The sequence below is a fragment of the Macrobrachium rosenbergii genome, chromosome 7 (assembly GCF_040412425.1).
Source record: "Macrobrachium rosenbergii isolate ZJJX-2024 chromosome 7, ASM4041242v1, whole genome shotgun sequence".
In the NCBI taxonomy this organism is placed as follows: Eukaryota; Metazoa; Arthropoda; class Malacostraca; order Decapoda; family Palaemonidae; genus Macrobrachium; species Macrobrachium rosenbergii.
Genome location: NC_089747.1, coordinates 27,745,245 through 27,817,333, shown reverse-complemented (window position 1 = coordinate 27,817,333; position 72,089 = coordinate 27,745,245). Strand labels below are relative to the sequence as shown.

General features: G+C 39.5%; 1 protein-coding gene across 1 annotated transcript; it reads right to left on the bottom strand.

The window, feature by feature from the left end:
* Positions 1 to 30,925: 30,925 nt before the first annotated feature.
* Positions 30,926 to 65,252, bottom strand: LOC136840255 (protein phosphatase 1L). The gene is given in 6 exon segments (XM_067106883.1): positions 30,926 to 32,457; positions 33,728 to 33,904; positions 34,877 to 35,007; positions 36,459 to 37,014; positions 64,636 to 64,929; positions 64,932 to 65,252. Coding segments are annotated over 6 exon segments (1,530 nt in total). The 5' UTR covers positions 65,112 to 65,252; the 3' UTR covers positions 30,926 to 32,265.
* Positions 65,253 to 72,089: the final 6,837 nt, after the last annotated feature.

Genomic DNA, 72,089 nt, shown 5'->3' with positions numbered 1-72,089 from the left:
CAAAGCTCACTCCGGCAAAGGTGCATTTACCATGTTCTCTCTGGGGAAGCCCTCCCCACTCCATGCACCTCTAAAGTAGCCTCCCTCACCAACCAAGCTTGCGTGGAGGGCAAACCAGTTCCTCATCTCCGGAGATAGATCCCACATCTCTAGTCTTACCGGAGATTCCCAGTGATGGGCGGCAACTCCCGGATACCTTTACGGTTACCCGGCTGGACCCCTAACTGCGCCTCTAACCTCTTTAGTGAGCAACTCCCCCAGAATCCCAGAGTCGCTCCTGAAGGCCGAAGCAGACGCTAAGGACAGACTTAGTAGGTCCTTAAACTCGTTCACTTTGGCAGAGGCGACGTCAGTGGTATATTGCGAGGATCCTCTTTTCCAGGTGCTGACGAAATCTCTCCTGGGAAGTTTCCAACAGGACCTCTATGATTTCGTAAAGGCCCGATTGAACTGCCGGAAGCACATCTTTTCGGCAGCTTCCATCCGTCATGAGCCTAACAGGCTCATAAAAGCTCCATCTGGGGAGCTAACCTGTTCCCTCAGGAAGAGGTTGACGCAGTCTAGCAGAGGCAACTAGGGCCAACCAGAGTCTCCGCTCCCGTTGGGGTTTGTCCTCCAAGAGGAAGCAGTCGGAGCCCGCCGGAACTCACCCTAAACAGGGGAAGAAGTTCAAGAAATTCAAGCGGCTCCCGACTCAGACTGTACTGCAGGCTGTCCAGGTCCCCAGCCCTGGACATCCCTCAACCTCCCAACCTCAACCTCAACCTCAACCTCAGTATGTGCTGGTTCAACCAGCCCATCAACCTCTCGCTGCCCCTTCTTACGTATCCTCCCCAGCTTATAATGCCTCTTATGAAAGCCAGGAGCATTTCAGTCAATCCAAAATGCAAAAGGAACGAGAGCAAGAGGGTACTTCAGAGGTAGAGGTTCATCCCTTCTCCTCCAAAGGAAGAGGAGGCAGAGGATCTAGAGAGGCAGGCCCTCTCCGCACAGTGAGACATCTCAAGTAGGCGGGAGGTTGTACCATTTTCGGGACCAGTGAGCTTCAGTCCCTGGGCCCAGAGCATAGTCTCCAAGGGATTGGGGTGGAGTTGGAGCAGAAGTCCCCCGATCAGGTTCCATCAATCACCCTCCAAGGCTCTGAAGGACTTTTGAAAGATCTGTTAATAAAGAGGCAACAAAGAAAGCGAGACATCTGAAATTTCAGGGCAGACTATTCAGCGTTCCAAAGAAAGGTTCCAGTCAACGAAGAGTAATTCTAGACATGTCCGTCTAAATTCCTACATTCAATGCGACAAGTTTGAATGCTTTTTACAATCTCGCAGGTTCGGACCCTACTTCCCGTGGAGCCGTAACCACCTCTATAGATCTTTCAGACGCCTATTATCACGTCGATTGCAAGAAGGTTCTCTCCTTATCTGGGGTTCAGACTAGGAAATCAAGCATACTCATTCAGGGTCATGCCATTCGGTCTCAATATAGCTCCCAGAATCTTCACCAAACTGGCGGATGATGTAGTTCAACAACTCCGGTCTCAAGGGATCATGCTCTCGCATACCTAGACGATTGGATCGTTTGGGCGTCCAACGTCGGCGAATGCCGAGAGCGACAGCCATAATGTCGGCTTTCTAGAATCACTGGGCTTTCAGATAAACAGGAGAAATCCCGCCAAGTGCGGAAAGTCGCTTTTTCAGTGGTTAGGAATCCAGTGGGACCTGGGTACACAGACTATCCTTCCGCCGCCAAACGGAAGAAATAGCGAAAGCAACCAGACAATTTCTCAAGAACAAGAAAGCTTCCGTCGTACCCAGAAAGAGTCTTAGGTTCTCTTCAGTTTGCTTCAGTGACGGATCTTCTTTTGAAATCCAAACTGAAAGATGTAAACAGGGGTATAGCGGAGCCGAGCCAATGTCAGGTTCAGAGACAAAAGTATCTCTGATTCCACCGATTCTGAAGAAGAGACTCTGGCCTTGGACGTCCGTCAAGAGTTTATCGAAGTCAGTGCCCTTCAGTTCCTCCGCCATCCCTAGTGATTCACTTGACGCTTCCCTAAGCGGGTGGGGAGGATACTCCCAACACAAGAAGGTGCAGGGACTTGGTCTACCATGTTCCGCCAGTTTCATATCAATGTTCTGGAAGCCATGGCAGTCTTTCTAACCCTGAAGAAACTGCGCCCGAACAATCGGATTCATATAAGATTGGTTCTCGACAGCGCAGTAGTAGTGCACTGTTTGAACAGAGGAGGTTCCAAGTCAAGTCGGATCAACCAAGTTATGATAGCAATATTCTCTCTAGCAAACAAACACCAGTGGCATCTGTCTGCTACCCACCTTGCAGGGGTCTGGAATGTCATTGCAGATTCCCTATCCAGGACAACTCCGCTGGAGTCGGAATGGTCCCTGGACAAAACTTCCTTCAGGTGGATTTGTAACCAAGTTCCGGGCCTCGAAGTAGATCTCTTTGCAACAGAATGCAACCACAAACTACCTTGCTATGTGGCTCCCAACCTGGGCCCTCTAGCTCACTCCACAGATGCAATGTCCATAGATTGGAACAAGTGGAAAAGAATCTACCTCTTCCCTCCAGTAAACCTGTTATTGAAAGTCCTTCACAAACTCAGGACATTCAAGGGCCAAGTAGCCTTAGTAGCTCCAAATTGGCCGAAGAGCAACTGGTTTCCACTTCTTCTAGAGCTGAAGCTTCGGTGTTTGAAAATTCCCAACTGTGAAACTGACGCAAATATACAAACTCAGACTGTGTCAGCTTCCTCAAGAATTCAGAATGCCTAGCTTTGTGGATTTCATGAAGTTTGCTGCTCAAAGGGATTCTAATATTGATCCTATTAACACTTTGTTCCTAGAATCAGATAAAAGGGATTCCACTCTTAGACAATACGACTCAGCAGTTAAGAAATTGGCACTCTTTTTAAAAGAATCTGAAGCTACAGTAATGACCACTAACTTAGCCATTTCATTTTTAGGTCATTGTTTGAAAAAGGTCTGGCCCTAGTACTATTACTACAGCAAAATCAGCCTTGAAAAAGATATTTTGCACGGGGTTTAAGATTAACTTAACAGACTCTTATTTTCGTCTATCCCTAAAGCCTGTTTCGTTTGAGACCAGTAACCCACCCACAGTCGGTTTCCTGGTTCTTAATGATGTCCTTAAGTTAGCTTCAGAAATAGATAATCATAATTGTTCTTTCACTAACTTATTAAGGAAGACTTTTATTTTGATTAGCTTAGCTTCAGGTGCTCAATTTCTGAACTGGCTGCCTTGTCTAGAGAACCCAATCATCTTGATTTCCTTCCATCAGGTGAAGTGTTACTAGCTCCTCACCCTAAGTTCCTAGCTAAAAATGAAGATCCTCAAGATAGGGTGGTCCCCTGGAAGATCATCCTCCCACAGGACCTGTCTTTATGCCCCAGTCTTTACCCTGAAGCCTTCTTAGACAGGACCTCACACATAACTTCCGGGCCTTTATTTGTAAGGGAAGGGGGAGGAACCATTTCTTTGAAAGCCATTAGACAACAGATCCTATATTTCATTAAACATGCAAACCCAGATTCAGTCCCAAAAGTGCATGACATCAGGGCAGTGGCCACCTCCACTAACTATTTTCATTATATGAATTTTGAGGATCTGTCATATACAGGGTGGAAATCCTGTAGTTTTTAAACGCCACTACCTGAGATCACTAGAAGCTCTCAAATTCTCTACAGTGGCGGCAAAACATAGTTCCCCCAGTTTGATTCTTTCTGTACTCAGTCACTCTCCTCCCTCCTACCTGCCTCATTTATTCCCCTTTGGTCATCTCCAGGTCAGGCATGCTTCACAGCCTTTCTCCTGACCATGACATGAATTTATTCTGCTCATTGTTTACTTTATATACATGTATTGTTTTGTATTGTTTTGTGGAACACAGTTTCCTTACACTAGTTTTAAGTATATGTTTAGTACTTAAGTTTGTAATTTTAAGTACTCTTTTCCAATTATGATTACGTATTCATGTATAATTATGTTATATTAAAACTAAGTATATTATGATGTCATCATTATGTCTTAATGCCATTCTTACTACTAGGATATTAAAACTCTTGCAGACATTTAGTTTTATTACTTTCCTCTACAAGTCTCCTTTTGTTTCAGAATGGTATTTTGATTTCTCTGTTATTATTTCACCCGGCTGACACAGTCGAGAAACCAGAAAAAAGGATTTTGACAAAGGAAAAATCTATTTCTGAGAGAGACCTGTGTCACTAAATGAACCATGTTTCCTTTTTCCCCTGGTAAAATACCATTCCAGTGTGGGGTGCTAATGTGGAATGTGGGTGACGCCGGCTTGTTTACAGTCCGCGAGTGGTGCAGGGGTATGTGACGGCACCTCTCTGTAGGACTTTTGACATTGGGAAGGTTTACAGAGGCGGAGGCCTGTGATTGTGACAATCTCACCCTTTCTCATACCATGGAGCTCGCACAGGGGTAGTAACTCCGCCTTAGCTTTTTAGCTTTTCTCTGGTATATTTAGCAATAGCTTTACCTAGAAATAAGTGCTGAAAGGTTATTTCACCGGGTGACACAGGTCTCTCCCCAGAAATAGATTTTTCCTTTGTCAAAATCCTTTTTTTCAACTGATAAGGATTTTTTAGTCATAATTCATCAGAAAGCGCGCAAGAGCGCAAAATGTAGCAGTAACCAATTAGGAGCATATGCCTGGGGCAAATGAGTCAACATTCAAATCGTTTGCCGAATTTTCAGACACTGGATGTCTAGATAAGAGACGAGACGCTGCTGCCAGACTGTCGACACTGCCAAAGGTATGATAGAATGAGGACATACAAACCGTTCATGGCGGGAATCCCAGAAGCTGTCCGACCGCATATTTCATCATTTTAAATGGGGTGTTTGGAGTTTTTTTGCGGTGACTGTAATAGTGTATAATACGAGTATTTCAGACCATATGTCATAGAATTAACAGTCCGTTCCAAAGCACATGAAAACAGATAAGCAAGAGACAAAAAAATGGGAAGGATATGGAAAATACAATTTCTATAGTAAGAATATAAACTGGTCAGAAATAAATGAAGAATTCAACAAAGAGTGGGAAAACATATTCATAAATGATAATATACAGGAAAATATGGATATATTTTATATAAAATATTAAGAGGAAATAGTGGAAAAATATATACCGAAGAAGAAAAGTAAACATCAGTCACGCATACCAAGAGACTGAAGGATCTTGTTCCAGAAAACCAGAAAGTGGAAAAAAGGTCTTGTAAAAGAAAAGAATGTATGGAAAGTGATAGATCTAAAAAGTTAGATAGAAAATGCAGAACAAAAGATTATACAATCAAAAGAAAATGAAAAATGGGACTTAGAAGATAAGACCCTAAAAAATATCAAGCAAAACCCAAAAATATTTTACTCATATGCAAAAAAGATGAATAGAAGAAGAGTAGAAATAGGCCCTCTAAGAATTGAAGGGCGATTAACAAATGAAAAAAAGGAAATATGCAACATATTAGCAGACAGATATAAGAGAGAATTTACACCTAGAATTGATAATGAAGATAATGATACAGAAATAAGAGATGAAACGAGTGAATATTTATCAGACATAGATATTAATGAAGCCGATATTGTGCCGGTTACTAATGAAATTAAAAATGGATCAGCAGCCGGACCAGACAGCATCCCTGCCATTTTGTTAAAGAAAGTAGTTCATTCTATCGCAAAGCCGCTCGCAATATTATTGAGACAAAGTGTAGATACAGGCAAGATTTATGATGAACATAAATTAGCATATACTACCCCTATTTTCAAAAGTGGATCAAGACTAGGGGAAAGTAATTATAGACCTGTGAGTCTAACATCACATATTATGAAAGTGTATGAAAGGGTAATGAAGAAAAATATAATGAAACATTTAATGAAAAATAGTTTGTTTAATATAGGACAACATGGTTTTGTGCCCGGAAAAAGTACACAAACCCAACTGTTAGTCCACCATGAAAACATATATAAAAATATGATAAACGAAAAAGATACAGATGTGGTTTACCTAGACACTGCAAAAGCTTTTGACAAGATAGACCATAAGACATAAGCGAAAAAAACTAGAAAACATAATATTGTGGACAAAGTAGGAAGATGGATAAAAGAATTTTTGCATAACAGAAAACAGATAGTGATTGCAAACAATGAGAAATCGGATGAAAAGGTAATATCCGTGTGTCATAAGGTACGGGTGTTAGCTACATCGCTGTTTGTTATTATGATTGCAGACATAGACAGTAATGTTAAGGACTCGGCAGTGAGAAGTTTTACCCGATGACACATGAATAAATAGAGAAATTACTTGTGATAAAGATAGGAACTCAAAAAGAGACCTAAACAAAATATATGAATGGGCAGAGGTAAACAGGATGGTATTTAACTCTTGATAAATTTGAATCAATAAACTATGGTGATAAAGAAGGAATGCTATATGCATATAAAAGGTCCTAATAACGAGACAATCACAAATAAGGAAGCAGTTAAAGACAGTGTGATGCTGAATAGGAATATGCTATGCAAATGATCAAATAGCAATACTATTGGCAAAATGCAAAGCAAAGATGGGGAATGTTGTTCCGGCACTTCAAAACAAGAAAAGCCGACACATGATTATGCTTTTATAAAACGTACGTACAAAAAGTCCACTTGAATATTGCAATACGATATGGTACCCACACTACCAAAAGGATATTGCACAAATACAGTGTACAAAAGGCCCTTTACAGCTAGAATAGAAGTTAAGGATCCTAGACTACTGGGAAAGACTACAATTCTAAAATTATAGAGTCTTGAAAGGAGAAGAGAATGCTACGTGATAATACAGGCATGAAACAGATAGAAGGAATTACTTGAAAACATCATGGAGCTAAAATATCAGAAAGAGCCAGCAGAGTGCAGATTAATAGTGCCAAAAACTATACCAGAAAAACTAAGAAAAAGCACACAGGACATTAATCCACCGCGCACCAGCATCAATAATGCAGCGATTATTCAATGCATTACCAGCTCATCTGAGGAACATATCAGGAGTGAGCGTAGATGTGTAAGAATAAGCTCGACAAATATCTAAGCTGCATCCCAGACCATCCAAGATTGGAAGATGCAAAATATACTGGAAGATGCATTAGGAATTCTCTGGCAGACATCAAGGTGCCTCACACTGAGGGACTGGGGGCAACCCGAACGAATCTGTAAGGTCTGTAAGGGAAGGTCAGTAATCTCCTCTTTTTAGTGAGAAAAATTTTATGGTACATTTATAGGCAGTATGTTTACTTGTATGATAAATAAACTTTTCACCTAATAATAAGTACTAATTTTCAAAATTATTAATAATAATTTAGTCATGCAGCATTAATCCAACTGTAATTGCTAAATTTGATTATTTTGAACAAAACGGTTTTCTTCCCCTCGTCTTTTGTAAGAAGAAAGAAGGCAAAGCTGTCAGACAAGTCATTTAACATGACAAGATGGGGGATTTGCTAATCAGTGGTCGCTTCTTTCTTGTAATTCTGTGTCTGTGTGTGTGTGTGTCCGTAATAATTCATAATCAAAATTCACTCTCTTAAGTAAGGACAACTTCTCTCTCTCTCTCTCTCTCTCTAAAAGTTAGCCAACCACGTATTACAGCATATGTTTCTCTGTATGTCTTTAACTGTACATAGATAATTCTGAATTGATCTAATTTTACCTGTTGTTTCCAAACTGTAAATGCATAGATTTAAAACATTGAGACATAGAACATTTCAGACATAGAGCATTTTAGAACAAAGAGAAAGTGACAGCATAAAGAAGTTTTTAAAAACGATGTTGAGAAGACTTCTAAAATAGATCGGTGGAATGCATCAGAAGTCACACACTCCTATATTCTTAAGTCAACCATTTATTTCTTTTTAAGGGTAATGTTTTAAGCTAACTGCAAATGAAAATACAGTAACTTTAATTTCATTTCAAAGTTAGTTTAATACTGAATTTCCATCTTTTGATATCTAACATAAGAATAACTCTCTCTCTCTCTCTCTGTAATAATTCTCTGTAATAATTAATAAATAATATACGCTAGTGTTGCAAATACGTTCTAAAACATAGAGACATAATAACTAAGAGTTGTATTAGTAAAAATATAAAACACTGTCTGTTCATGAAAAAGCGTTTCAGAACAAGCAGAAAGAGACGCAGAATGAAGTTGTTGTTAAAAAGATGTTGAGACGACTTCTAAAAATAGATCGGTTGGAAGGGGAGAGAGAGAGAGAGAGTGAGAGAAATTTTCTTCCAACTCTCAATTTTTATGTCAACCATTTATTTCTCTTTTTTAAGGGTAATGTATTAAGCTAACTTTTAAATGAAATTACAGTAACTTCAATTTCATTTAAAAGTTAACTTAATAATTAGGGAGGATGATTAGGTTCATATTTAGTGTTTAAACTTTAGAAATAGGCATTTATTAGCATTTTTAGAGACCATGCCAAACTCATGTGAAAATTCACCCTGCACGAGGGGTTCTGGAACCTAACCTTGCGTAGGTTCGGAGTATGACTGTATATACTGTATATGTATATATATATATATATATATTGTTACGTGTGAAGGGTCTTGGTTGATCATGTATTATTCAATTTACGTAATTTTACGGCCCCTGCAAACCAAGATTACACGTAACCTGTCACTTGAAGCCAAAAGTTAACCTCAAAGACAGACGTTAGTGCCAAAGGTCGCCAGTTAAGGGTTATTAACCTTAACAAAGAATATTTGAGATGAATTTGATTTTAAAGCATAGCGGTTCTCCCAAACATTCGGACCGATGAGGCATACAAAGCATCGAGATTTAACCTGATTTTGCTTACCCTAAATCCTAGGTATTTTACTGGAATAATGGGGTTGAAGCTAACAATAAAATAATTTGACTTAATCTAGACTTGTAAACACATACCCTAAGTGGTGGCTGAAGGAAGAAAACAAAGAAAATGTGAAATACAGAAAAGTACTAGTCAATCCCCCGAAGCTTCAACAAGAATCGGACTTACCGTGAACGTCGATTCGCTGCGCAAACGAGGGACCATCAGAGTCGTATTCTGGCAGTCTTCCCAATTCACTAATTAAGATAGACGTAGGAGAGAAAGTAATAAAGAATAAAGAATATCGTTGAACGCACGAAGCGTCACCCTGGTTCAGTGACCGCTGGAATCTCTCTCACTGACCCGACCTCGCCGTTCTTCCAGAGGAGGACTTATACCGCCGGGCAATCCGACCTTGACAAAGGCATCGTCGAATGCATAGAATAAAGCTTATAGGGCCACCATATAACTAGGGGTCATTGAGCGTAAACCCTCTCTGAGGCTTAGGTCCCTATTCTCCCTAACATATTTTGTTTACAAACTTTCCAGCCTATGGGGTTAAATGCCTAAATGCTACCTATCGTGGGACAAAAGCAATTTCCCTGTCTCAATCAGGCTGATATTTCTATCCCTAAATGTTCGAGAGGGAACAGCGTAAATATTTATAAAAGCTCCCCCTTTAAGAGGGCCTTCACTCCCTTTTCGGGCGTGAAGGTCTATACTAAACAAGCTGTTCGCCTCTAAGTAGGTTACTCTCCCTTCCCCTGAGCAGATTAGTCCTGGTTAGCCTACCTAGCTACAGAACTACCTAACCTAGATAGGATATGAGCTATAATCACTACTTAACCTAATTCTAATAGTACTAGAAGTGCTCCCGGTTTTTATAGGCTACCTCCAGCCTACAATCAAGATGTGTTTTAGACCTAGCCTAGTGGTACATTCTATGATATTCCCTAGCCTAACCTATCCTAACCCGACCGTAGCACCAACATAAGAGTTAATATTCTAACTAAATTACAACATGGTTTATGTTTAATACAATTAAAATTTACTAGTTAATTCATGAGGGTTGCCTCATATGATAAATGGGTGCCTCACTGAGGTCTTAGGGCCATGCGTGTCACGAGCATCGTGGGCTCGTTTCACAACAGTTGAGATTACTGAAATTAGTTAGGCTACTTACATGATTACTGCGGCTCGGTGGTAAGTGGAAAGAACAAGGTTACTAAATTGATGTACTGTACTTTAAGGTGGCCTAGGCTAGGTACAAATAAAAGGAAGAGATCACACTGGCTACCTTCTCTGGGCAAGGGGCCAGGATCACTTTAGATGTTAGGGCACTGTGCCGAGAGGGCACTAGTGCCAGGATGAGCGTATAGCTCGGCAACTACTGGGCTCTCTTCCGCCCTTCTTCTTCTTCTTCGGTTTCCTCAAGGCCTATCAGTAGCTGGCCTAGCAGGTGATGAGAGCACCAAGCCCGGGACAGGCCAGAAGGGCTAGGGGCGATAGTCAGGGGCAACTGCAAAAGCTGCGGGAGGACTCCCTACTCCGGCTGCTGCGACAACCGGAGCGAGAGCGATCTCGACTTCTGCGTCCGAGGATGCCAGTTCCTGGTCTTCCAAGGAAGGGGTACCATTTCGATCCTCCAGGGGTTCATCCTGGAATCATTTTGTGAAGAAGAACTTCGGGTGCTGGAGGAACCAGTCGCGATGATCAACTGCATGGGGAACCTAAATCTCCCGGAGGAGGATTCGCCTCTTGATTTAGACCCGGCATAGGGGCCTTTTCCACTGGTAGCTCAACGTCCGTGGCGGACGGAGTCTGGCACTGCTCAGTGCTCGCAAGTGGCACTGGCAGCAGTTGAGGTCAGGCATGCCTGACAAGGGGTCCGGAGGTGCACTACCTCGCGGACGACTTGTGGTGGGCTGCGGCAGAGATTCCTGCCCCAGCAGGAGATCGTAGCCTCTCCTAGAGTTTTGTTCGGGGGCGTCGGCTGGGCGTTGTTGCTTGGGCAGCCCTCCCAATTTGTGGAGTGGTCTGCCCGCTTGCGTCCTGCAGCGGTACTGCTCCTCCTGAATCTCTTCGCGGAGGGAGAGGACCTCTTGGTGGGCCAGCCCTTTGGCGATTGGAGAGGGCTAGGCCTGGAATAGTTTGGGTTGTGCCCCTTCCGCTGGACCACTTTGGTGGGCGGAAGGTGGAGGTTTGTCATTTTGGGAGTTACAATGGGGCCTCCGTGGAGGCGTGGCTGCGGAGTGGCGGTGGTGACGGGCTTCCGCAGAGAAGATCCCGACCAACAAGAAGGCCACTCGGGCCGAATTCCACCTACCACGCCGAGGCGGTGGGGTATCGTGCCCCAAGGTGTCATAACCTGGAGTTGGACCGTGGGAACGGTGATGGTGTGGCCCTCTATCCACTTCATTTCCCACGGGTTTTCTTCGTCAACCATGGCACCGCTGTAGACTGGGCCCTAGTGATCAGGCTAATGTCTGCCGCAGTGTCTACTGTGACCGGAAGGGTCACGGGCAGGCTAGTGCTCTGAAGAGGGGCCACCAAGATGAACTGGGTTTCAGTCTCTCGGGGTAAAGGATCCGTGCGGACCAGCAGCAGAAAATGAAGTGCTGATTAGGTTGACAAATTTGGTGGCAGGGACATGATGTGGACAGGCCGAGAGATCCAGCATTGTAGTGGCTAGCAGCCCCACAGGATTTGCACGGGCCTTTTGGATGGGCTCGGTGGCCTGCAGTAACTGTTGGAGGAGAGGGCTGAGCGGATGAATCGGGAGCGGAGTTCTGGCTGGTAGGGTTAGGCTGCTTATTAGTGCCGAGTTTGTATCGCACTCAGCTTCAGCATGGCCCCCTTCTTTGCAATAGTTGCACATGGTCTTGCTAGGCAGTCCATTCTTCGGGCGAGTGGAGTTCGAGAGGTAGGCCGGAGGGATGATTCGCTTCTGAGAGGTGCTATGCGACTGATTGAAGGTTTCCTGAATCAGCCATGCAACATCAAACTTCCATAAGTGTGGAGGGCTGTTTATCGTTAAGATATACTGCAAGGGGCCCTGGCACACATTGGAAAAGGTCTTCTAGCATGGTCCGATTGAAGAGATCCTCAAACGTCGTGCAGGCCAAGGAGTCGAACCAGCATGGCGTGCCGGACTGGGTTTTGTGACATGCCCATTCTGTCCAAGACCAGCCGACTTCCTTGGCAAGACCTCGGAACCGTTGTCTCCATTTTTCTGGGGTTATTTCTACAGGCCTTTGTAATGACTCTACGAACTTCCGCCATGTTGCCTCTCTGGCTCTTCTCCAGTGAGCGAAGCGCTGCCTTGGCTTTTCCTCCATATGCTTGGCTAGTAAGGCTCTCTCGTCTCCGTGGTGCTGTAGTTATCGAAAAGAGCCTCGATCTCCTCCAGCCATGCTTGGCTCGTCCTCAGTCCACTTGGGGACTAGGGAATTGATGCTCGGGAAATTGGAGCGTTTGATGCAGCAGGTGTAGGACTGGAGGCTTGATGGCTAGCCATAGCTTCGGCATTCTCCATTTTCGCTCTCTCAAGCTCGAGCTCCTTCTCCTTTAGGGCTAACTCAGTTTCCTTGCAGGCTAACTCATGCTGTCTCCTTCTTTCTTCTCTTTCCTCTTCATATTGCCTCTGCTCGGTTGCTTCATACTTCCTCTGCTCGGCTTCATACTTCCTTCGTTCTTCGAGTACTTCCTCTGCTCGAGTCTTTCTTCCTTCTCCCGCTTGGCCAAGTCGTCCACTTGCTCCTTAACCCAGGTAGTAAGTTCCGAGCCGGTGAGACCTGCCGCCGTCCCCAGCCCCAGGAAAGTTTTATAATGCTCTGCTGCCATGGTTCTGGTGGGGAAGGGCGTCTAACCGGGTCGTTTTATTTTGGGCAGCGAGGAAGTGTCTCTTCAATGACGTGGCACCCTTTCAAAAGGTGGCACTGTAGTTTCAAATTAGTGTACAGGTCACACTGGTGGCACTCAGTATCCCTAGGCACTGGTGCAGGTTAGGTTCCAGAAGAACTTTTCTTCTGTGTTCCCTGTTGGTTTTGTTTTATTTATTTTTCTGGATTCTTGCTTGGTGGCACTTATGGTGCCAATGTGTTCCTAGGGACCCTCCACTGGAGTCCAACTAGGCTATATGGGGAGGAAGGCACTCTACACCCCTGCAGAGTGCAACAATCGAAAGAGAGAAAGGGAAGGTAAAAGAGAGAGAGAGAGAAGTAAGCTATTCCAGTGATGAGTGCTGCAAATTATTGGCACTGTGGAATAAAGTGAATTTGGTTTTTTTTTTTTTTTTTAAAGATCCTCGTGAGTGGCTGGTCCCCAGTACCGGCCCCTGGCCCCTTCTTTTTTTCAGAGGGTGAAAACTACTGTTTGCTTCGGTCTGGATAGCAGGCCTCACTCGTGACCGACAGTTTATCACTGTATTGTAATTACTCTTAACTTGTCCTCATCTATTGTGGGACAGAGGTGTTTTCTTTTTAATTGGTTTAAGTATTCGAATTAATTAGCCTAGTGTCGGCCGTTCTTTCTTTGAAGAGGGTCACGTACACTTAGGTTAGGAATGCTTACTTGAATGACGAGAGAGAGAGAGAGAGAGAGAGAGAGAGAGAGAGAGAGAGAGAGAGAGAGAGAGAGAGAGAGATTTTCAATCAGCGAATTTCTTGCTGCTTGAGAACATGTAAACAAAGATTTTATACATGCACAATGGCATGGATCTTAATAAAATGATATAGATCACGTCGTCTTGGCTTCCTTTAGGGATTACTTTATTATCTTAATTTTCCGGGAGCGACGTCACAAAAGTTTATCGTAAAAATTTTAAATTTTCTTTATATGATTTTATAGTAGGTATTCGTATAGGAACTTGTTATTACTCCTAACTAAGGCCTATCTTTCCCTGCCTAAATTATCTTTTGTTTTTTTTTTTTTTTTTTTTTCACAGAAGTCTGATACTACGGAAGAGAGAGTAGCAAAAAAAAAGGGCTGGGAGCAAGTGGTCACAACAGAGAATGACAATAACAAGGTCTTAAGATGGCGGAAAATCCCGTTAGGCCTAAGTTTCAAAGACAACCTCGCTTGAAGAAAGAAACCCCAAAATGGCCGTTCTCTCACAAACAGTTCGACCAATTTCAAAACAATGAGGAATCAAAATGGCGGGTATTTTCTTTTGCAAACAAATTCAAAACAACGAAACAAATGCAGGTATCCAGATTTTACTTTAAATATACCAATCATGCATAGCGTTTTTACGTTACGGATGGAAAACTAAATTACCAAACAACTTTGTGTCTTTTGTTATCGTTCTCGCCGTGAAACATCCTCGGCAAACAATGGAATAGATTTGCGTGATTTGGAACGGATTAAATTTACTTTACTGAAAATGTATTTTATGATACAATTACTACTTCCGTTCGTTCGCCACTTCACTGACACGGTTTTGAATGATTCCCGCTATATGCAAACAATAACGATCGGAATTGCCGACGCGATTTCTAAATTACTTTGTGTACATGAAACAGGCTCCGCTTTTTTCCGGCCTTAAGATTCGTTACTTGAACGACTTCTCTCACGGTCCGAACACGGTAAAATGCCATTCATCTTCCAACGTTATAAATTATGTCTCACTCTGTTTCACACCCTTCCTACCTACGCTAATTCTCGCTACACTTGTTATTATAACTATTCTCTTTACTGCTTATTATTATGCCTCGTTCCTTGTTTGGAAGAATGAAATGGAGTTCGATATCTGACTTTTATTTTTTTTGGAATTAATGTAATTTTAATTTCCTTTTCTCCAGATTCTTTCTCTAAAATGTACTTTAGATTCTACGCAAGATCGCCAATGTTACGTGTGAAGGGTCTTGGTTGATCATGTATTATTCAATTTACGTAATTTTACAGCCCTGCAAACCAAGATTACACGTAACCTGTCACTTGAAGCCAAAGTTAACCTCAAAGACAGACGTTAATTAGCCAAGGTCGCCAGTTAAGGGTTATTAACCTTAACAAGAATATTTGAGATGAATTTGATTTTAACGCATAGCGGTTCTCCCAAACATTCGGACGCAGGCATACAAAAAAGCATCGAGATTTAACCTGATTTTGCTTACCCTAAATCCTAGGTATTTTACTGGAATAATGGGGTTGAAGCTAACAATAAAATAATTTGACTTAATCTAGACTTTGTAAACACATATACCCTAAGTGGTGGCTGAAGGAAGAAAACAAAAGAAAAATGTGAAATACAGAAAAGAACTAGTCAATCGGCGAAGCTTCAACAAGAATCGGACTTACCGTGAACGTCGATTCGCTGCGCAAACGAGGGGACCTCAGGAGTCGTATTCTGGCAGTCTTCCCAATTCACTAATTAAGATGAGCGTAGGGAGAAAGTAATAAAGAATAAAGAATATCGTTCGAACGCATGTATGGCGTCACCCTGGTTCAGTGACCGCTGGAATCTCTCTCACTGACCCGACCTGCCGCCCGTTCTTCCAGAGGACTTATACCGCCCGGCAATCCGACCTTGACAAAGGCATCGTCGAATGCATAGAATAAAGCTTAGAGCCACCATAACTAGGGGTCATTGAGCGTAAACTCTCTGAGGCTTAGGTCCCTAATGCCCCTAACATATTTTGTTTCAAACTTTTTCCAGCCTATAGGGGTTAAATGCCTAAATGCTACCTATCATTGGGACAAAGCAATTTCCCTGTCTCAGTCAGGCTGATATTTCTATCCCTAAATGTTCGAGGGCGAACAGCGTAAATATTTATAAAAATATATATTGGTAAAACTATAGAACAGTTCCACAAGGACTATTACCTTGGAAATTGATTTTTCCTATTCTTTTAGTGTTGCTGATGAAGGAGGTGGTCTTGTTTATTGTCAGTCAATGACAGTATTATTAACCTCATATCTCTAGCCAACATTGTTGGGGACCCTTTGGAAACTCAGGGTTTTGGGTGGGGAAAATCGTTGGGAGAAAAACCGAACTGTCATGTTGCTGTTATGGAATGGTTCCGTGCATGGGCAAGTCTTTAGCAAGCCATGTGTTCAAGAGGGGAGTGGCTAAGGAAACCTATTATAAAAAGAACTATACTAACCTAATGTACCCTAACCTAACCTAACCTAGTAGGCTGTGTTACTTAGCTGGGGGGCTCCCATAAATATACATGAAAACTCCATTTTACCGAAAGTTCCCCTATAATACTGCACATGCATGATAGCATTCTGGGATGGCCAGTACACATTAACATATCGGTTCTGAAGTTAATTACAGTCAACTGCTAAAAAATAATGGTAAATTCTTGACAAGCAACCAAAATACTATCCAGAAAGTCAATTTCCAAGGTAATACCCCATGTAGAGCTGTTCAATATATTCTCTCTATTTCTCTCTCTCTCTCTCTCTCTCTCATCTCTATATGTGTGTATATATATATATATATATATATATATATATATATATATATATATATATATATATATATATATATATATAAATATATCACATATATATATAAATATATATTTATATATTATATATATATATATATATATACATATATATATATTATATATATATATATAATATATAATATAGAATATCATATATATATAGCTATATATATATATATATATATATATATATATATATATAATTTCATGTGAATCATTGATATCTATACTACTACTTTCTTTACTGTTGCAAAAAAAATGTTTCTGCTACAGCCTAGGCTACTTATGAAATATTTCTCATTTTTTTTTAGACCTTTCTTTATTTCCTGGAACCTTTTTTCCTTCCCATTATTAGGCTATTCATTTTATTAACCTTACACTTGTCAACTGGGTAGATCTAAGTAGTGGCTCCGTGGTGGCGGGTTCAAATAACTTTTTTTTTTTCACTTTTTTTTTTTGCTAATTACGGACTTACCTTCAATTTTTGTCTCCCGAATGTAACTAACCCCTGAAGTTCATCCAACAAGAAGTTTCCTCACAAGACGGAGCACAGGTACGTCTGTTTGGAACGGTTCATATCCCGTCTGGCAAGTGTAATAACTTGTTAACGTATGGGGTGAAACCCACAGGTGTATAAACACGGCGAAGGGACATTCCATTTGGCCGACAACAAACAAATGCAGCGCCAGTATCAATGGCCTAAAAGTGTAGAAAAACCAGTTTCAAATGGTAAAAACATTTTGAGTTAATGTTTAAAATTAAAATTACAAAAATGTCGTAACACTCACCTTTACGAAATAGGAATATAAAATTTAGGACTGGCCAAACGCTGGAGCCTAGGCCATGAGCCATTCAACGTCCAATAGGATAAGTCAGTCATTCTATGATGTCTTGACCGCTCTCCACCGTAAGCACTTTTGAGAATTTCTTCCCTTTCACTAATTAGATACTTTGAATAGGTCTTCTTTCTAGGGCTTTTTGATAGTCAACACCTATTTAAAAATCTTTGGACTTTCTTAGAACTTTATAAAGACTTCGGTACTTGCAGACAAAACAAGAAAGAAAAACGCTTTCGAGAGGGAGCATGAATATAAAGAGCAAAATGTGTAAATAATAATAGGGACCCCATGCATAAACGTTTTTAATGCTTCCAGTATACAATGACTACAAATTAAGTAGTATATATATGTGTATATAATATACAGCATTATATATAATATATATATATATATATATATATATATTGTTATTCATTTTATATATAGACATACATCACAGTCACCCAAAAAAATTTGAGCCCCAGAACACCCCCTTTTAAATGAACAAAAATCAGAGCAATGTTATAAAAACGGAAAATAGACAATGTTTTGTTTTGTTTTTTTATTCAATATTTTGACATTTCTTCATTTTTTAAGAAGTTTAGTGAGCAAAGTCCGTTCCTGGCCATCCAGGTAGTTCCGTTTAACTCTTCAGTTATGTTGGATTTTAGGTACATAATCCCCATCTGCCATTTATACAAGCTTTCTTTGTAAACTTATTTTTATATTTCTATCAGTCTACTAGAAAAGGGCTAGTAGGCATAAGGCATTGCACCGCTCTGTTGTTTTACTTTCCATCGGATAATATTGTCCTTATATAGATAATATATATATATATATACTTATATGTGTTATATATATATTAGTATTTGTTTTATATATACTATTTGCCCATTATATATATATATATATATATGTATGTATATGTATTCATATTTCACACACACACACACTTATCAGATATATGCTTATCATTATATGAGCATATATATATATAATATTATGATATATATTTATTATAATATATATATATATATGTTTTTGTTGTGTGTCTTCTTCAATGGGTGTGTGTGTGTGTGAGTGCGCGTGTGTGTGTAAATAAGGAACAGCTCAGTGAAAAATTACAAGTATAAGCAAAGTAATTTACATAATGTTCTTATAGAGAAAGGATGGCTAAATAAAAATGAGGAAGGTAAATAATTTTATAAGGTAAACTGAAGATAACAATTACGAAAACATATATGTCTATATACAAGGCGTAGCCAGGAATTTAGTAAGGGGAGGGGGACACTTTTGTGGAAGATGAACAAAGCGAGAGCATGGAGCCCCCACGGTTGGGGGGTCAGGGGGAGTGCTGTGAGCCCTCCCTGGAAAATTTTTGTTTTTTATCAATTTTAGAGGCATTTTGATGCACATGAAATGTATATTTTTGACATATCCGAGAACCAGTATTAAGCGCTTCATCTGGTGGAATAATAATAATATAATAATAATAGTAGTAGTAGCAGCAGTAGCAGCAGCAGTAGTAGTAGTAGTAGTAGTAGTAGTAGTAGTAGTAGTAGTAGTAGTAGTAGTAGTAGTTTTTTGCTATTTTCCCTTAAGATCAAAGATATCTCATTACACACCACTTTCATATCTCAATATACAGGCACTTAATACCCACACATATTTTTTAGCAGAACAAGGAATAAAAAAAAATCACCTCTGCAGTAATTTATTGATTTTTTTTCCTCTCTATTGTGCCCTCTTACTCATATGCAAATAATCTGTATTTGATCCAACAGACAAGAAAAAAATTCTGCCAGCACAGTCCTCTATTCATTGTTTCTTTTGTCCTTCGCTGTTCACCAAATGAAGACGCTTTTGTTTTTATGATCTGACCCCAACAGCAAAGTAACACAAAAGTTACACTCAGAAGTTTTTAGATGTCGGGAAAGAAATCAGTCTCGTATGTATTGACTACTGATTGCTACTATCGTTCGGCGATTCAAAACTTCCAAAAGCATCTGTGATGACTTAACCTCACGAGCCACAAACGAACTGACTTGAATTACCAATTTACCATAACATACATACATACATACATAGAGAGAGAGAGAGAGAGAGAGAGAGAGAGAGAGAGAGAGAGAGAGAGAGAGAGAGAGAGAGAGGTATGGCTAAAAGCAATATCAAAGTTTGTTTTCTGGTTAATGGAGTACTGGTAAGTATACGGACAAACACGTAATGAGATAATCTTGGTGTTTCACGATCGTGTTATGCGACTCTCCACTCTCTAACTTAATAAGCCCAATCTGCATTAAGTATCTATTTTCCACTAAGTGGGTGTGCCATCTCTCTCTCTCTCTCACTAAGGTTAATCTTCTGTGACTTGGATGGATTATCTGTTTGGTTTATCCCATTAATCTTTTGCCTTTTTTCCTATGATCTTGCTCTCTCTATTATTTTTAGCGTTTTTTTCCTAGATCTGTCAGTTAGTAACTCAGACCATAAAAGTAGTGCCCAGCAATGGCGACTGAATACTGTATATATATATATATATATATATATATATATATATATATATATATATATATATATATATATATATATATATATATATATATATATATATATATATTTGTCATCAATAAACATCCTTCCCTCTAGTATATTAATTCCAGCAATCAAGTTCTCAATTAATCTGTTATTCCCTCTGTCTGTGAATCGGGCAGTCTCAGGAAACCGCGTTTGTTTGAACCAGTTCACTGCTGTTAGTAAACCTCCCTTCCCCCAATAAAGATCAGCGATGCTGGAACAATACCCAAATCCCCGTCTCCCCCCATCGCCTGAGATGGGGTAGCAAACAGTGTTCAGGAAGCCCAATGGGCGAAGGTAACTTAGAGGGGACGGTATGATTTTTATTCTGTAAGCCCAGCTGTCCTAAGGTCCCTTTTTCTCTGTGATTTGCATCACACATGGCTCTCCTTGCAGGAGGCGTTGAGCGAAGTTTTAGATACCCCCACGGCCATGTTGGGAAATCGGAAGCCACTCTCTTGTCAGTCTCTCTCGTCTGCAGGGCTGTATTTCTCTGCTCTGCTGGTGTGACCATCATCGAGTGGACAGCCAAACTGATTGTTACGCCAACAATGGTCATAAAGGTTGATTGCGTTTGCGAGTAGTCAAATAGCCAGCCCTGGATAAACCTTGTACCCAAAAATCACTTAATTTCCATTTCTTTTCAACTTTTAACCTCTCTAATCCAAAACGTAACCCTCCCTTGTCCCAGAATAACACTGAATCCCTGTATACCCTGCCACCACTACTGAATACCTTTGAATTCAGTAAAGATTACTGAATACCCATCAATTATCCTCCACCAGTGCAATTAGGGCTATTTAAGTTGCTATAACTTGTGTTCATGCATCTTTTGTGAATGAACTCAAGTGTTCACTGTTAAGGCCCACGCATCTGGCTCTAATTCCCTGATTGTTTTCGTGGAGTCGATTGCAAAAGCATCTTCTAGGCTACGTTATGTGTTGTATTTAAGAACGTGTATTGGGCAATCTTCTGTAGGAAAGATTCCATTTCCAATAGTTAAGAATAGGGATAACTCAGAACCTCTCTTTCAGGAGGATTTTGTGTACGAATCGCGCTCCATACCAAGATTAGAGCCATCCAAATTCAAATAATTCCTGGTCGTAGTTCAGAGACAGTTTCTGTTGTGGCCAACTGTTCTTTTGAAGTATTCCGCCATCCTGGAACGCCATCATTTGCATTACTATTTCACGTAATCCTTTGGGCAGACTGGGAATGTGATTACTATCATTGAACTGATTATTGCAGATTGGCCCCATTTTTTATCCACTTGCTTGTTGCCAATTCATTTCATTATTATTACTGTGTCCTATTCTGAATTCGCCCCTCAGTGATTATGTTGTATTGTGTCTAAATGTTGATTTGGTAAGTTGCTGTAAATAAATCCCTGTAAATTGGTAAAAGAATTCTGAATTCCCACGTGGCGACCTCCCACATTTAATTTGCCTTCCAGGAAATTCTGAGGTAAGTCTCAATTAAATTCCCTTTTGTTTACAAACTGGACTCCCTTGGTTTCGTGGCAGCATAAATTATAATTTTGTGTTTAAATTGTTATCAACCCACACACACACACACACACACACAACACACACACACACACACACACACACACACATATATATATATATATATATATATATATATATATATATATATATATATATATATATATATACATGTGTGTGTGTGTATAATATAACGTTTGATCAGTTTATAGCACATCTTGCAAGAAGACTATTTGAGGCAAGATACGGTTTTGATCAAGGCCATTCATGAAGACTACAGTAATCTGTTTGTGTGAATCTGATGTGCATATCTACCATGTGGTAAACTGAAGCAAAACATGAAGAGACTTTTTTTTCACAGCGGTTTGTCATTTCTGTTTGTTTTAGCCTTCCAGCAAAGTAGAGAATTTTGTCTGTAAGTTGACGTCATTCACTGTACGTGATCTGAATTAACACTGAAAGGAGAGCCTGTCTTCAGTTATTCTGTTACTGGTGTGTAGAAATAAGTTTTTGTTGGAATAAGAGCCTGGATGATTATAGCAGACTTATATTTATTACAGAAAGAAGGATATGTGTACATATGTTGTTGGCCATGCTTTTGGCGCGGCGATCCCACACAGCGATCTCCGTTTACATCAGAGTTACAATGTTTTCGTTACATGTTTTAAGTATAACACATGTTCAGTTGAAGTACTTCTTGATATGATACATGGTATACCTGGCATATGTGCAAATATGGTTATTTTGCGATACCAGAGAGAGAGAGAGGTTTTGTGGAAAATAGGTGTTTGATGAAGAAAAAGAATAATGAAAGGAAAATATGTGGAAACAGTAGTTGGCATTCAGGTGCCAGAATGAACATTTTTAATAATAAAAAAGGCTGTCTGCTGTATGAGCCAGTTTTTCTGTACATTATGAGGGTCTCTATACGTCTATAAACGTCTTGCTAAGCTCTTTCATTCCAAGATATAGAACGGAAATATTTCCACAATGATATCTGTCCAAAAAAAAAAAATATATAATTTTTTTTTAATAGAATCATCCCCACAGCAAAGTTTGCAGTCGCGAAGACCTTGTAGACATGAATTAGTAGGCCTACTTTCGGGTAGTATGCAGATAACAGGGAACTCGGATGTTTCTGTGTTACAGGGCCAGTCAGCCCCACGGCATGTCTTAAGGGCACGTTTCTGCCCTGTGTTAGGTTAGGAAGGTAAGGTATGGTTAGGTCAAGGCACGTCATTCTAGGAAAGGTTAGGATTTCTCACGCTTACCCCTGTCTCCCTACTCTGCAACCGTTCCCTACTTTCTTGTAGTCTCCTTTCATCTCCAGATATTGTGGTTTTGACCCTACCAGGCTAAAGAGGTAAAAGAAGTTTGATAACTGTTTTTAAGCTCTGAGTTATGCCAGGGTCTCTGTACCATGTCATACAGAATCTTAGTTTTGAGTTCCCGTGGCGCTTTCGTTATTAATTTTTTGGCATCACAAGGTGCTTTAGACTTAAGCCGCCCACTAGCTTCAACAGCAACAACTTTGCATACAAGGGAAAATTATATCATCGAAATATAAAACTGTCTCGTGCTTTTCAGGTACCGTGCTTGTTCTCATGTTCAAATTAGGACTTCTGTAAGCTTAAGGCAGCCCCGAGATATGGTCCCCACATTTGATATATATTCATAATAACACGAGGTTTCCCGAACTTTTCCACGAATTGAATTACAGAACATATGTTCAAGAACTAAAAGAATTAGGTAATAAATAAATTGAAAAAATATTGGTATCTAGGCCTGTAAAGTCACCACATCGGCGCCAGGATAGTGTTTCGGCGGCGCCATTAATTAAGTCTCCGCTGAGCTTGTTTTCAAGTTGGTGACTTCCCATTTTCTTCAAGCTCAATTAGTCACGCCTAAAACGTGCCAGGTCACGCATTTTTAATCATTTTTACTTTATGCGTATTTATACAAATGTCACACATTGTGTATCACATGTTTCTTCATTCACAGGCATCAAGACTGTAGCCATATTGTAGCTCTGTATGTTTTGTATTGTAATTTGTACTCGTTCTGTATATTATTGTTTATTGTTTCGACCTCAGGTCACAGTCAATTCCATTGTCTCTCGCGGGCCGGCGTCAGTCGGTGCTTATAAGCTGCCTGGATCTGTAATAAAGTAGCAATAACTTTTACCTGCTCGTTTCTTTGACACTTACAGTGGTGACGGAGTATCCGGAGCCATTAGCGGACCACGGCGCTTAGTCTTGGCTCCAGGATTTCTCCAAAAACGCTCTTAGCGGCCTAAACAAGCGCTGTAACCAGCGTTTGAGCGTGCTGACTATCGCCGGCGTACCCCACCAGCGTCACTAGCGAACCACACGGCGCATAAAGTGCGTGACTGACGCGCAGTACCCCCACTCCAGTAAGGGGTCAAAGGAGCGAGCATGGACGCCGGATATCCTCCTTCATGCAGTTAAACGCGGACCCCGCGGACTCAGAGGTTTACCTACCTCCCATCACCGTGCCCGCCCCGCATCCGAGGCCTCGCAACTCCACACCAGCCCAACACACGACGGCCGGGCAACACAATCGCGGCCGCCCTCACCGTAAAGCTGCCCGTTTCGCAGGGAACCCATCGATGTGGCTGCGCAGGGTGGAGAGCCACTTCAGAATCGCGGACCTGACGGACGAAATCCTACAGGCCGACACAGTGCTCAACGCCTCTTCCGGAGGACGTGTACAGAAAACTCATCTCGCAAGTACCCAAACACACACCCTCACATACAGCACCACAAAAAGTTCCTCCTCGAAGCTTGCTCCTGCCCATCGCCCGAGCGGGCCGCCTGCGTGCTATCGACCTTTGCCATAAACCCACGCTACGACCTCCAATTCAAGAGGCGTTTGGGGCATGGTCGTAGATCTCCTGTCACTACCAGACTTGGGTGGCACAAAGAAGCGGCAGGAGATAAGCTTAGCACGGAAATCTACCTTCGCCAACTCCTCCCGAGGTACGCAACCAGATCGCTCACCCCTACACCATGCCTGTCGAGGACCTCATAGAGACGGTTAACACCTCACAGACTCCGTTCAAGGCTTCACAGCGGCTAAAACCGGCCACACAGCCGGTCAGCTCCATCCAGCCTGAAGAGGGCGTGAGAGCAGCCCGTCAACACCATCGCCAACAGGCGTCCACCGAACCACAGCAGATGGAGGTCCCCGGGCTTCTGTCGCTACACAAGTGGTTCGGAAAGGACGCCTGAAACTGCCTGCCGCCCTGCTTTCGTTCACCCGTTCAAAAAGCGGGTGGCGGTGCCAGCAGGACAGGCCGCCATGGCAGCCGGGAAGAAACCCAGGGCCTCAAAAACAGTAGGTTTCGTCCGCGACACCGTCTCCGGCAGGATGATGCTGGTCGACACAGGAGCCTTTAAATCGGTCTTCCCAGCATCCAGAGGACCGCAACCAGACACCAGACCCGGCCGCTCTTCCTGACGGCTGCCAACGGAACCCCATCCTCTCCTACGGCACCAGGCTCCTGTCGATCTCCATCCTTGGCCAGAGTTACTCCTGGGACTTCATCGTCGCGTGGACGTAGGCCCCACCACCCTGGGGCCGATTTTCTGGTGCACTTCGGCCTGCTAGTCGACGTGGGCGCCAGCGCCTCCTCGACACCGACTCCTGCCGGTCTCTCCCGTTTGCGGGACCCAGACCCACCATCAGCGCCGTCGCCCCCACCAGTATGCACACCTACTGTCGGAGTTCCCTGAGGTATTTAAGCCCGAGCCGTTAAGTCCCCGGGGCCCCCAGCCAAGCACGGCATATACCACCATACAGTGACTAAAGGGCCCCCGACACATGAAGTTCCGCAGGCTTCCCCCCCTCAGCGCCTTCAGGAGGCGAAAAAAGCGTCGCTGGGAGATGGAACAGATGGGCATCTGCAGGAGCCTCCAGTCCATGGGCCTCCCCCTCCACATGGTGCAGAAACCGGACGGCTCCTGGAGACCCTGGGCGGCGACTACAGGCGGCTCAACATTGCAACAGAGCCCGACCACTACCCTCTACCCAACATGCAAGACCTCACGGCCTCCTTTCACGGGGCCAAAATATTCACTAAATTGGACCTTCTTAAATCTTATTTTCCAGGTACCTGTTGCGCCAGATGACATACCAAAGACAGCCATCATCACGCCCTTCGGGTCCTATGTGTTCGCCTTCTCCACCTTCGGGCTGAGGAACGCCGGGCCACCTTCCAGGTTGCTCATGGACAGCATCCTGGGGACCTAAAATTCCAGCGTCTGTTTACATCGTCGACGACATTCTCATATTTTCCAAGTCTCACAGCGAACACCAGAGACACATCAAAGCAGTCCTCCAGCGCTCCAAGAAAACGGCCTCTAAGTGTCCGTTTCGACAAGTGTACCATCTGGCGTCCAGAAAGCAGAATTCCTGGGTCACGAGGTGTCTCCGACAGGCGTCCGCCCTCTTACATCGAAAGTGGCAGCCATAGCCAAGTTCCCGACACCCACTCCATCAAGGTCGTCCAGGAGTTCCTTTGGGATGGTAAACTTCTACAGGCGGTTCATCCCCGGGATCGACACACCACGGCCTCTGACGGAAGTCCTAAAAGGTCAACCAAGTCCCTGTCTTGGGGACCCAGCCAGCAGCAGGCCTTTTCCCTGGACGGGCCGCCTCACTAAGGCAACCGCCTTGGCAACACCAGATCCCAAGGCTCCCCTCCAGCTGACGACAGACGCCAGTAATGTCGCCTGCGGTGCTGTTCTGGAGCAAATCATCAACGGCGCCCCAGCCCATTGCCTTCTTCAGCAAGAAGTTCCAGTCCCGCAGAGACCCGCTACAGCACCTTCGACAGGGGGAACTCTGGCGCGATGTACCGCGCAGTTCGGCACTTCAAGTTCCTCCTGGAGGGGACGCCTTCACAATCTTCACAGACCACCAGCCACTGGTTCACGCCTTCACGAAGCAGGGGACGCATGGTCTTCCAGACAGCAGCGCCACCTCTCAGCCATAGCCGAATTTACCTGTTCCGTCAGGTACCTCCCGCAAGAAAAATCCGTGAGCAGACGCCTCTCCAGAGTCGAGTTGAACGCAGTGCAGCTTGGTGTAGATTACCAGGACCTTGCCAGAGAACAGGCCGCTGACCCAGAAACCCCAGCATACCGCACACCATCACATCCCTCAAGTGGCGGACGTGACCCTTTTGGGAAGGCCCCAGCCTGCTCTGTGACATCAGCACAGGCCAGCCCCGCCCTTTGGTTCCAGCCTCACGCCGCCGCCAGGTATTCGAACACCATAATCCACGGCCTCTCACCCCTCCGGCAGGACCACGGCCAAACTGCTTTCAAAAAGTTCGGCCTGCACGGGTGCAAAATCGACGCCACAGCCTGGGCAAAACAGTGCCTGCAGTGCCAGACCAGTAAAGTGGGTCGTCACACGCAGTCGGGGGTAGGCGAGTTCCACAGCCAGGGCGCCGCTCGCCACATCCACATCGACGTCGTGGCCCTCCTTCCCCATCAGGGCGGATCCAGATACCTCCTGACGGTAGATCCTTCTGACAGGTGGCCCGGCCACACCCATGCAAGAAGCCACCGCCAGCGCGTGCGCGAGGGCCCTGCTCTCCAGTTGGGTTAGCCGCCGTGTCCCGGACCACATCACAACCGACAGGGCCCGCTTTCCTCTCCGAGTTGTGGTCTGCCCTGGCTCAACTGCTGGGAACCACGCACCACACCACCACAGCGTACAACCCAGCGGCCAACGGCCTGGTCGAACGGTTCCACAGGTCCCAAAGTCATCCCTCGTTATTGGCCTGCTGCACCGCCGAGGACTGGAAACATCAGCTGCCGTGGGTCCTCCTCGGGTTGAGGATTGCCCTCAGAGCCGATGGCACCCCATCCGCAGCTGAACAAACCTATGGGGAACCTCGTGGTGCGGGAGAGCTCGTGGACGGATGAACGCCACTCCCCATCACTGCAGAAAAGAGGGCTCATCGCCACACCGTCTTACAGCTGTCATCCGCCAAGTCAGAGCCGACGCCGTCCGCCCACCACTAACTAAAGCGCTCAGGGGACCCTTCCGGCGTGCTGAACGGAACAGCAAGGGGCGTTCCAGCTGGCACTCCCAGGCAAGGACGACTGGGTTTCCAGACCGGTTAAAGCCCGCCTTCCTGTCGGAGAGTCCCGGCAGCGACGCAGCACCCCTTCCGCCCAAACGCACTCCAGCACGCCTCACCCCGCAGGTTTAGCGCCCCAGGAAGGGACCGCCTAACCAGCAGCCTCTCACAGGCGGGAGGCCCCTCCGTTATCTTCAAGGAGCCGCACCCTTCAGCATCCCAGCAGATACAGGGATTAGTCAGACGCGCCCTCGTCTTGGGAGTATTTGTAAAGTCACCACATTGGCGCCAGGATAGTGTTTGGCGCCATTAATTAAGTCTCCGCTGAGCTTGTTTCTTTGGTGACTTCCCCATTTTCTTCAAGCTCAATTAGTCACGCCTAAAACGCCAGGTCCCCATTTTAATCATTTTTACTTTATGCGTCTTTATACAAATGTCACACATTGTGTATCACATGTTTCTTCATTCACAGGCATCAAGACTGTATCCATATTGTAGCTCTGTATGTTTTGTATTGTAATTTGTAATTCTTCGTTCACTGTATGTATTGTTTATTGTTTCGACCTCAGGTCACAGTCAATTCCATTGTCTCTCGCGGGCCGGCGTCAGTCGGCTGCTATATAAGCTGCCTGGATCTGTAATAAAGTAGCAGTAACTTTTACCTGCTCGTTTCTTTGACACCTTACATCTACAGTATATCTTATTGGGCCTAAGCACTGTCTTGCGGAACAATGCCTGTCCTTCAGATAATCTGATTATAAACGCTATATCTGTTCTTATCTAAAATGTACCTTACTGTCACTCTTCTAAAGCAGTGGTATATTGCACCTTGGATATTATATACTAAACACACAGTTATTCCCTAAATTCACATGTAATATATTTCATTATACATATACTATATAATTATATATATATATATATATATATATATATATATATATATATATATATATATATATATATATATATATATATATATATATATATATAAATGTGTGTGAGTGTGTGTGTGTGTATGAATAGGTTCACCTTCTTAATAATAATAATAATAATAATAAATACATTTATTTTTAAAGAAGCGTTTACTTCTCTTCATTATAAATTTCTTTTTAACAGAGTAAAGTCAGGATATCACAAGCTGAACTAACATAAAGTGAGGGCCATACCATAAGTTGAACCAATAGAAAATGAGGGTTTTTGCTTTAGTAAAATGAGTTTGTTTCGAGGTAGATTTAAAAAAACTAAGTTTTTCTTCTCAGGATAATAGAGGGTGAAATTATTTCCATTTTCAGTCGAAGTTGTTTGTTACCCTCCCACTAACAGAGCAACCAGAAGCCCTCTTCGAGCCATATCAGGGATACTTGTCTCAGAATGATCTACATATGTCTGTGGGGACACCTTCAACAAGCCCAGCATTTCCTGGAGCTCTGTCTTGGATCACTAGGGTCATCTTACAGAGGCAGTGCATTCAAAAACAAGTGCAAAGATGGCAAGAAAGAATGCATCTGAGGTTGTGACAATGTAGACATCAAAGGTGCAACAACTAACAGGGGCGTGATGACCCATCTAGAATGGCTGGGGCAGTATCCGAGCAAGTCTGTGGGGAGTCTGGTTGTTGGTACTTACAGCGGTTAGAGAGGAATGGATGCCATGTTTAGCATAAACGTACATGCGAGTTGATCAGGCACCAATTGCTATTGAGCCTTTGGCATTGACTCATCTGGGCTGGAAGTTGTGCAGAAAGCTTTGGATTGTCATGACCCAACAATGTTGTTTCTTAGTCACACCTCCTGTTCTCAGACAACTGTAACAGGTACTAAATTTTCAAGTGAAATCCAAATGCTGAATCCTTTGAAGTTTTATAAGATTTCACAAATAAAGGGGTATGGGTGCTACCATTATCCAGAGAAAATAATCTTCATTTACATGTAGCTTACAATTCTGGTACATTAAATACAATATCCTTACAATAATCATGCACTTTAGTACATCTTTTTTAAATATGGAAGTCAAGTCTTGAACATTATGCTTATAAAGCACCGACAGCTTTTCATACACTTAGCTGCAATGCTGTAACCTACTTGCCAAAGGCCTAAGCCCAATTGCAAAACTGGTATATATTGTTTTTATACGTATTATGGAAAATTTGTTTATAAACCATGTTATGCATTATAAATCTGAAAGTGCAAACTAATCATATTTTGTTGGCTTATAATTCCTGTTGGTTTGGACCATACTGGACAGTCTGCTTTACATAAATATAATAATCTTGGCTGCAAGCAACACAAATGTCTTTAACCAGTCATGGGCCACTTTTTCTGAACTTGGACCTTTATTGTAGTTGTATAATGCAAGGAGCAATGATCTACATGTATTGTCTTTTTGATGAATAGCATTGAAATTCAAGATGTTCCTCTTCGTAATCAGCTCACCACTTATCCCAATCATATTGATCTTTGGTATATTGTACTATTTCCCAGCCTCTTTGCATTACATTTCTCATTTGCAGTATATGCTTCTAAATGTATGCTGGCCATAAATTTCAGCATTTTGCAGTCTCACCTCTTAAGACTTTCCTCAGCTACCTTGTCAGTGTTTAAAGCCGTGATTCCAAAGAGAATATGTTTTTGTAAAAGAGTCAAGAGTTTGCTTTGTTAGCGATGGGGTCTGTACAGTATTCTCATTCATCAACTGTCTAGTAATCTCTTTCCCCTTTTTCCAGGCAATGCTACACTATATTTATTTCTAATCAATGCTATTCTCAAAATCCAGTGTGTTTCCAAGGTAACAAAAATGTCTTATGAAAAACTAATATCCAAGTTGATAGTAATTTATTGTCATCTCCATAAAACCACAGACTTAACTTTGAAATGTGAAGCCTACAAAGTTAATTATCATGTATGTACTAGAGATGAGAAAATTAATCAAATGAAGACAATCAATAACAATTAAACTTTTGTTTTGTTGATACAGTTTTGAATTCCCTGGGTTCAAGTTCAAAGTGCTGCGAGCATGCATGTGTGAGAACAGATAACGAGGAAATGAGCAGTAATCATTCTGGCATTACTGAAGATTACAACCAGAAACAATGGCATCACAGATATAAAATCATACACATGCAATGCATAGAATGAGTAAGTGATAAAAGAAATTGCAAGTTATATACTGATAGTTAAATATTTATAGTTCAAAAGTGTGCAGCCAAAGGAACATCTTTGTGGTTTGTGGATATTGCAAATATATTTCCACACCTATCTGAATGATATATATACAGTGATGTCTGATCGTCCATACACTTCATACATCCTTGCATGTAAACGAGGTCAATATTATTCAATGAACACATTCTACAAGCTGTGCCACTCGAGCACATTCTCCGGTGTCTTGCAGACCAAGTGGCCATTATTAAATAGAAAACCTGATGTCAAACATGTGCCACACAAGCAAAATTGCGCACAATGGTCAGAGAATGTGAAGTGTGACATGGCCGTAAGAAAGAGAGGAGGTAACAAAAATGACATAGCATGATACAATGCTAAAAAAGGTTGAAGTAAACAAAAAAAAATATAGTATACTGTATAATCTAATCTAATTACAAAATGCCTACAATAAAAAAAAAAGTATCATATCACATGTCATGGATTTTTATATCCAACTAGAACTAAAAGCAAATAGGAATACTCTGTATTTTACATATTAAATAAATAGAGCTTTATTGTTATATGAAGCAAATACACCTCCAAATAGAACATGTTTTCAGCAATGTACAAAAACCAATGATGATGATGACAACGAAAACGATAACTAAAAATTTCAGACTTAATTAAGACACTGGGAGAGTGAAATTTTAAAAAATAAGAAGAAAAAGAAAGATGCTGATTGCCAGATTCTTTTAACAGATGTAACTGGCATTGCTACACTCTCTTGGAGAGAAGTTTATACATCTTCAAAATGCTAGTCAAATTTCTGTATATTTTGAAGGACTTAATATCTTTAAAGCAAGTTTTTTACACATTTTCAAATTCCTATCTAAAGTAAAAAAATTATACCTCTATATACCCCATATTCCACAAAAATCCGAGTACAATTTTCTATTGAAATTGGACAGTTACAGGTTTTCTTCCTGAACTCTACTTCTTTTCTAAGAGAAAATCAGTGTCCAAATTTTACAATTTCTGGACATTTTCTTGATAAAAATGAGCATCAAACAGTCCTTGTAAATCTTTTAATTACTGAAATGAAGAGTTTAATTTGTCAGTTATTCTAATTTATTTTTCAATTATTCTGTAATATTTTTGGCAAGGGCCAGTTAGGTAAGAAATGCAAGGTTCTTGAGCCACGTGTGAGATCATCACTGGTGAGTCTTATATGTTTGTGATGTGCAGTATGCTGGAGATGTAGAGTATTTCATAGATTTGTACTAAATTTAACAATGCCAATGTCCTTCATTTCCTGTGACTTGTCTAAGTGTTACAGATTCTTAATTTATTTCCCCTGACCTACCAATGATTAGAGAATTCCCTCCTGAACAATGGGTATGAATTTTCATCAGACCAACTGAATGAGTGTTTTATCAAAGACGTTACCATACAACCGGTTCTACATTTAGTGATTTAGCTTCCATGCACTTTTAAAATAACCTAATAATAATGTAAGTCACTACAATTGAAAAAAACTGTGCGATAGTACCAAATTCCTACGAAGCACAACAAATCTATTGGAACAAATTGGCAATGCTTGAGCCGCAGAATGCTTTGTATATAAAGTAACTAAAATTAGGAGAAACCAAGCATTGATTAATGAGGAAAGATTGTCAAGTCAGGAGTATGCATACAACACTGGAGATATATTTGCTTCTCTTTGGAAAGCTGTACAAATCTACAGAATCTACTGAGAAGAAATTTACAATCCTAACTTTTCAATATTTAAAATAGCAACAGTTATATTGTCTTGAGATCCTCTATAGTATGCATGCAGAACTAAAGACTTGGCCCCATAATCTGGCTCGTGAATGTGTTCGCGGACATACGCCACAGCCTCTTCGTTTGTTAATACGTCCCAAAGCCCGTCTGTTGCTAGGATTACAAAGTGTGCCTGAAACAAAAGGAAAACCAGTGAATAAAACAAGAAGAAAAGGGTGTTCATGGAACAAAAATTTATCTTCAGGATATTTTTAACTCACTAGAGATACCTGGTTTTTCCAGTGTATCAATCTAGAATTTATTGATCTACTCATTATATTTGTTATCACAGAAATTAATCAATTAATCACTCTGAAAACAAATGAAATAAAACTATAGACTGAGCTCTGATATTTTCAAAACTCTATGAATAAAATCCCTAGCAAATAACATGAAAATTATCATTTACTTCTTCCTATTATTTAAGTCTTAAAAGTAAATCTCTCTGCTTTTTACACTAGGATCTAGTGTTTATTGACACATCTAGTTAGTTAAAAATCTCGGCCCTGAATATCCAGTCACATCAAATACTCATACTTATGGAGGAGGCTCCTAGGAACTACAGTTTTTGATTCGGTGGTATGGTTATTATATTTGATGGTAAAGAAAACCTTCACAGTGAATTTTTACACCTATACTATAACATTATATAAACCAGTATTTTACTATAAAGAACAAAACTAAACGTCAAATAATTATCAGAGTGGTGTCTGATATTTGCTATCAGGACCCAGATGCTCTTTAATGAGAATTTTAGATAACAATCACGTTTTCATTGTGCTAAGACAATCCTTCTGGTTGTGAGGAAGATTTCTTCTGGCACATATAGGATCTGCATTGTATATACTACAGTACTGGAATATTTGACAAAAAGCAGCAAAATTACCTGTAACCTTGATTACAGGGATATCGATTGTACTGGCAACCTAATGACTTTCTCTTCAACTGAAGGGTGGGATATCCTCCCTCCAGAAAGCAGGAAGATTATCAAAAACAAAAGGTAACACAAAAAGAAACTTGAAAGGTACCAATAAAAACTCACTGAAATGAGAAACACAACTATCCATTTCCACATAGTAAATGTCTAATGGACCAGCTAGGAAGAGGGACTCTGTCCTTAAATAGGCACATTCATCACTTATATTCAACTGCTAAAAACCCTTGGCTAACCCATACATCATGGGTTTCCCCCATTACACACTGGATTAGCAAGGAGTTTCTGTACTGCTTACTGCAGAAAAGAAAAGAGCTTCTTCAAGCCTTTTCCATCCAAAACTATTCCTTTTTGCTCTTCAAATCTTAGCATCAGAAAAATATTTTCCAAACAATTTTCTCGCCCCACAGAGACGCATTTAAATTTATCCCAAAAATTGTCAAAACCAATCAACTTCAGGAAAACTCACCTTATGGTCACGCAGACTAAACGTAAGAACATCAGGCTCGGCAGTGACTAGCTTACGAGGTTCCTTCAGTGGAAAATCTCCAAATGCGCGTGAGGTTGCTAAGATGCCAGCCACTCTCCACACCCCAGTGAAGGTGATGAATCCGCCAGCTTCCTTAATTCTTCGTCTTTCCTTCAGCTGGACAAATGAAAAACGAAGAGTTAAACATACGGATTCCATAGTGCTATAGATGAGATTATTATGAGAAAAATTTAACTTTTAATACTCTCATTTCTTTATGAGTTTTCCAAAAAACAGATTTGACGATAAACGTGACAACCTAACTGTACACTGTGTAACAATTTGGCCATACTTGTGGCTGTTATGTTGTGGTCAGTTTAATGTTGGAAAAGAAATAGAAATCAATAACCACAAAAGGTATCAAAACTAACCCTGTTTAGATCAGAGGATAAATTCCCTTTATGAATGAATTATTGTATGGAACAGAAACTCTACTTGTTAATTCTGTACTGTAGCAAAACACCTACAACATTAACACTTGAGGTGTTCATACCTCTTTTCCACCTGTGAAATCTGTAGTAGTGATAATTTGTATTTGTCTGAGGTACAAAAGTATAATACTATGTACTTGTATGTTATATGTGCATTCCTTAGTAAAGTATCCGACATTTAGTTCATTTCTGGGAGACACATATATATATATATATAAAATGTTAAGGAATAGGAATCTGAGGATGGTTTTGTAAGGTTATGCCAGAACAAGTTTGTGTGGCATATCCTGGGATTGGTGGAAGCCAACGATAAGGCTTGCATCCAAATGACACTCTAGTATGTGCTAAATTTAATTTTTGATAAATGTGGAAAATGAAAGAAAAGTCTAATAACTTGCTAATGAAATAAACATAAAGCAATAAATTACCATGATAAAGTACCACAATAAATTAAAATATTCAATACAACATAGTTACATTAAAAACTTATAAAAGTATGTTCAAATCAAAAACTTAATAAAAGCAGGTGCCTCAATATGTCTCCTTTTTTTATACTACAAAAGTGTGTACCCTGCACATTCAAGTGCATCAATATATCTCTCTTTCATAAGATCTCTTCCTTGTCACATTTCTCAAGCCTTTACTCAAACAATCTTACCTGATTGGGTTTATGGTCAAATGACAAGGGGATGGTTGAACCCTTCATATCTCCCATTACGGCGCGGGAGTCCCCCACGTTACCGATGATCAGCAATTCCCCATCCAGAAGTGCAATCACAGCTGTAGTCCCTATAATTAAATCATTATCAATAAATTACTATAATTGCAGCTGGTGCATTTGTAAGTAAAAATTTCTGGTAGGTAGAGTATAAACGTACTACAACAAAAAACAATAACCAGTTACCAGTCTGTAGAGCAGTGGTTCTCAAACTGGGTGCCACAGACAGTGCCTAGGGGTGCCGCAAGATTGTCATGAGTTTTGTCTTGGCTAGATCATCTCAGTGAACATTTGCGGAAAAAAAAAAAAAAAAAAAAAAAAAAAAAAAAAAAAAAGGGTTTGCAAAGTCTTCATATAATTATTATCAGTGTGTCTACTCTAATATGTTCACACACACATATGTATGTGTGTGTATATGTGTATATGTGTGTGTATATATATATATATATATATATATATATATATATATATATATATATATATATATATATATATATATATATATATATATATATATATATATATATATATATATATATATATATATATATATATATATATTAATGTAGTATGGAAAATAATTTTTTATTCATTAAATAAGAAGTTAATTCATGCGATATGGTGGGATGGTGAAGAAGGGGTGCTACGGTAATGATTACATTAGTTAGGGTGCCATCACTCAAAAAAGATTGAGAACCCACTGCTGTAGAGAGTAAGCTCGTGCCTGTGAAAAATGGTCTTCTACTACTTACATCTTTATTTTTCCTCTCTCTCTCTCTCTCTCTCACATACACACTCACACACACTCTCTCTCTCTCTCTCTCTTGCTTTCTGTTCCAAACATTAAGCACAAACAACTTTTACTTCAACGAACAGTTTGTACGTGTGGGTCTTTTTGCACACTTTAGGAACCACTCTATTCTGTGACACCTCATTTAGCAGGTTAATAACTCTTTGGTTTGCTTCATATAAAATTATCCAAATTATGCAAAACAAAAATAATGCAAGAATATTTAAAAATTAATCAGAATTAGTAAACTGGAATTAATTCAAGAAATATATTTTTTTTACTTTTGCAAACATTAAAAACCACTTCAGCACAAAGTGTCAAATTTGTTTTTAAATATTAAACTACAATGTTACTAAATGTCCCTAGGCTTTTATGTCTTGAAGGAGCTTATCTAAACTGGCATGCTGAACATACTAAAATCTTTAATTAAAGTAATTTTTTTATATTTCTGTGTGAGGAGAGTTTAACAGGGTGTAAGTATACTAAAATTCCTGAATTACAGTGAACACTTGAAAGTTGTGAAAAATGTAATCCTTATACAATGATCAGTGAAGATACTGTATAGTTTATCCCAAAGTTAAACGTAATTCCACATAATTCTTAGCCAAAATTAAACTGCACTTCATGCTTGTCATTTAATTCGAGAGATTTATACGCAAACTGTCTCACACCTAAAATACTGGCCTAAAAAAAAAAACAACGAACACACTCCTGATGACTAAGGTGACATACCTGACATATCCGTTCTACTTTTACACTCTTCCACAACCTGATTATCGATAGCGATAATCTGATCTGTCAGCAGTCTGGTGTAGTTGACATTCTTGTTTATGTCAATGTACAGGTCATCCACCACAGAGGGTTCTTCTCTCTTCTCCTTGTTTCCGTTGGAGTTGCTATTACTGACGATAGAATTTCTCTTCTTGAGGCTGACGTTGCTATAGTTGTCATCTTTCTTCATTGGCGAAGGGTCAGGATCCCCTTCACATGGGATGTTCTCCACACCAGTGCCACTCGAGACTTCCTCCTTCGGATTGTTCGTTGCTTTGCAGGATTCACTTGTAACAGCCTCTTCGTTTGTGCCACTGGGTTTTTCTGACTCGTCATTCTTGGTGACCAGTTCCTTGTTGATGCCGTTTGTGGGTTTGTCCGAAATGAGGGATGCCTTCCTTGGCGCCCCGTTCATCTTTGAACTTCTGGTCTTGTCACATGGGTCTAGAGTCCGGAGCTGTTTGATCTTCTCGATGACATTATTGAAGAGGTGTTCCTTCACGAATTCTGCTGTGTACTGTAAAAAGAAAACAGAACCCCAATTTAAATACAAAACTTGGAATTTATCAAAATGTCCAACAGTAATGTCACCATCCAGTGGTATATTAAAATAAAGACTGTAAGCTTAAAATCATACTCAAATTTAGAAAAAAAATCCAATCATAAACTGTAATGCCCTAACTTTCTTCAAAATACCATCGACATCTTAAATATATATAACTTGATGGTTCAATTATACACTGAAAGTAGAGTAAGTCTGAAATCTCCATAGATATACAGTTTAAATACTAAAACGTCTTACAGCTGGCCTTATGCCAGCACAAACACTTAATCCTTAAAGATTAAGCACATATTACCAAAAGACAATGATGAACTGGTAAATATATCATTTATAATATTCATATAAAAAGTACATGTGTACTCATAATAAATATTACACTGTCCAATACATTGATTTCTTTAAACTGGCACTGCAAAACCTAAGGTCATTGATTGCACATGTATATTTCTCTGAACAAATAATTCTTGATTAGGATGTATAAAATACCATTAAAGATACGATATTCATTTGCCTAAATTTTTCCAGATTTATATCTCAGATTTTGCATATTTTTTGTACAATTTCTGAGTAATTGGTCTGTCTTTGGGCATAGTAGTGTGTGCAGATTTCATTAATAATCACAGAACAAAAAAAATAAACGTGTATGTTTAATACCGATTGAAATCTTACAAAAGGTTATCATTTATAACAAATAAATCTGCAACTTAATTACGATCTTACACACGGTTATTTAAGATAAACAATCGACAATTGTATGATAAATAATGCCAGCTGGATTATTTACCCTAATAACAGTTGCTTTGAAATTGTACTTGTGTATCACAAGGGATTACAAATTTTTAAAAAAAATGAAGTCTGCACTCTTAATTGACTTTGTAATCATCACCATTGGTTTTTTGACACTCAAGAGGGTCAGCTGGGCTATTCTTCCGTCCATGAACGATACACCACCAATTTACAAACAAAAATAGGATGTTATGTCTATACGTATGCTTTGCAAAACGTGCAGGGTAATGCCAACACCTGAAATGATACAATCTATCAGCAATGACTGAATCAGTTATTAATCAAAATAAACTGAAATACACGAAGTTGTTCGGCTTCGATCAAAGTATTTGTTTACGCTGCGACGAATTACTGTAACTTTCCGTTCGATAAACCCACGCGTATAATCGGTTTATTGCTCCGCCAACAAAGGAAACAAAGGCGAGTTGAAACGAAGACAACCATCGACGCAGGCAGAATAAAACCCGATGAATCAACGTATCTAAGAAAACGCATTTCCTGGTTCATTGAAACGGGGGCGATGTTGAACCTTTAGAAACGGCTTCTTTTAAACTTGCGTCGCTACTAAACTTTTTCTTTTTCCTCTTCTTCACCCCCCCCCCGCCCTCCCAACACGGGTGATAAGAGTGAGGTCGTGTGCTCGCTTGTGCTGGCGTGACATCACTTTATAAACCGTCGGTGTGACTTCAATTCTGCACTGATAAACTGATGATCACCTGGTGCCAGATTTTGATTTTTTTTTTAAAGATATCGGGGGAAAAATGTTTGCGAACACTCGGCCAGGGAAACAATAACTGGATATAGATTACTTTACCGAGAGAGAGAGAGAGAGAGAGAGAGAGAGAGAGAGAGAGAGAGTCATTTACTGTTTCAAATCCTTCCTTTGTTTTAATGCCACTAGCACTCCAAACTACAAGATGAATTTCTAAGAATCTTTTACCTTAGCTTTCTTTAACATTTACCTACATATGAGGTGTAAAAATAAAAGCGCCTATTACAGGAGTGTGTGTAGGAATAAAATTACAAATTTTATATACAGTATATATAATATATATATATATATATATATATATATATATATATATATATAAAAATATATATATATATATATATATAATATATATATATATATATATATATATATATATATATATATATATATGCATGCATACACACACCATGTATGCATCTACGACAAAGGGAGGTTTCACAGTAATGCGCTTCAGCGAGGTATTCGGGTTGGTAACATACGTGACGATCTTGGCCTTAACTGCCAAAATACGCAGGTAAAAAAAAAATTTCCGTCTCTTAAGGCCTGGTTGTTAGTCGACTATTTTTCGTCACAGCTGAGAGGAGAAGAAGACAAGTTTGAAGGAGAAGCAAGAGAGGGAGGATAAGGTGTGATTATTACTAATGAACTTTCAGTCTGTCTCTTTCTCCCTCTGTCTCCATCTCTCTTTCTCTCTCCCCCCCTTCTCTCTCTCTTGTCTCCGTCTCCCTTTCTCTCCCTCTGTCAGTCTGTCTCTCTTTCACTTACATATACACATACAAAATCAAAGACGATTCTCTTATACCCAAGAAAGAAAAGAAGTCTCCAATTATCTTTAGTTACGGATGAATAATACGCCCAAAACCTTCGATTTATAATATAATATATATATATATATATATATATATATATATATATATATATATATATATATATATATATATATATATATATATATATAAACCGTTTCAGGATACCTTGGATGTACCTTCGGAGAAATGAGCTGCGGTGACGTCACAGAGGACGTCTTCTTCTTCTTGGTTTGTATCTCTGGGTTCAGTGAGTCGTGGGAATTTCTTTTTGGTTTTTCTTTCCTCAGTGAGTTTTATTTCTTACATGTTTACGAGTGGGTATTTACAAACACGACAGCTCAACACTATTTAGAGCCAACCTTCTCGGGAAAAGATGGGTGTGTATGTATGAACAGTATGTATGTATATGAGCCTAACACTATTTAGAGCCAACCTTCTCGGGGGAAGGATGGGTATGTATGTATGTATGTATGTGTATGTATATGGGCCTAACACTATTAGAGCCAACCTTCTCGGCGAAAGATGGGAATGTATGTATGTATGTTTGTACATGTATGTATATATATGTATGTAAGTATATGTGTGTATATACTGTGTATATATATATATATATATATATATATATATATATATATATATATATATATATATATATATATATATATATATATATATATATATATATATATACACACACATACATATAATCTTCTGTGCAATTAGTTTCAGCTATTAGCCAATACATGAAACCAACGGTGGGTCCCGTACGAAAAAAACGCCTCTCCTCACGGTTCAATCAAAAGCGAACATTTTCTGTCTGTATGTCTTTCTCACTCCCTCTCACGTTGCGCCCAACGTGATGGGCGCTCAAAAACCCCCTTTTTATTATTACCCGAGGCCCTATCACCCCTCAACACTCAATTCACTTGGCCCACCACCGCCGGCGTTCTGCAAAAGCCTTTTTTCATTTCCGAATCTCTTCCGTAAAGCGGCTGGGACGAGTGGGTCCCGTTTCGAGGTGTTTGTGAGAGAGAGAGAGAGAGAGAGAGAGAGAGAGAGAGGTCTCTGTCCCTTCTCGCCAGGGGGAATTCATGGCCACAAAGTGTGGGGCACAGTGCCAAGAAGCAGAGTGCCCATGGACAAAAAAGTTTTCTGGTCTGACGCAGGAAGAGTTGGCACCATAATTCTCTCTCTCTCTCTCTCTCTCTCTCTCTCTCTCTCTCTCTCTCTCTCTAGAGCACGCACATCCGATTGTAGGTTTTGCTTATCCTCACTTTCAGTATACATACAGTACAAACATACATACACATATATATCATATATGATATATATACTTTATTTTTAAAGATTACCCTTGCATAAGTGATAAAAAAAGTCTATTATAAAAATGAAATTTGTTTCTATACTTCTTGGATGATATGATGTCAGATTAAATAATAATAATAATAATAATAATAATAATAATAATAATAATAATAATAATAATTTATTTCATCTGAGGGGTAAATACAAATATATATATATATATATATATATATATATATATATATATATATATATATATATATATATATATACACACATATGTAATCTATATAATATATATATGTATATATGTAATCTATATATATATATATATATATGTATATATATATATATATATATATATATATATATATATATATATATATATATATATATATATATGTGTGTATGTGTATAAGTATATAACCAATAAAATCTAGATTGAAAATAAATATACATAAAGAAAGAGGAACTGAAAGAAAATATGAGAGAGAGAGAGAGAGAAGAGAGAGAGAGAGAGAGAGAGAGAGAGAGAGATATTAATTAGCCCAATCTTTGTCGTTGTCAGTTTCTTCCTGGCCCTCAGGCGCACGCGAACACATGCTTGGTAGATAAATCCCTGACGGTAACACTGTGTAAAGTGTTAAGTGCTGTAGAGAGAGAGAGAGAGAGAGAGAGAGAGAGAGAGAGAGAGAGAGAGAGAGAGAGAGAGAGAGAGAGAGAGAGAGAGAGAGAGCGAGAGAGAGAGATACGAACGGCTTATGCAAATTAACCACCTTGCCCTATCTTTTAAACCACTCATTTTATCAACACTGAAAGTGAAATCTTTTACCGACATTAAAACAGAGGTATTGCTATTATCATTATTATTATCTGCTAAGACACGCTCTACTGGCCAAGCAAACCCGAGAGACGACATAAATAAATATATAAATAAATAAAGAAGTAAATTGAATAAATAAATAATGGACGAGCATCGAGACAAAAAAACTATCCAACTGTATTATACAACATGCATGTATGACGTCATGAAGGTCAGGTCTAGCAGCCAACACACGAGATCATTTTATGACCAGGTCTGTTTGCTATAAAGTCACCGGGTTTACAATAGCTGTTATAAGGTCACTAGGCTTACAATAGCTGTTATAAGGTCACTGGGTTTACAATAGCTGTTATAAGGTCACTAGGCTTACAATAGCTGTTATAAGGTCACTGGGTTTACAATAGCTGTTATAAGGTCACCGGGATTACAATAGCTGTCATAAGGTCACTGGGTTTACAATAGATGTTATAAGGTCACTGGGTTTACAATAGCTGTTATAAGGTCACTGGGTTTACAATAGCCGTTATAAGGTCACTGGGTTTACAATAGCTGTTATAAGGTCACTGGGTTTACAATAGCTGTTATAAGGTCACCAAGTTTTCAATAGCTGTTATAAGGTCACTGGGCTTACAATAGGTGTTATAAGGTCACCAGGCTTACAATAAGTGAGCTGTTATAAGCTCACCAGGTTTACATTAGCTGTTATAAGGTCACTGGGCTTATAATAGCTGTTATAAGGTCACCAGGTTTACATTAGCTGTTATAAGGTCACCAGGCTTAAACTAGCTGTTATAGGGTCATCAATTTCATATTAGCTGTTATAAGGTCACCCATTTACAACAGCTGTTATAAAGTCACCAAGTTTACACCAGCTGTTATAAGGTCACCAAGTTTTCAATAGCTGTTATAAGGTCACTGGGCTTACAATAGCTGTTATAAGGTCACCAGGTTTACATTAGCTGTTATAAGGTCACCAGGTTTACATTAGCTGCTATAAGGTCACTGGGCTTATAATAGCTGTTATAAGGTCACCAGGTTTACATTAGCTGTTTCAAGGTCACCAGGCTTAAACTAGCTGTTATAGGGTCACCAGTTTACAATAGCTGTTATAAGGTCACCAAGTTTACAATAACTGTTATAAGGTCACCAGTTTATAATAGCTGTTATAAGGTTACAAAGTTTACAATAGCTGTTATAAGGTCACCAGTTTACAATAGCTGTTATAAGGTCACCAAGTTTACAATAGCTGTTATAAGGTCACCAGTTTACATAGCTGTTATAAGGTCACCAGTTTACAATAGCTGTTATAAGGTCACCAAGTTTACAATAGCTGTAAGGTCACCAGTTTACAATAGCTGTTATAAGGTCACCATGTTTACAATAGCTGTTATAAGGTCACCAGTTTACAATAGCTGTTATAAGGTCACCAGGTTTACATTAGCTGTTTCAAGGTCACCAAGTTTACAATACCTGTTATAAGGTCACCAGTTTACAATAGCTGTTATAAGGTCACCAAGTTTACAATAACTGTTATAAGGTCACCAGTTTATAATAGCTGTTATAAGGTTACAAAGTTTACAATAGCTGTTATAAGGTCACCAGTTTACAATAGCTGTTATAAGGTCACCAAGTTTACAATAGCTGTTATAAGGTCACCAGTTTACATAGCTGTTATAAGGTCACCAGTTTACAATAGCTGTTATAAGGTCACCAGTTTACAATAGCTGTTATAAGGTCACCAGAGTTTACATTAGCTGTTTCAAGGTCACCAGAAGTTTACAATACCTGTTATAAGGTCACCAGTTTACAATAGCTGTTATAAGGTCACCAAGTTTACAATGCTTTGTTATAAGGTCACCAGTTTATAATAGCTGTTATAAGGTTACAAAGTTTACAATAGCTGTTATAAGGTCACCAGTTTACAATAGCTGTTATAAGGTCACCAAGTTTACAATAGCTGTTATAAGGTCACCAGTTTACATAGCTGTTATAAGGTCACCAGTTTACAATAGCTGTTATAAGGTCACCAGTTTACAATAGCTGTTATAAGGTCACCAGTTTACAATAGCTGTTATAAGGTCACCATGTTTACAATAGCTGTTATAAGGTCACCAGTTTACAACAGCTGTTATAAGGTCACCAGTTTACAATAGCTGTTATAAGGTCACCAAGTTTACAATAGCTGTTATAGAGTCACCAGTTTACAACAGCTGTTATAAGGTCACCAGTTTACAATAGCTGTTATAAGGTCACCAGTTTACAATAGCTGTTATAAGGTCACCAGTTTACAATAGCTGTTATAAGGTCACCAAGTCTACAATAGCTGTTATAAGGTCACCAGTTTACAACAGCAGTTATACGGTCACCGAGTTTACAATAGCTGTTATAAGGTCACTGGGCTTACACCAGCTGTTATAAGGTCACCAAGTTTACATTAGTTGTTATAAGGTCACCAGGCTTACAGTAGCTATTATAAGGTCACCAGGCTTACATTAGCTGTTATAAGGTCACCAGGCTTACAGTAGCTATTATAAGGTCACCAGGCTTACAGTAGCTGTTATAAGGTCACCAGGCTTACATTAGCTGTTATAAGGTCACCAGGCTTACACTAGCTATTATAATGTCACCAGGCTTACATTAGCTGTTATAAGGTTACAAGGCTTACACTAGCTATTATATAGTCACCAGGTTTACATTAGCTGTTATAAGGTCACCAGGCTTACATGAGCTGTTATAAGGTCATCAGGCTTACACTAGCTATTATATAGTCACCTGGTTTACATTAGCTGTTACAAGGTCACCAGGCTTACACTAGCTATTATATAGTCACCAGGTTTACATTAGCTGTTATAAGGTCACCAGGCTTACACTAGCTATTATAAGGTAGCCGGGCTTACATTAGCTGTTATGAGGTCACAAAGTTTTCATTAGCTGTTATAAGTTCATCAGGCTTACATCATCTTGCTAAGAGAGGGTGTCACTAAATTCTTATAATGGAAGAACAACACCACAATCTACATTTAAATATTATATGTGAAAGACTACTATGAGCAAATATATTACTTGATAACCAAACGATCACATATATATTAAATAAATAATCAACCTTGGGAGGGGACGCAAGAGGACGTGTTGGCATACAGGTAGCCAGTTCAACCTATATGCACCAGCACTCGAGGTCCTTTGCCTCATTCTTATAGGCATTTTTACAACAGCTTTCATTAATTTATGCAGTTATGATTACTAGTAGTGAATGCAAGGGTAATAATAATAATAATAATAATAATAATAATAATAATAATAATAATAATAATAATAATTATAACAATAATAATAATAATACCAGCTACACTTTAAACAGCACTCAATGTGCCACTGGGTAACCCACAATTAATTAACACTTAAAAAAATTATAAGTTCTTTGGCACAGATCACGACGGCCATTACGCATAAATTGATTACGCGAGTGAGGCATGACGCAACCGTAATGAATGACACCGAAATGACGTGAATTACGCGAGGAATCGCCCTTTCGGTAATCATAACACGTACTGAAATACCTAAGAGGTGTTCTGCATACGCCATCAAAGGCGTCTGATAACGGTGATGATGTGTGTACGTTGATGCAATACTGGACGATTGGCGGTATCTGTAAATCTCCTTACACACACAAACACTATATATATATATATATATATATATATATATATATATATATATATATATATATGCCCGTTGTGAGGACCTATTCAACAATTTATACACCTGTCAGTAACTCAACTACTGTGGGTCACACCCACGGTGGAAAAGTGCTTATTTAGTCTTTTGGTAAATCCTCAAGGACTGACTGATTTGCTACCCAAGACTGACGCGACAACAGGCAGTTTCATATTACTTGAACGTTCTGCGTTCTTCATACGTTGAATAATAATAATAATAATAATAAGACAGAGAGAGAGAGAGAGAGAGAGAGAGAGAGAGAGAGAGAGAAATTTTACGTTCTCTGCCAATATGCTTGACGTACCACCACTACAACTTCAAGTCAACGAAAATTATACGACACGGCGAAAATAATAATAATAATAATAATAATAATAATAATAATAATAATAATAATAATAATAAAAGTTCCGTTTTAATGGCGTAAAAACCAGATGTCGCTTTAAATGCTGACTGGTTTAAACAACAAGGCAAAGTAGCGCTCTCTCTCTCTCTCTCTCTCTCTCCCTCTCGACTTTTGGAAATGCTTAAGTACGACACACACACATCTCCTCAATCATGCCTTGTGCTGAAACTCATATAAAACCTTTTAGGATCTTTTCCCGGGTTGTTTGTACGTCAAACCTGAAACGTGATCTGTGTCAATGGAGATCTGATCTTACCACACGCAACCACACAGTACACACCCGACGACACAGTACACCGATGCGGTCTTCTGATATTATTAAAAAAAAAAAAAAAACTGCCCAATGGCAACTTAACAGCGTATTCTTTATTGTTATCCTATCTAATCTTTTATAAATATCAATAAATTGTATATTTAAAGAAAAACAAATCATAATGGCGTGCGTCACTCAAATGGTGAAGGAACCCAGTGATGTCAGTGCAAACATATATTAAAAATATGTACAAAACGAATCCTTCCGACAACCTGCTCGGTTCTTGAAACTCTCTCTCTCTCTCTCTCTCTCTCTCTATATCTCTATATATATATATATATATATATATATATATATATATATATATATATATATATATATTATATACTTACACTAACACCACTGTGGGTATCTTCATCAGTGAATTGTATTATTTGTAAATACATTTGATTTTAATCTTATGAATAAAATAGGGGTATTCAGTTTAATGATGGTTTTCACCCCAAAATTTTTTTTCTCTTTTTCTCTTCCCCGTGGGTATGGAAAAGAGAAAGAGAGAAGTAACAATTTTTTTTGGGGGGAGGTGGGGCAAAACCCACCATTAAACTAAATACCCCTAGTTTCATGATAAGATTGAACTCTAATGTATTTGCATATAGACTACTGTATCACCTGCAAAAGTTAGAAACTTGAACTTTTACCAATAATACAATATATCGACATAACTGTGGATTTGTAATGAGCAACGACTTAATCTCGCCAATGAATTTTTACCTATTCTTTAATCAACAACTCAAACTACTTCATTATTTATGTCGATAGAATTATTTATCTTCCATTTCAGTTGTATCTTACTTTCATAATCGTTCATTTCCTTCGGTGTGAAGTAATCACAACTCTTCCTGGTTACTCCGAAGCAACGCCCCGTGCTGGCATATGGCCAAGCTTCATCCAGAAAGAGCAAGACCACAGCTGAAAGCCTCATAGCGTGTTAAAATCGTCGTTTTGCAGAAACACCACATTAATGGAGAGAATTTTCACAAAGTTATGTCAGTAGATTTCACGGACACCTTGATAAATTTAATTACAACTGGCTTGAGTGGAAACAGGGTTAAACTGAAGTTAGGTCAAATACGTTCTAATTAAATTATGCAGCTGCAGCAACGACGCTCAAAAATGTGCTCGTGTGCAACTCTGCCACCAGAGGGCACACCTGACACGTCAATTCTTCTGAGGTGAATTCTGCCTTTAACTGCAGTCACATTTCACATCACGTGTCTCCTGGCTACACACTCTATAATTAACCACAAGCGCACACACACACACAGAGAGAGAGAGAGAGAGAGAGAGAGAGAGAGAGAGAGAGAGAGAGAGAGTTTTAGAGAGAGTGAACAGATATTTTACCTGGTGAACAGACTAGAGAATTTCCTGGGAGCTCCACCTGCCCCAAATGAAATTTTGGCACCTCACCTTAAATATGTCACTATGCCCAAAAATACGAAAAGAGAAAGTCACGCAGATGTATTTATATGTACGCAGCACACACTCTTACTTCCTAGGAACACGAGAGAATAAAAATAAAAACATCTTTGTTACAAAACAATATCAAGCCTAATTTGGAAGGTGAATATACCTTCATCTTTCTCCTTATGTCGATATGCAGATTAACACCCACGAGTTGTCCCCATAACTCCAACATTCCCTCCTCCTCCACCTACCCTCCCCCTCTCATTCTCTTGGTTAAAATGAAGAACAACGTAAGCCTATCTGCCTCAGACCTGTGTATAGACTACCAGTGCTTGAACATCACGAGAAACACAAGACTTTCTCTCTAACTTTTTTTCGCTTTTCCAACCTAAATATAAATGTATGAATATCCTTCTCTCTGGTCCTGAATGTCATCATGAATGTTAAAAAAATCCTCCTCCCTTTCTTTAAGAAACTGACAACAAAAATAACATAAAGAAGCATTTAGAGCTGCTCGTGCTCTACAAAGAAACCACCGCATAATGCAGGAGCACGAGAGAGAATGATATGAAAGTAACGTCAGGTTTTTTGCCAACACCATCCAGGAAACATCCTTCGACTCTGCAACGCTTGCTTTCTTTCTCGGAAAATCAAGTCACATAGAACTAAATGTTTCTGAATATGGAAGCGAAGAAGCGACAATTTCTACCTCTTGTGGTTTTCATCAGAATACTGAACGTGCTCCCAATTATTCTTGCAGGTACAGTAATACCTCAAGTTCATATACTTCCGTACGTATCAGCTTCATAATTATGATTATTTTTTACTATGCTACCATTTTAGATGTGATACAGTTTAGATAAATCTCTTAAATTGTATGTCAATTGTCAAGTCCAGGTTAGTTTACATTAGGAATTCAGTGGAATTTTTGACAGATGTAAGATATCTGAAAAATATTCAAGAGCAAGCTATAATATAAAGTCTTTGTTACTTCACGCACTTTGTTACTGATCAGCAGGCCAGATCCCCAAAGTGTCTGGTAAGTTGAGGGGCTACTAGATATTTAAATAGCATCGATTCTCCTGCTGGGGATCTGCCCGAATCAGGCAAGGAAAGTGGGTTTCTAAAAAAAAAAAAAAAAAAAAAAAAAAAAAAACTATATCCCTTCTGACCCAAATTCGGGATTATGTACCTGACAGTTAAACCATTAGGCTACAGTAATCAGCAGACTGTGAAGAAAAGACTATGAGGCTACAGTAGTTAGCACTGTGGGAAGAAAGGACCACTAGGCTACAGTAGTCAGAAGACTGGAAAGAAAGGACAATGAGCTACAGTAATCAGCAGACTGGGAAGAAAAGACTATGAGGCTACAGTAGTCAGCAGACTGGGAAAAAGGACCATTAGGCTACAGTAGTCAAGACTGGAAAGAAAGGACCACGAGCTACAATAGTCAAAAGACTGGAAAGAAAGGACAATGAGCTACAGTAATCAAGATATTGGGAAGAAAGGACCATGAGCTACATTAATCAGCAGACAATGAAGAAAGAACCATGGGGCTTCAGCAGACTAGGAAGAAAGAACCATGGGGCTTCAGAAGCCAGCAGACTGGGAAGAAAGGACCATGGGCCACAGTAATCAGCAGACTGGGAAGAAAGGACCATGAGCCACAGTAATCAGCAGACTGGGAAGAAAAGACCATTATAGCTTCAGTAGTCAACAGACTGGGAAGAAAGGACTATGAGCTACAGCAGTCAGAAGACTGGGAGGAAATGACCATTAGGCTACAGTTGTCAGAAGGCTGGAAAGGACAATGAGCTACAGAAATAAGCAGACTGGAAAAAAAGACTATGAGGCTACAGCAGTCAGCAGACTGGGAAGAAAGGTCCATGAGCTACAGTAATCAACAAACTGGAAAAAAAGACTATGAAGCTATAGTAGTCAGCAGACTGGGAAGAAAGGACCATTAGGCTACAGTAGTCAGAAGATTGGAAAGAAAAGACAATGAGCTACAGTAATCAGCAGACTGGGAAGAAAACACTGAGGCTACAGCAGTTAGCACTGTGGGAAGAAAGGACCACTAGGCTACAGTAGTCAGAAGACTGCAAAGAAAGGACACTGAGCTACAGTAATCAGCAGACTGGGAAGAAAAGACTGTAAGTCTACAGTAGTTAGCAGAATAGGGAGAAAGGACCATTAGGATACAGTAGTCAGAAGACTGGGAAAAAAGGACCATATGCTATAGTAATCAGCAGACTGGGAAGAAAGGTCAATTAGGCTACAGTAGTCAGCAGACTGGGAAGAAAGGACCATGGGGCTTCAGTAGTCGGCAGACTGGGAAGAAAGGACCATGTGCCACAGTAATCAGCAGACTGGGAAGAAAGGACCATTAGGCTTCAGTAGTCAACACACTGGGAAGAAAGGACTAAGAGCTACAGCATTAAGCAGACTGGGAAGAAGGACTATGAGGCTTCAGCAGTCAGTAGACTAGGAAGAAAAGACCAAGGGGCTTCAGTAGTCAGCAGACTGGGAAGAAAGGACAATTAGGCTACAGTAGTTAGCAGACTTGGAAGGACCATGGGGCTAAAGTAGTCAGCAGACTAGGAAGAAAGAACCATGGGGCTTCAGTAGTCAACACACTGGGAAGAAAGGACCATGAGCTACAGTAATCAGCAGACTGGGAAGAAAGGACCATGAGCTACAGTAATCAGCAGACTGGAAAGAAAGGACCATGAGGCTTCAGCAGACTGGGAAGAAAGAGCCATGGGGCTTCAGTACTCACCAGACTGAGAAGGACCATGAACCACAATATTCAGCAGACTAGGAAGAAGGACCGTTAGGCTTCAGTAGTCCAACAGATTGGAAAGATAGGACTGTAGACTACAGCAGACTGGGAAGAAAGGACCATGGGGCTTCAGTAGTCAGCAGACTGGGAAGAAAGGACCATGGGGATTCAGTAGTCAGCAGACTAGGAAGAAAGGATCATTAGTGACAATAATCAGCAGACTGGGAAGACTATCGGTATACAGTAGTCACCAGACTGGGAAGGACCATGAGCTACACTACTCAGCAGACTAGGAAGAAACGACTGTTAGACTTTAGCAGACTTGGAAATAAGAACCATTAGTCAGCAGACTGGGAAGAAAGGACCATGAGACACAGCAATCAGCAGACTCTGAAGAAAGAACCATGAGGCTTCAATAGTCAACAGACTGGGAAGAAAGGACTACTATGAGCTAAAAAGGTCAGCAGATTGGGAGGAAATGACCATTAGGCTACAGATGTCAGCATACTGGGAAGAAAAGACCATGAGGCTTCAGTAGTCATGAGACTGGGAAGAAAAGACACTGAGGCCACAGTAGTCAGCTGACTGGGAAGAAAAGACCATAAAGCCACAGTAGTCAGCTGCGTGGGAAGAAAACACCATGAGGTTCAGTAGTCAGCAGACTGGGAAGAGAAGAGCGTGAGACCACAGTAGTCAGCTGACTGGGAAGAAAAGACCATGAGCTTCAGTAGTCAGAAGTCTGGAGAGAAAAGACCACAAAGCCACAGTAGTCAGCTGACTGGGAAGAAAAGACCATGAGGCCATAGTCTGCAGACTGGGAAGAAAAGACCATGAGGCCACAGTAGTCAGCTGACTGGGAAGAAAAGACAATGAGCTACAGTAATCAGCAGACTGGCAAGAAAAGACCATGAGGCCACAGTAGTCAGAAGTCTGGAAAGAAAAACCATGAAGCCACAGTAGTCAGCTGACTGGGAAGAAAAGACCATGAAGCCACAGTTGTCAGCTGACTGGAAAGAAAAGACCACGAGGCCACAGTAGTCAGTTGACTGGAAAGAAAAGACCATGAGCTTCAGTAGTCAGCAGACTAGGAAGAAAAGACCATGAGACCAAAGTAGTCAGCTGACTGGGAAAAAGACCATGTGGCCACTGTAGTCGGCAGACTGAGAAGAAAAGACCATAAGGCCACAGTAGTCAGCAGACTGGGAAGAAAAGACCATGAGGCTTCAGTAGTCAGCAGACATGGAAGAAAAGACCATGTGGCCACTGAAGTCAGCAGACAGGGAAGAAAAGACCATGAGACCACAGTAGTCAGCAGACTGAGAAGAAAAGACCATGAGGCTACAGTAGTCAGTAGACAGGGAAGAAAAGACCATGAGGGCCACTGTAGTCAGCTTACTGAGAAGAAAAGACCATGAGGCTACAGTAGTCAGCAGACTGGGAAGAAAAGACCATAAGGCTTCAATAGTCAGCAGACATGGTAGAAAAGACCATGTGGCCACTATAGTCAGCAGACTGGGAAGAAAAGAGCATGAGGCCACAGTAGTCAGCAGACTGGGAAGAAAAGATCATGGGGCCACAGTAGTTATCAGAGGAAAAGACCATGAGGCCACAGTAGTCAGCAGACTCAGAAAAGACCATGATATTACAGTAGTCAGTAGACAGGGAAGAAAAGACCATTAGTCATTAGACAGAAGAAAAGACCATGTGGCCACTGTAGTTAGCAGACTGAGAAGAGAAGACCATGAAGCTTCAGTAGTCAGCAGACTGAGATGAAAAGACCATGAGACTACAGTAGTCAATAGACAGGGAAGAAAAGATCATGCAGCCACAGTAGTCAACAGACTGAGAAGAAGAGACCATGAAGCTTCAGAAGTCAGCATATTGGGAAGAAAAGACCATGTAGTCAGCAGACTGGGAAAAAAAGAGCATGAGACCACAGCAGTCAGCTGACTGGGAAAAAAGACCATGAGGCCACAGTAGTCAGCTGACTGGGAAGAAAAGACCATGAGGCTACACTAGTCAGCAGACTGGGAAGAAAAGACCATGAGGCCACAGTAGTCAGCTGACTGGAAAGAAAAGACCATGAGCTTCAGTAGTCATGAGACTGGGAAGAAAAGACCATGAGGGCACAGTAGTCAGCTGAGTGGGAAAAAAGACCATGAGGCTTCAGTAGTCAGAAGACCAGGAAAAAAAGACCATGAGGCCACAGTAGTCAGCTGACTGGGAAGAAAAGACCATGAGCTACAGTAATCAGCAGACTGGCAAGAAAGGACCATGAGGCCTCAGTAGTCAAGAGACTGGGAAGAAAAGACCATGAGGCCACAGTAGTCAGCTGCCTGGAAGAAAAGACCATGAGGCCATATTAGTCAGATGACTGGGAAGAAAAGACCATGTGGCCACTGTAGCCAGCTGACTGGGAAGAAAAGACCATGAGGCCACAGCAGTCAGCAGACTGGGAAAAAAAAGACCATGAGGCCACAGTAGTCAGCAGACTGGGAAGAAAAGACCATGAGGCTTTAGTAGTCTACAGACATGGAAGAAAGACCGTGTGGCCACTGTAGTCAACGGACTGGGAAGAAATGACCATGAGACCACAGCAGTCAGCAGACTGGAAAAAAAGAACATGAGGCCACAGTAATCAGCAGACTGGGAAGAAAAGACCATGAGGCTTTAATAGTCAGCAGGCATGGAAGAAAGACCATGTGGCAACTGTAGTCAGCGGACTGGGAAGAAAAGACCATGAGGCCACAGTAATCAGCAGACTGAGAAGCAAAGATCATGAGGCTTCAGTAGTCAGTAGACGGGGAAGAAAAGACCATGAGGGCCACTGTAGTCAGCTTACTATGAAGAAAAGACCACGAGGCTTTAGTAATCAGCAGCCATGGAAGAATGACCATGTGGCCACTGTAGTCAGCTGACTGAGAAGAAAAGACCATGAGGCCACAGTAGTCAGCAGACTGAGAAGAAAAGACTATGAGGCTTCAGTAGTCAGCAGACATGGAAGAAAAGACCATGTGGCCACTGTAGTCTGCAGACTGGGAAGAAAAAACCATGAGGCCACAGTAGTCAGCAGACTGGGAAGAAAAGACCATGATACTACAGTAGTCAGTGGACAGGGAAGAAAAGACCATGTGGCCACTGTAGTCAGCAGACTGGGAAGAAAAGACCATGAGACCACAGTAGTCAGCAGACTGAGAAGAAAAGACCATGAGGCCACAGTAGTCAGTAGACAGGGAAGAAAAGACCATGTGGCCACTGTAGTCAGCAGACTGAGAAGAGAAAACCATGAGGCCACAGTAGTCAGCAGACTGAGATGAAAAGACCATGTAGTCAGCAGACAGGGAAGAATAGACCATGTGGCCACTGTAGTCAGCAGACTGGGAAGAAAAGACCATGAGGCCACAGTAGTCAGCTGACTGGGAAGAAAAGACCATGAGCTTCAGTAGTCAGCAGACTGGGAAGAAAAGATCATGAGGCCACAGTAATCACCTGACTGGGAAGAAAAGACCATGAGGCCACAGTAGTCAGCAGACTGGGAAATAAAGACCATGAGATTTCAGCAGTCAGCAGACAGGGAAGAAAAGACCATGAGGCCACTGTAGTCAGCAGACTGGGAAGAAAAGACCATGAGCTTCAGTAGTCAGCAGACTGGGAAGAAAAGACCATGAGGCCACAGTAGTCACCTGACTGGGAAGAAAAGACCATGAGGCCACAGTAGTCAGCAGACTGGGAAATAAAAACCATGAAATTTCAGCAGTCAGTAGACAGGGAAGAAAAGACCATGTGGCCACTGTAGTCAGCAGACTGCAAAGAAAAGACCATGAGGCCACAGTAGTCAGCTGACTGGGAAGAAAAGACCATGAGCTTCAGTAGTCAGCAGACTGGGAAGAAAAGACCATGAGGCCACAGTAGTCACCTGACTGGGAAGAAAAGACCATGAGGCCACAGTAGTCAGCAGACTGGGAAATAAAGACCATGAGATTTCAGCAGTCAGCAGACAGGGAAGAAAAGACCATGAGGCCACAGTAGTCAGCTGACTGGGAAGAAAAGACCATGAGCTTCAGTAGTCAGCAGACTGGAAGAAAAAGACCATGAGGCCACAGTAGTCACCTGACTGGGAAGAAAAGACCATGAGGCCACAGTAGTCAACCAGACTGGGAAATAAAGACCATGAGATTTCAGCAGTCAGCAGACAGGGAAGAAAAGACCATGAGGCCACAGTAGTCAGCAAAGTAAGAAGAAAAGACATGAGGATCCAGTAGTCAGTAGACTGGGAAGAAAAAAAGTATAAAAGGACCATGAGCTACATTAATCAGCAGACTGGGAAGAAAGGACCATGAGGCTTCAGTAGTCAGCAGACAGGGAAGAAAAGACCATGAGGCCACAGTAGTCAGCTGACTGGGAAGAAAAGACTATGAGCTACAGTAATCAGCAGACTGGGAAGAAAAGACCATGGGGCCACAGTAGTCAGCAGACTGGGAAGAAAAGACCATGAGATTTCAGCAGTCAGCAGACAGGGAAGAAAAGACCATGAGGCCACAGTAGTCAGCAGACTAAGAAGAAAAGACATGAGGCTCCAGTAGTCAGTAGACTGGGAAGAAAGGACCATGAGCTACATTAATCAGCAGACTGGGAAGAAAAGACCATGAGGCTACAGTAGTCAGCAGACTTGGAAGGAACATGAGGCTTCGATAGTCAGCAGACTTGGAAGAAAGGACCGTAAGATACAGTAATCAGCACGATGGGAAGAAAGCACCAAGAGCTACAGTAATCAGCAGACTGGTAAGAAAGGACCATGAGCTACGGTAATCAGCAGACTGGGAAGAAGGGACCATGAGGCTACAGTAGTCAGCAGATCGGGAAAAAGGACCATAAGCAACAGTAATCAGAAGAGTGGGAAGAAAGCACCATGAGCTACAGTAATCAGCACACTGGGAAGAAAGCACCATGAACTACAGCAATCAGCACACTGGGAAGAAAGCATCATGAGCTACAGTAATCATCAGTCTGGGAAGAAAGGACCATGAGGCTTCAGTAGTCTGCAGACTGGGAAGAAAGGACCATGAGCTACAGTAATCAGCAGACTGGGAAGAAGGGACCATGAGGCTACAGTAGTCAGCAGACTAAGAAAAAAGGACCATAAGCTATAGTGATCAGCAGACTGGGAGGAATGCACCATGAGCTAAATAATCAGCAGACCATGAAGAAAGGACCATACAGCTAATATCCTAATTCCAAAGAGCTTTAGAACAAGGCTTGCCTGGACCAATGACCTCTGTTTGCAACTCCCATTTGACTATGACTGACCCAAGAATATCCAGGGAATGAATTAAGGTACTAAAATGTTTTATACAGTATTTTGGTGTGAAACCACTTATTTTTCAGGGTATTATTTTTATTATTTTTCAAAAGATGAAACCTATACACATGGAACAACCCCACAGGGGCCACTGACAAAATTCAAGCTTCTAAAGAATACGTTGTTCATTAGGAAGTAGTAAGAGGAGGTACAGTAAAGGGAAATACAAAAGGAAGATAACCCACTTAATAAAAAAGAAAAAAATAAATTAATAAAGATATAAAAATGCATTAAAATGCAGGGAGAATAGTATTAGGGTAGTAATGCATTGCATCTTTCCTTGAGCTTATGAAGATCCAATTCCATGACATCCTCTGGGAGGCTGTTCCAAAGTCCAACGGTGTGAGGAATAAAGGACCTCTGGAACTGAGAAATTCGACACCAAGGTACATTTATTGGTGCTGCTGTTCAGCAGGTAAAGGGGATCAGGGATCAACTGTGAATGTGAAAGGTCTCTGTTGACATACAACTTATGTTTCTCAAAAGTTATATGTGAGTCAAAAGTTACACCTAGTATAGTTAAAGCTTCACTCATTCAGCAAAGTTCCATCCACCTGAAGGGGAGGATGGGGTGGAAAATCTGTATGAGATCTGCTAATCAATAGTGTTTTCGTTTTACTGGAGTTCAGCCTCATACCCCACTGGCTACACCATTCACTGATCCAGTCCATGTCCCAATTAAGGCTGAGGGCTGCTTCATTTCTCATAAGTGGAGACATTCCCAACATGGCCACATGCAAAGACCAGCGTGTATGAGACCACTCAAAGTTTCATGAAAAAAGACAAAAAACCTCTTAATAATAACAACCTTATGATCTTATAAATTTCTTAGGATACAAACGTATGATTTAATTAATGGAGTTGTTCGCCTTGCGCGAGTAACTCCATTTATGAAAGTGTAGGTTTGTATTCCTGTTGGACATCTAGTTTGGGTGTGAGGGGTTTGAATTTTCTTCTTCCCAAGAGCAGTAACAATTGGAATGAAAAAAAAAATCAGGGCCTACACCCAGATCTATCTCAAAATCTAATTAACAACTTTTCTTAGACATCCAGTGGACACAGAGGCAAACAAATGCAAAGACACCGGTGAACACAATTTAAACCCAAGACTTCATCATGCCCTTCAAAAGGGAACAGGCAGTGTGATGTATATCATCATCATTTTTGCAGCCTCACTGTATGCATCAAGCTTTGCAATCAAACAAATACTGGATTGAAGTCTTGAAGCTCAATTGGTCTGATCTCTCATTCATGCCACCTACACAAAAAGAATGAGAACATTTCTGTCTTCCCTAATTCATTTCATCTGTTTAATTCAGAAAATACAAAGGGAGGAATCTAAATAAGTAATGTGTGTTTTATGACAATTTATGAAGGTAGTTAGGCCTTGACTTGTACTCTCCAAGACTGGTTGTAAGTGAGATACTTTAAGTCTGAGAAATGTACGCTCATATGCAGTTCAGGTATGGTACAGTTACAGTACGTCAAACACAAACACACTGTCCAAGAGTTATGTTGCCCTCAATTTACATCCACTTGCACTTGAGAAATTTCAAAGATACTACAACTACAATGCATCATGTGCAATAATAGTTATCTGATTTTTGGTTTATGGTTACCAACCTTAACCAGTTACCAAATCAAACTACTTGCACATAATGGTACTGCTGCACTTTTAAGACTATTAAATTTATGATGTATATCTATTCATTCTATTAGGTATATAAAGCATACTGTACAATGTAGCTCCCTGGAAATTCTGGTTGTCATACGTGCATTTCTTACCAAGATTTCCACTTTTCCTAACTCTAGTTCTTACCAAGCTTTCCACTTTCCCTAACTCTAGTTCTTACCAAGTTTTCCACTTTCACTAACTCTGACAGTGTATCATTTCCTTGAAAATTATTCCAAACCTTTTAATTCCCTTTTATTTGACATTTTTTTTCATCCCTCTACCTACACAAACTTCCAAAACATAAAGTGTATCACTTTTATTTTATATTCCCTCGTATGTATCTACTTATCATCTTTTCCTATAACTTGTCTCCTTCCACAGGCTGATCTCTCTTTGGAGCTCTCTTGGGTTTACAGTCTGCCAACTGTTCATAAGGGTTTTCAGCTGAAGATTTAAAGAAAGACAGAAAGAAATACACATATCAAATGACAGTCAACAGATCTTCTGAAGTACTCCAACCTCCAATCTTTTATGCAGCCATATTTCTCTGTGATGTCTCAATGCCATACCATCAAAACAGGTATGCAATACAAAGGTATGTGTCAAACAACTGGCAACATACACTGTTGTCACTGATAACCTCTTTTTCCTACCATGAATAATTGTTTTGTTACCGTCATACTCTTCTGCAAGCCTCATCCTCATAGCCTGCCAAGAACTTTGAGAGAGAGAGAGAGAGAGAGAGAGAGAGAGAGAGAGAGAGAGAGAGAGAGAGAGAGAGAGAGAGAGAGAGAGAGAGAAAAAAACAGGATTTGTGAGGGACACACATGACAACAGTGTCTTAATCTCAAACCTTAATATATCGCACACCATTTGCGAGCCAACCTAATTCATGAAAAGAATTCAAGTGATAAAAGATTCAGAAAATCACTTTTGTATCTTACAAGAACAGCACTTTCATATTATAGTATCATATACTATTAGTAAAATATGTATGGCATCCACATGGAAAGAAGCCTCAATTAATTTCCAGAACAAGCTTTCTGAGAATGGAAAGTTTGCAAGTGAAAAATGGAAAACAGGAAGAACCATAAACAGATAGATACATCAACAAACTGTTGAATATACTGCATTTTAAATAAGCAAAATCTAATATAGTCTAGCTTAGATGAAGGATGGGGTGATGCAGAGGGGACAGCTAGTAATTGGGAAGTGTTAAATAAATAAAAACAAATTTTATCAAATCCTCAGATCAGGAATGAATGAGTTGAATAAACACTGAATGAAGTGGCCGAATGCCCATTCAGACTAATGTTTGGTTACCTAAGGTTCTGATGTGGGTGGAAAGTGGTCTTTGGTGCTGATCATGTGTGATGTTTGTTCTCAGGACTGCATGTGTAGTGTCAATCATTTGATCAGTTACAAGTGTTTTATTCCCACAGAAGTTCCAAAGGGCCAACTTGCCCTTATTATCATTATTATTACCGTATTCGAAATGTGCCTCCATTTGTATCGAAGTAACAAATTATAAGAAAGATGTTTACCCTGATCAATGCATCACACTTCTATAATCCCAAAAGGCTTGGCAACAGGGTTTGTCCCTAAACGATGAGTGAACATAAGAGCGAAAGTTAATCATTATTATTATAATTATACATAAGACTGACCCTTATTCATATGGAACAAGCCTACAGGGGCCACTGACTTGAAATTCAAGCTTCCAGAGAATATGGCGCTCATTTTTAAAGAGATTTACGAGTGATAATAAAAATAAGAAAAGGAGTCAGTTTTTAAATTTTTGTAAATTAATAAATACATACATAATATTCTAAATAAAAATGAGTAAAACACAGGGTGAATTGTTTTTGGGTAGTAATGCATCGCATCCTTACTTGAACTTTTGAGGTTCTAATTGTAATGGATGAAAAGTCATGTCAAAAAGCAATGAAACAAACTTAACAGAAGGGAGAAAAACAGGCCCAATGAAAAGGAACTGTGGTAAAATGCAGATGACAATTAAAACAATATAAATCAGTAAATAAAACTATCAAGAACATTGTCATATACAGTGCAGTACTACAATCTCAAGTTTAAAAAGTACAATCCAGTATAATCCAGTTCTCTCTGAGAGGTGAAAAATATTGTATTCATTAAAATAGCACAAGTTTATGAGATTCATAACAAAGATAAATGATAAAATATCTCTGATCAAATGTTACAGACCAAATTGTAACCTGAATTACTAGGAACAACAGGATTGTACACAAAATACAAAATCTATATACAGTACTCAGATTTTTGCTGCCCTTCCTTTCAAAAATATTCCCTCACTTAGGTACAGCTTCAAAGACTTGGATACTCTTTCTGAAGAGATGGCCTTGTATTTAAATATATTTGGCTCACATTTTAAACTACATCACAAACACTATTTTTTTGTCTTTATCTTTGCATCGACTGTGCTCTACGCTTTATGTTATGTTTATACTGGCTAAGAAATATACTGCAGTTAAATCATGATGATATCGGATTATACATTACAAAGAAGAACTTGTTAAGTTCATTCTCACTGAAATGCTTTTCATACTAAATGCTAAAATTAAGAGAAGCATGACTGCAAAAAACAGCACGTATTCTAAGGCTTAACTTTTGTTCCATTAAGTATTATAAGTAGTCACTTAAATAAAATCATGCTCTTAAAGATTAAACTGACCCTATGGGTTTTATCACAACTTCTTCTACCCTATAGTTACCAATGTTGGCAAACAAGTACTTCTTGGCATTGAGGCATAAAAAAAAATTTTTTTTCTATACTGAATGCCATTATACAAGAATCACCCCCAAGTCTGTTGCTATATATCACAGTAAAGTTATAAACACAAATGAATCTATAATGGAGGCCCCTGGGAGATGCTACATGCACATAGCCTTGTGTCACCCACAGAATCAGAGGAATGAACAAAATGTATGGTGATTAGAAAAGTAGCAAAGGAAAAAGCACAGTTAGGAAAGTGGCCATTCGGATGCTGTGGAAAAGGTGTGGCAGTGAACTCAATGCAGTGTTGTGCATCTATCGGCATCTCGCATCTCAACAAACTCCTTACATTCTTCACTATGTGAAGAACATCACACTCATTACCCTTACCAGAAACAATCACACCATGTGACCATCATGCCTAACTGAAAACATTTGGTTTACACATAACTCACTCCTACATAACCTAACACTTCTATTTCTGCTTGCTGTAAATGACATAACGCAAAGCAGAAAACAAGCACAATGCCATATATGAGAAAATCAGACAAAACATAGTCAAAATTAGCACTACCAATTCACAATGTATGACGGCAGGAAGAACTCTGACAAGAACATATACAGTACAGTGAACCCCCCATATTCGCTGGGGATGGGTACCACAACCCCCCATGAATAGCTAAAATCCGCGAATACATAAAACCTCTCTAAAAACACTTAGAACTGCCCATTTTGATAGTTTAAACACAAGAAAAACCCTGTAAAAATGCTTATACCTGAGTATTTTAATAGTTTTATCACAAAAAGCGCATTTATTCATGAAAATTATCTGAAAATACAGTAATTAGTGAATATTTCACAGTGAAAAATACCGCATGAATGGGCGAATTTCTTCCATAAATAATGGGTAGATATGTTCCATAGAGAAACTCTGCGAACGCGTGGTCCTTGGTCGTGAGAACGCGAATACGGGGGGTTTACTGTAGTACACATTCTTACACCACCTGGGTCAGCCAAGTGCTGTTCTTTTGTTAATTTTAAATGATGATTGCCAACTTTAACAGTACGTAAGACTCATCCCAAATAATTTCTGTTACCTTGTGGACTAACTGAACTGAAACGGGTATTGAAAGGGTAAGGAGAGGCATAAAAATGGTCTTGATAAAAGGGGTAAGAGATTGCTGGACTACAGACAAATAAAAGTACCCCAACAGTATACAAAGAAAAACTTACAAAGTGCTAATTAGGGCTGTGCTACTCCATGCAGAGACATGGTTATTATAAAAAAAAAAAAAAAATGGAGATTTTGGATACAAAGATTCATGGCCAAAGTGAGATGAGATCGAAGATGGTTGCCTGACATGGAGTCCAGCAACTGGAAAATAGACAAATCACAAAGATAGACTGTCAGAATGCAACTTAAGTTGGGATGATTTAAAGTTAAGTCTGAAAAGTAGCCAATATGAAGACCCGATAGGGTGAAGACCGGATGGAGACGAGAAAATCATGCCATGTGAAGGACAAATCTGGTAAAATGTTAATGATGTCACTGACTATGCAAACTAGTAGAGAGAGACTTCCGATGTGTTTAAGTGTGAAAATAGTTTCATGGGAACCATGTTGAAAAGAAGCATTAGAGAGAGAGAGAATCATATGGAATGTTTACCCTAGACTTAATACTGTAAGAACGACAGATAAAGAGAAAAAGTATGGATGTAAGGTTTATTCCTTTTTTGTTTTAGTTGTGTATTTGTTTTCTTCCTGTCTAATTATCTGTGCATCAAAATGTTAAGTGTAACTGGCCACAATCTTTTCAATATGACAACTATCCCGACTCAAAATATTCTGTTTGCCCTTCACCAAATAATAGTTCAATTAGAATGTTGTTAAAATAGTGCACAATACATACTTGCCAATTTAAGACTGGGTTTGTAGCAGATTAGAATAGCCCAAAGGGTTCCAGTCATCAAAGAATTTTCAAATTGGGCTATGTACTTACAATGGAAAGGTTCTAGGATTATAACTGATTGGACTAAACAGGTGCTATGCTACATGACTGTGTGTTCTAAAGTTACAAGAGACAATACAAAAATGTATGACAGCAATAAATATCAGCTTCAGGGTTAACAGTATGACAGTGAGTTACAACATAAACTGTACTGTTCTTCATGGCTGGCCCTTGTTTCAAGTGGCAGTTTTGAGATGAATCCTTGATTTCACTTGTGAAAAGGTACACAAATGATCACTTTTATAAGGATCTTATTAAACGTCTTTAAGGGAAGTGCCGATGCCAAAAAGCCCCATTATAAACTAAAAAAATGACTGTTTCTACCTTGTGATTGAAGGGATTTGCTTCAAATTTTTACCACATATTCTACAACTAATAATGAAAATTCTCTTTTGAGGAAATTTAGAAATTCGACCAGTAAGTTCAATTATTTTTTGCATTTGAAATAATCATGATGTCACCTTTCAAAATTAATATGTAAAATTAAGTTCCACAGAAATGCCATTTTCCCAATGACAAAATAAGGATAGAGTATATAGTTATACTACACTCTGTAAACGTTTCTTTGAATTTGGTTCAGTCTTCTTAAAGAAATAAGCATTTAGTTTGGAAAAAAGTTTGTTTTGAGAAAACAGCAAAAGAAAAATATATTTGTACTTTCAAAAATCCTGATATTTGTACTTTCAAAAATCCTGAGAGAATCTGGACATCTAGAGCAAGTTATCCCTATATCATTATAACCTGTTTTCTCTGACACATCCTACAGAGAGAATGGGATATTTTAGAGGGTGACAATTATTTTTGAAACATTTTCTTCACAACTGATTTACATGCTTTTTTACAATTTGTTGTTCACAGTGCCATACAAGCGATGTACAAAATTGCACATGAACAATTCTAACCATTTTTTTAGCAATAACATCTTGAGATATATTTGTTTACTGTAAAACAATCCAAAACGGTGAATAGCTCAAACTTGATCCTATCCAGGATCATTCACAGACTCTTACGTTTTTTACAATTTGTCATTCACAGTGCCATACAAGCGATGAACAAAATTGTCCATGAACCAAGCTAAACAATTTTCTTAGTAATAACATTTCTAGATATGTTTATTTACGCATAAAACAGTCCAAAATACTGTATACTGACTTACTTGATCCTATCCTGATTTATTCATACAGACATTTTTTACAAGTTTTATTTTACAATTTGTGGTTCATTGTCATATAGCCTAATTGATGAACAAAATTGTCAATAAACCAATCTACACATTTTTTTTAGCAACGCTTCAGGATATGTTTATAGAGACATAAAACAGTTGAAAATTGTTAATAACTAAAATTTGACAATTCCTCGAAATTTGGTGGTTGGCATGCCCTTTAATGAGACTACACAAAAAAGGAAAGCAACAAAATGAAGGAAAATCAAACACAGCATACAAATTAAAAGAGAGAATTAAAAGAAACTCTTTTAAAAGGATAGTAAAACAGAAAACTAAAATCAAGATACTGTATGAAAAAGTATTACTGTTGCAAAATTTCTACCATAAATATAAAAAAGGCTGGTTAAATTCTTCAAAAAAGGTCAGCCAAGTTACTCTTTAACCTACTTCTTGGAATATTACCTGAAAACATCTTTAACTGATCCTTAATCTGTTAGGTCATTAAAATATCATTAATTTACATGAAAAATAAAGGTGACAAGATACAAAAAGGACAATGTATCTACAATCAAAATTTGGAAATGGCTATAAAATCACTGAAATGTCAACTGCACTAGCATAACATGTGTTCATCTACCTTTTTAATATAATATTAATTTTATGCAATATGAGAGAGAGAGAGAGAGAGAGAGAGAGAGAGAGAGAGAGAGAGAGAGAGAGAGAGAGAGAGAGAGAGAGAGAGAGAGAGAGAAATTGCTGTTCCTTCTTTTTCACTGCTTACACATGGTAAGGCAGAAATCAATTAAAGGTAATGTTAAATATATATATATACAGTACTACAGTCAATCCAAACTGTCAAAAAAGGTTGTAACTTATGGGTGGATCAAAGTGGCACATCCTGAAGCTTGGACAAATTCTTATACAAGGGTCAAAGGTGACAGAAGACGGCCATCAACTAGTTAACAATGGAATTAACAATGATTTAATTGCCTGACTGTTATGGTTACAAAGTCTAAAGTATATCGTTATGTTAAATTGCATCTACTATTTGAGAATTTACTTCATGAAATTAAAGTTGTACTACAATGAAGCAATTATACATATGCTATAAAGTGTCCTAGCCTATACTAAATTGATGTTTCTACAATAGAAAGAATGCAAAGAAGTAACTGCTGTATAAGTAAAATACTCCTCAACATAGTCGTTCATTAGTTGATGAGTAGGCCTATAGCATGTATTTCTGAGACTGGCTTTTGGTTGACATGCTATATTTATTGCTAAAACACTTTATTTTGATTTATATTTAAGCGGCAATTTTACAATTTTACACGCTACTATTGCTAATATTTTAAAAGAGGAACAAACTGGCCTTACTATTTAACCTAGGGTAAGTTAGGTTACCCATGGCATGTGTTAACAAATGTGGCAATTTATGAGGGTTTTCTCAATTAGGACTTAGAACTAAGGTGTATGCACAACACTATGGTAACTAACCTGTCCTCCATGGCCGTCAAATACTCCAAAGAATGACATCTTCTTGTCCCCGACGTCAACATCTTGTATGACACGATAGCGGTCTTCCATGTTGCCCCTTCTGCCCTGCATTCCGTATATGCCAGCAATGCCCTCGTGAAAGTCCCACGTTACGTTATCGTTTCCGAGAGTGGTAACCAAATTCAAGTCACCCAATGTCTTAAACCCTCCACTCCCAACATTATCTAGCCCCAGGGCATAGTGAGCTTTTACCATAAACTGACGCAGAATGTTACTGCTACTCTGCAAGCTCCTTTCATAGTGTGGCTTATAGAAACATGAAAGGCCAAGAGCTGCGGAGCTACCTTGTCTTGAAAATGCCGCCAGTCTGGGATTATCATCTCGCTTAGCCAGTACGTTACTAGATAACGCCAGATGATGTGAGCGTGAGCAGTGAACAGTTCGTAAATGATCTCATCTTCCATATCATCATCCATACTTCCTAGTTTCTTGAGATTTTGACAAATGGCCTGTGATAGTCAATGTCAAATTGTGATTTAGCTTTGTAACAACCTTGAACAAAATGGCAGAAAGCTGAGCTTCAATTTTAAAGTCCCAGCTTCAAATACTGTCGCAAGCTAGATACCCTAAACAGACCACAACTGACCTAATCTAGGCTATACAGAATGCTCAGCAGTAGGAGTTAGGCTGGGAGCAACTAAAGTTAGGCTTTTGTTAGACAATGCAACACCATAGTAATGAAGGCAATCTACTCTGTACGTGCTACTGACGCCTTGATCTGACCTGACCTGTCCTGGGTAAGCCTTAATCTAACCTGTCCTGGGCATTCATTTAGCATAGAATTAGAATTCGTATAGCCTAAAACCCATCGTCTCCTATATGACAAATGGCAAAGTTGACCCCGCAAACTAATCGACGCCAACCCATCTAAGACTGGCTGTACAAAAATTGCAACTGTAGCCTAGGTACCCTATAACGAAAGGATGTCGGGTAACTGGCTTATAGGCTACAGGAACCCAAACCAACACGTGTTTCACTCCAGACAAATCCCCCTAAACTTCTTCCATTCCCACACAAACAATTACATTCTCGTGAGAAGTTTACACAGCGAGGAAACCTCTTCGTCAGCTCCCGGGGACAAACTGAGATTAAAATAGCCTTGTGTCTGAGTTATATCTGGCAAAACATCGCTCTCTCTCTCTTAGTCTCGGTACTTTCCGCTTTTCTCGCAGGGAAGATGATTAACACAACGTTGCTCCGTCATAATTTGGAGTTTGGGCACTGCGTCCTAATTTAAAAATATCCTTAATCTTGAGGCAGAGTTAATTCACTGGAAAAAAAAGATGAATATTATCACCAAGTACGACTTGTGACTTTACACAGGTGATGCAAAGATGTCGTCTTGTGCCGTGTTATAGTACGGAACATTTTGTATTTGCTTATACGGTAAAGTATTTACGTATAAAAGGTTAATTAACAATAATTCCATTATAATTAAAAATAATAATTATTTATCATAGGAAGAAACCGATATAATCGCATGATGTAGCGTTTTACAATAGCATTATTTTCGATAGCATTGTAAGTTGGATGACGTAATTTGTTTACTACGTGCTGGATAGGGAAATTCCTTTTATAGTCGTCTGTTGTGGTTGTTGTAGGCAGTAATTGCAGAGGTTAAAACACCACCCCGACCTATCCCCGCCAACCCCCCGTCCCACACACACACCTTCAACACCTTACCACCAGTAAATAAAATGTGATATATGAAATCCATGGCGACGTGTAAAACAAAAATTTTTAAATGAAACCTGTATTGATAAGGAAGAAACACTCGAGTTTTTTTTATTAAAAATATTGTTAGATATAATTTATAACAAATGTAAACTAGCTATGTAACATATAGAAAGAGGAAGTAAGTTATATAACCAAATAAATGAAGCAGAAAAAAATACAAAAAAAATAAGTTTTTATTTTTTGAAGAACCTTCAAGTGCTTTTAGATCCCGTATGGGCGGCCGCGTTGGTGCCGTCTATGCACTTGCCTCACAAAACGCGCTGCGGGCGTTATACTAAAGGATGTTTGCAGAGTCACCTCGACCCTAGCTGCAGCCACTTTTTAGCCTTGTACTTTACCTCCATTCCCTTGTTCTTTCCACCGTCTTATTATCCAACGTCTCTAACTACGATTTTTTCTTCAAGTTTCACCCAATTCCTTATATATCATCTCATTTATATTCTAGATCTCTTCATCATGATGTCAAACCACTCCAATTCCCTCTGTTCACTGTCTTGAGCTCTGAATGGCTGAAGGTTCACCAGTGCTTGGCTTTATACAATAAATTTCACAATCCACTGAAGTACTTTCAGAAAATGAGAAATGGGTTGTGGACTTTAAACCTTTAAACATCAGCACCACAGTACTTCCGCAGTTTCTAAGACATGAGGTAAATCTCTCTCCCTAATCAATTAACAAGAGTGGCATTTATTAACACAATCAAATCTGTATCTACTTTAAAGTGTCGTGTTCCTTTCTGCTGGATTTAAAACTCTGCTAGCATAACATACTGCCCTCATTCTAGTTTTGCCTTTTGTACCAATACAGCTCCTAGTCCTGTACTTGAGGCATCACAAGCTAAGTAAAAGTCTTTGGAAAATCTGGGTGAGCTAAAACGGGTTCTAGTCATTTTGCTCTTTAGTGTTTGAAAGGCTGTTTCTTGTTCACCCTTCCATTCATAATTAACATCCTTTTTGGTTAATTCTGTCAAGGTTTAGCTATAGTAGCAAACCCTTTATAAAAAGGTCTATATTAACCTATCATACTGGGAACCAGCTGAAAATGCTTTCAAATTAGTGGAAGCTGGGTAATCCAATTATTGCCTTTTACTTTTACCTGCCCAGTAAGTGTCCATCTTCACCTAATTACATGACCCAGGTATTCTAAGGATTTCATCAGAAAATTGACATTTCTTTAATTTTATTTTTAGTCCTGCAATTCTTAATCTCTTTAGGACCATTTCTAATGTTCTGGGTGACTTTCTAAGTCTTCGCTAAAATGATCACATCGTCAAGTATACTGCACCAATATTTCTATATCTCCCTGCGTTATAACATTAATTGACAAATGTTGGGGCTGATGTTAGTCCAAATGACATTACTTCAAACTGTAGATGTTCTTTATGTGTGCTGAAGGCTGTGAATTGTTTCGATTCTTCATCTAGAGGTAATTGCCAATATCCACTAAGCAAATCTAAGGATGAAAATATTTTGGCCCTTCCTAATTGAGCTAACTTCCTGGATTACCGGCATCGGCATTCTATCTGGAACTGTGTTGGAATTTAACTTCCTGTAATCTATTACAAGTCTCCAACTACCATCTTTCTTTGGAACAAGTAACAATGGTGAATTATATGGAGACTTAGAAGGAATTACTACTCCATCTTCTTTCATTTCCCCTATCAACTTGTCAACCATGAGTCTCTGGCTTATTGGTAATCTGTAATTAGGAATAAAAAATGGCTTGGCTCCATCATCTAACAAAATCCTATGTTGTAGAACATTTGTTCTTCCTAGTTTATCTCCTTCTATAGCTATTACATTTCTTTATTTCTCTAACACCTGAATTAACTTGTGTCTATTTTCTGGAAAATCTGTTTTGTTTACTTCTGAATTTATTCGAGAGTTTTGGCCAGTTATAGAGAAAAATGCTTTTTCTGTTGTTAGTAAAGGATTGTTAATAGGGATTCCTATGCAAAAGACAATGCCTGCGTATAGTGTTAGTCTGTTATCTGAACCGTTTTGGACATGAACTTCGCAATTATTACTGTTCATGTGGACAAGTGAATTATCCATTCTGACAAAATCTGGCAATTCTTTATTCAGTAATAGAACATCCTTATCCTTTACATCCTCTTTTGATCTCAAATATATTTTTGTTAAACATTTTGGATACAAAGTTACTGCTCTGTTGAGTACAAATTGTACTTTATTATCATCAGCTGTGCCAACATAACATATTTCTTTTTCTTTTGTGTCTGAAAAATAGCAAAGTTCTGCATCTCCAGTGGTTTCTTCTGTTACTTCTATTATACTATTTATGTCTGATTTATTTATTTTATCTAAGAGTAATACTTCATTTAGTATTTTTTCTTCACAATTTAGTACTACATTGCGTATAGGCGCCTTAATTTTCGTTAGATTCAGTGTTTTGGTGATCACCATTATTCATATCTGAGTAATTATTGATACTGGAGTATATATCATCTATATGTGTATTGTTGAGATGTGCACGTCTCAACAATTCCGTATTCTGTGATTGTGGGAATTCCTCTTTTCTATTTGTTTCCATTTTATCTTGCTTGTTCCGGTTACTTATCTGTCTTTCTTGTATGTTCGTCTCGCTTGTCGAAATTGTCTCAGATGTGGGTGAAACTTTTCTTCGCCAAGCGTAAAACATACGCTCTTCTGATTATCCAGTTTCAGGCTAATCTTTCCTTCGCTACAATCTGATATCATTCCACATCTCCTCAGTGACTTAAACGAGAACAATACTTGTGCGGGAAAAAATCTGTCTTCTAAAACTAGAAAACTTTCAATAAATTTATGTGACAGAATCTCTATTTCTAAGTTCACATTCCCTAGACTTTTAATCTGCTTCCCTGCTACTCCTTTTATTACTCTACTTTGACCCTGAATCTGAGTTTCTGTAATGCCTAAATATCTGGTTAAAGATATTTTATCAATTATATTCACAGTACTACCTGAATCAATGAGTACTGTACAGGTCTTTCCATTTATCGGAATTTTTACAATAGGCAGATCCTTACTATTTATTCCTTCCTTTTTCATGGAAAATATTACTTCTTTGCTATGTAAATAGGAATATGAGATGAACCTTCATTTCCCATTGTAACTGTTTCTCCCTTTCTTTTCATCTCCTTGAAGGAATCACTTTCTTTTCTCTGTAGAGGGGTTAATTGTCACTGGTTAGCTGATTTATTTATTTTCGGGCGACTGTTACTTATCTCTACAGTCTCTTTATTGGCTTCCTTATTATTGAATCAACAGTACTTAGTTAAATGCCCGATCTTTTTGCAAACTGCACAGATTTTAGGCTTTCTGCATTCATTAGTGGAATGATTTGTATACCCGCAGTTTTCGCATGTTATTTTTGGTCTAGCTCCTTGAACTGCATGACTCTCTGGTTTTGAATTATTTGTGTTTGGATATTGACCATTATGATATCTCATGGGTGGACCGTGGAATTGTCCATTCCTCAATTGATTCGGTCTTCCTTTCTGGTTTGGATTCCACTTTCTTCTAGTATTTTGTGCATAGTTCCTTTGAAGGGAAGTTTGTCTATTCCCTACTTGTCTGGAATCATCATTGTACATGTTATTTCTTTTATATGACTCATTGGTATTTCTGCCTTTCCTTTCGTTTAGTGTTTGTGTTACCCCTACAGATTCCTTAGAAAAGTCTATTTCTTTCTTCTGGATTTCTTGTCTCATTGCTATTAAAACTGTAAGGCTATCACTTTTGGAATCAATCTTAACTTTCTTCAACTTTTTCTTTTCTTTTTTTTCCAAGTGCGTTGTACATTGTTCCAAACGACAAGTAATTTAACACATATCTCAAACTGACTAAATCAGTTTCTCCATCACCAAAAACATTCTTATCACCTATGGTGATGTTTGTTTTTCTTAAGTCTTTTATCACTTTGTGTTGCTTCTTCGATATCGGTGTGAAGATTTGCTATTGATTCCCCGTCATAATGTTGATTAAGGAATTTATCAATATTATATAAGACATCATTTTGACTCACCGGTTCCCAGATTGATAAACAGATTCTTGTAAATTCAGTGTATGTGGTTATGTTGCTGAATCTAACTGAATTCAAAGTTGTGTGTGCCTCACCCTTTTCTGAACTAACCAAAAGCAAGGCTTCGTTAATTTTTGTTCTTTCATCTGTTATTCTATTTGTAGAAATACGACTGTCTGCTTCAGCTAACCACTGGTTCACAGAGTATGATTCTAACCTATTTTTGTCAGGATTGGAACTTTCAGCTCTTCCACAGAATCGTGTGGCTTGCGTAATGATCGCTGCTTGTGCCATTGTTCTAAACTGATATGTGTTAACAGGGTTAGTGTTATTGTTATTGTTACTTGTGTTAGTACTTCCTTGAGTTAATGTTATTTGTGAACTTGGCACTGGAGTTCGACTTTGTCTAACTGTTGTTGGTCTTAAGTGGTAATGTCTTTGTCTAATGGCATTTAACAGTTCATTAAACGAATCCTGCATTACAATGGTATTCTAAAATCATACAAAAATCTATACCCAATACACCACAGTATTCAATGATACATCATAAAAATCATGTTATGCTATTAAAAATTCCTATCTATCAAACCTCAAAAAAAAATTAACAAGATAAAAAAAAATTCTTGAGAGAGAATTATAAATGTAATATACCTTTTGAGGGAGATAATCATAAAAGTCTCATATCTTTTGAAAGATTATTTAAAAAATACACTAACTGAGAGAGAGAATTTTTTTAGAGAATTAATCTTCCACCTTACGTATTTTCTGTTGCCGTCCTCCAGTCTTAATCTGTTGTGGTTCTGTTTAACTGCTGCCTTTTTTTTATCACTTTCGCGACCAACACAAATGCGTTGTTGCGTTCGCTTGTAGATGCTCAGGATACTGGTCGCTGTAGGCACTGCGTTCGCTTGTAGACGTTCAGGATACCAGTTACTGTAGACACTGCGTTCGCTTGTAGACGCTCAGACCCCGGTCACTGTAGACACTGCATTCGCTGTAGACGTTCAGTATACGGCTCGCTGTGGATGTTCAAGATACGGCTCATTGTAGACGTTCAGTCGTTCACTTGTTGTTTTTAAAAGTTGTGGGTTTTATCGAATGCTTGCGTTGTCGTTCGCCGTTGTTATGATTCACTTCATCACTTGTTATGATTCGTCGTTCTGTTTCGGCCGTTGATGTTGGTAGAGGGATGCTTTTTATGAAATTCTGGTATGCGTCTTTCACACTGCCTTCCACCGCACTTTATTATGTCTTCATTTTGGATTCTGCTTCAACTGACACCATTTATGTCGTGTTCCTTTTTATCTTTCTTTCTGTTTATGTCTGCTATTCGTTGCCAAGTTAAGAAGATTACTTTTCTTTGCAGATGCTTATCATTCTGGCTTTGTTATGTAATAGCATATTTAGTCCCAGGAGGCTTAAGAAGACACTTAGTAGTTTTTTCTTTCATTAGCACCAAAAGAAACAAGGTTACAATAGGCTACAAAATGAACTGCAGTGCAAGATTAAAGTGTGAGTCAAATGTGAGCCTTTCTTACTATGTCAACCCACTCACTACTGGTGAGGCCTACGACCTCACGCTCTTTTTTCTTCTGCTTCCTTGCCTTCTCTCTTCTGCTCTTCTCCCTCTGAAC